General features: G+C 39.5%; 3 protein-coding genes and 1 non-coding gene across 6 annotated transcripts; 3 read left to right on the forward strand and 1 right to left on the reverse strand.

The window, feature by feature from the left end:
* The first annotated feature begins 5,397 nt into the window (after positions 1–5,397).
* On the forward strand, positions 5,398–28,955 carry DGCR8 (DGCR8 microprocessor complex subunit). 2 transcript variants are annotated; one of them, XM_086623325.1, is made up of 14 exons: positions 5,398–5,515; positions 11,028–12,025; positions 12,463–12,625; positions 14,381–14,523; positions 15,241–15,523; positions 17,187–17,384; positions 18,519–18,620; positions 20,566–20,664; positions 21,899–21,981; positions 23,134–23,234; positions 23,672–23,778; positions 23,997–24,124; positions 24,549–24,662; positions 24,989–28,955. In XM_086623325.1, the coding sequence occupies exons 2-14, from the start codon at positions 11,303–11,305 to the stop codon at positions 25,070–25,072; spliced, it is 2,328 nt and encodes a 775-aa protein (XP_086479451.1). In that variant the 5' UTR covers positions 5,398–5,515; positions 11,028–11,302; the 3' UTR covers positions 25,073–28,955. The 2 variants fall into 2 exon arrangements, with proteins under 2 accessions (XP_086479451.1, XP_086479452.1); XM_086623326.1 differs by lacking the exons at positions 5,398–5,515; positions 20,566–20,664 and having other exon boundaries at positions 11,012–12,025.
* Positions 28,956–30,634: 1,679 nt separating this feature from the next.
* Positions 30,635–38,355, reverse strand: TRMT2A (tRNA methyltransferase 2A). Its single transcript, XM_086623733.1, has 11 exons — positions 37,733–38,355; positions 36,928–37,036; positions 36,257–36,438; positions 35,311–35,425; positions 34,941–35,056; positions 34,184–34,295; positions 33,005–33,127; positions 32,318–32,393; positions 31,683–31,799; positions 31,365–31,461; positions 30,635–31,027 (listed from the first exon to the last, which is right to left on the reverse strand). The coding sequence occupies exons 1-11, from the start codon at positions 38,353–38,355 to the stop codon at positions 30,739–30,741; spliced, it is 1,959 nt and encodes a 652-aa protein (XP_086479859.1). The 3' UTR covers positions 30,635–30,738.
* RANBP1 (RAN binding protein 1) lies at positions 38,354–47,669 on the forward strand. Of its 2 annotated transcripts, XM_086623251.1 has the most exons (7): positions 38,354–38,493; positions 39,319–39,325; positions 40,951–41,087; positions 42,955–43,112; positions 45,126–45,254; positions 46,458–46,523; positions 47,527–47,669. In XM_086623251.1, exons 1-7 carry the CDS (start codon positions 38,354–38,356, stop codon positions 47,649–47,651), a joined length of 762 nt encoding a protein of 253 aa, XP_086479377.1. In that variant the 3' UTR covers positions 47,652–47,669. The 2 variants fall into 2 exon arrangements, with proteins under 2 accessions (XP_086479377.1, XP_086479378.1); XM_086623252.1 differs by lacking the exons at positions 38,354–38,493; positions 39,319–39,325 and adding an exon at positions 38,978–39,019.
* LOC147527423 (small nucleolar RNA SNORA77) lies at positions 46,623–46,755 on the forward strand. The gene has a single exon (XR_015222730.1). It is a non-coding gene; the product is annotated as a small nucleolar RNA SNORA77 (small nucleolar RNA).
* Positions 47,670–70,402: the final 22,733 nt, after the last annotated feature.

Consider the following 70,402-nt stretch of genomic DNA (forward strand, 5'->3'; position numbering starts at 1 on the left):
CTTTTATCCATCTCATGTTTGTCATACCTCACTTGCATGGCTGGCAAGAGAGGAATCAACTGTCCTTTCAATTACAGGTGGGTCTACACGAGTACCTTAGTTTCATTAGTAGTGCCCTTTCCTGATTTTTCCAACAGTCCCTATTTACTGTGCTTTGGCTCACATTTCAGGGCAACCTCAGATCACAGGGACTAGATTATTTTCAGATGGAACGGAACTGGTAGATGTGCTTCAGGAACCACGAAGTGTACTCCAACAGGTAACAGGTTTAGCCTGAAGCAAAACTGTCTGAAATGCACATAGCGTGGAGATTAAGTGCTTGGCACCAATTGTTTTGCTGCACAAATCTGCTTGTACTGGTCTGCTTTCCTTGTAGCATGTGATAGATGAGTGTTGTATCGGCATCCTTGCAATATGGCAGTTGCAAATTTTTCGTTTTTTAGCAATATATTGTGCCAGTCAAGTCTGAGTACTCTCTTGGTATAATATGCATGTGTTCAGACTGGGAAAGAAATCCCAGAATGGCAGTTACATAAAAAACAGCCATACCAGCACAATTGTGCTTTCAGAAGCATAACTTATTTTGCCTCTGCTGGGGAAAACAAAGGTACTGACATTTATGGTTTTGCTCATGTAAGTGCACCTATACCTGGAATTTTGGCAGCCAAAGATTATGCTCCTGATTCATGTCTTCATGCCACCAGCAATACATATAGTAGACCAAGCTAAGGAAGAAATGGAGCAACAGTTTCTTAGCTGTAGTTCACAGCAGTCCTGTGGAACAAGGAAGTACAATTTGTTACCAAAGTTTTGAATTTAAAACATCATGATGTGTAATGACTCACAGGAAAAATTCCCACTCAACAGCAGTCACTGCTGGAGAAGTTTAGGAGTAGCTAGAATGTCTTAAAGTAGTAGTCCATGGAATACTACTGTAGCTCTTGGAAAGTAGCTAAGACTGACTTTCAGGATAAGTTTCACAACTGAACAGTAGCATATGGTAGAGATGCATGGGGTGAAAGCTACAAGGCTGTCTCAGAGGATTTTGTTTTCTTTACTTAAGTTTATCTTTACAAATAGCAGATGAATGTTATCTATTCTAGAAAAGTGCTCTGAACTATTTGCATAAAAGGACGTATAGAAAGCAAAGTATGAAGACTGCAGTTCTGTCCCACATGGATGTTGTTTAATTTTTTCTCTAATATTCCCATAGATAAAAATTGATTATATTGAAGAATGCAGGATTTTCAGCCCTAGGAACAAGTTTGAACAAGCGAGGGCAGCCTCCATCACTGTACAATAGCACCAACCTAGGTCCAACTGGCAATTGCAGAGAATGTTACCTAGAGTGATTTGTGCTTGATGATAAATGGATTTATCATCCTCTGGCAAATGAGACAATTTATCTCAAAACTTGGAGAAAATCCCAACCCTTCTATGTCACATTGTTTAAGCATTCTGAATTCTCTTACTGTAATCAATGGGGAGGCTTACCTGCCTCTCCATTTTATGGGCAAGTTAGATTAGGTTCCTGAAGTTAGACATCATGAACCTTCTGAGGGTTATTAAAAAGGTCTGCATTTTTGGGGGCTGGACACTTGATTTGATATGGGCTGTATTCAGACCAGGTTCAACGTAGAAATAAGTACTCTTTGTTAGTTTAGATGCCTCCATGCAACATAAATTATTCTCAGATTCATCCTTGGGGCATGAGAGAAATCTCACTGAACTCAGTGGAAAGAATGCTGTTGGTTGCTGATGTAATATGGATTGTGTCATTAATGCAACTAAATTCAGTAGATCTTAAACAATTTGCACCACTTCTTACTCCTACAATTTTCCCATGAATTCATTATTTGGGTTTGTCAATTATATTTTTTTTTTATTGCGTTTTACTTGATTTTTCCATGGTTGAGAGCTTTCTCAGACTTCCAATTTACATAGCTGTGTTTGGAGTGCTACCTGGAAGTACATCGATCATTTCCACTCTGGTGCAGGATGAGCAGGTACCAGGGAAACAGTCTCCACGGAAGCATTTCCTTGCTGAAGTTCAAAGGTTGGGCTCTGTAGAGCTGCAGGAGTCTGTGGTTTGGAACCAGCTTGCCTCCACCTCATGGTCCAAGGTGGTTAAAATGTGAATGCTGTATACCAACTGTCCCCTGAACAGCACTTAGATTAAAAATGTATCTGTTTTAATAACATTACTAAGGAAGTCTTTTTAGTATAGTTCCAGGTCTTTGAGTGCAAACCAGCGCGCTGTAGGCTGTAGCTTGAGTGACTCAGCTCCATTAATCTGGTAATAATTGTTTCCATCAGGCTAATAATACATATTGCAAAGTACACAAAATGTGTTTCATACCCAAAATCTATTTTATGCCTTGATGATTGGGGTTTGAAGTGTCTTTGGAAATGTGTCATATTAATTTTTTTATATATTTCACATATTCAGAAAGTAAAATACCTTTTTTTTTTTTTGCAAAACAACCTATTTTACTGAAATAAAAGTAGTGCGGGCTGAGAAAAATTTGTCTTCCAGTTGATTTTGCTGTTGGAACAACACTGTATGTGCTGCAGTTACTGACATTGTAACTAAGAATATGAAAAAGACACTGGCTCCACCTAATTTTCATTCTGATGAATGCAGCCTGTTAACTTTACTAGGAAGCTCGTAGTTGTTTTCCTTATGGGCTTGTTTTGTGTTTTGTGTTCACAGCAATTGTTTCTATCCTGCCTTCCACTATCTTGCACATGAAAATCTCCGTGTCATTAGGAACTACTTTTTGCTGATGATAATGATAGTTCATGATACCATGGTAAACCCTGATTGCACTCTGCAGGTGGACCTGCACACTTCTAATTAAAAAATCCAGATGGAAGATAAGGGGGTTTTATGCACGCTTGGTGAATCTTTCTTTCTGAAGTCCAGGTGGTCAAAATTTTGAGGTGAATGTGCAACTTGTCAGGCACAGCAGATCAGATTTAATTCTCCAGAGGTCACATAGGCCTTCTGGGTTAAAAACGTAACCATGATTTTAACATTGTTTTGATGAAACCATTGTTTTGCTACTGGATTGTTCTTCTTTTGTTTATGAGACGTTAGAAGTGTATTTCCCTGTACCGTCAGTGACTCAAAGAACCAGCTGCTGCATCGTTGTTTGAAGTCATAGTGTTAACGAGTCTCTGGAAATGGATACATAATGGAAAAACTAACAAACTGGTTATTTTTTCATTTTCAAAGCACTGCAGGCATTTTAATTCTTCCATCTCTACACAAAAATCTGTGTTCTTGCCTCTTCTGATGCTGAAATGTTGCTGTTTATATAAATACAAAAAAATTAACCTATTTTCTGCAGTGTGCAATACTTCAGTTATATAGTCACATAAACTGGGTGCAAATGAGTCATAATTGCATTTTCATATATCCTCTGTCACAATTTTAGCAATTTATGAGGTGACATGACACAGCTAGTTTACAGCAAGTGCCAACATCAACTCAAATTCTCCATTTAATAATAATGAGATTTTTTCCCCTCAGCTTTGAATGTTGAAGCGTGATGTAAATGGCTGTTTTGCAAACCATGGATATTTATTAAATATTCATCCTAAAGTGGTTTGATTTAAAGTTAATAAAAGCAGTCACAATTTAAAAATGACTGCTTTAAAAATTTAAAAACACTCTGAAATAATGGCTTAAGTGCAGAAGCCTGTTATGAGGAATTAAAAATTAGAAACGGCTTTCAGTTTTTAAGGGCAGCTTGCAAAGATTCTAACCAATTACCAGCACATCATTAGATATATTGGTCCGCTCAAACACAAAGATGAAAGGCCTAACACAGGTCTTCAACATTATTTTAAAATATTACTGTTATCTTTCATAGCAGTATCTGAGGACCTCAAAGACATAAGATGAGTGAAATATCAGAAGATTCTTATGTCCTGAAATTGCTTACGGAAGCAAATGAAAACATTTATCATAGTTAAATGCTATTATACTATAGGTGATTCAACCACTGATGTATTATGATAGTATTTTGTGTATGTTTTTTTCAAATCAGTATGATAATGAAAGACAAAAGAGGTTACCCTCTAATTTAAGTTGATACATAAAACCTACTATGGTTGTCTGTTTTGGGGAAGAGGGGGGAGCAATTTATTAAGTATCAGAGTGAATTAGAAACAACAAATCTTCATTAACTGTTTAGAAGTAACTTTACATATATTGCATCAGATGTTTATGTAATTATTATTCCTATAATTATTTTGGAATTGCGTTAAAACACTTGTCAGATTTGGGGCTGATTCTCGGCTTATTGCCTGAGCTGCCTGGTGCATATGGCATGAAATACGGACCGACTTTGATTTACTTAAAAGAGATATGCCAGTTTTGAAGGGGTAGTACTGTAGTTATTCTACTTCTAGATACGAAGCAGTGTTTGTAGGAAAAAGTGGCATCTTTTCCTTAGCGAGCTAGTGAGCCCTGGGCAGTCCTTCCGTCAAGGCCGGCAAAAGGCATGGAGTTCCTGCGACCCTCGCTGCCGCTGTAGTTTTCTCATCTAAAGTAAGAACAGCTGCGGTGGAAGGACACAAAGCGCCCGGAATCAGCCGGACCGCTGCGTTACCGGATCTGGCGCTGTTGGAGCGGGCGGAGGACCTAAGAACGCCGGTGCGGACAAGCCCAGCTGCCCGGTGCGGGTCAGAAAGCCGTGCCGGTGCGTGCGGTGCTGCACGCGCGGCCCCGCAGCCGGGTTTCGGCGCGGCAGCCCCGGGAGGCGGTTCCCGGAGCCCGGACGGGACGGGTGTCCGGCTGGGCGCCGGCTGGCAGAGCAGCGGGGCCGCGTTCGTCCGCCTCAGGCGGCACGGGCGGGGCGCGGCGAGGCGCCGCGGTGGGTTCGTCCAGCGGGAAACCGAAGGCGAGGCCGCGCAGCGCGCGCCAGGCGGGCTGCGGTAACGCGCTGCCGCTGCCTCAGCGGCGCCGGGGCGGCCCTGGCCGCGCGCCCTTCTCCCCTCAGCGGCCGCCGTTAACGGCCGCCTTCGGCACCGCTCCGCGCTGCCGAGGAACCCTCCCTGGGCTGGGCCGCCCCGCTGACAGCGCCATGGCAGCAGCGCTGTGACCGCCCGGCAGCGGCGCCCCGCGCACCAGACAAAGGAACCCTCATCTCGCGGCGGCGGTTCCCTCCACTGCGCCCTCCCGCCGCCTCGGTCCCGCCCCCGCCTCCTTCTCATTGGTCTGGAGCCGTGAAGGCGTATGCCTTTCGCGTCTCTACTGGCACAGCGAGTTAACATGCCACGGGGTCTACCAATGGCGATCGAGATTTCAAATTTGTGACAGAAGAGACAGGGAACTCAATTGGCTTGGCAAGAGCGGAGTCCCGCCTGCGGGGACCGGAGCGGCTCGGAGCAGGCGTTTAAAGATGGCGGCAGCGGCGCGGAGAGGGGGACGGTTTTCTTGAAGCGGCCGAGCTCGCCCTTCCCCCCGGCTGGCGGAGGAGCGGTAGGGACGGCAGGGATGGCTCAGGTGGGTGCTGGCCCCGCGGAGCGGCGGGGAGGGCGCGCACGAGTGAGCCCGGGCGGCCCAGTCGCCGCCGCGCGGCAGCAACCCCTCTGTCCCCGCAGGCCGCGGGGCCGCCGGCCCGCCGGGCTCCTTGCCGCCTGCGGGCCGGCGCCATGGCTAGGGAGCCTCGCGGAGCGCTTCGCCGCGCAGCAGAGGCGAGCGCGCCGGCATCCTGCCGCTCGAGCAGGCGGGGGCCGCCCTCCCTGGCGAGCGCTGCCGTGAGGCGCTTCCCCCTCCCCCGGCGGGACCGTCCTTCCCTCAGAGGTGGTGTTTTGTTTTCTGTAGAGTTTTCGGGGGAAATTGGGGTCATTTTTTGTTGCCTGCCCGCCCCCAGCCACCTCCCTACTCACTCCCGCCGTGGAATTGCACTCAGGGTAGTAGAAGGAAAGGAAGCGCCATGTCTTTCTACCCTCCTGCACGGCTCCTTGCCCGCGGAGCGATGAGGAGTACCAACGCTGGCACGAGTTTCTACCCCGCGTCCTGTCTCGGAACGTGTCTGTGTGTCTGAGGGCAGAGGGAGAGTTTCCGCTGGACACACTCGTTTGTACGGGGAGAAGAACGTGTCTCCTGTGCAAAGTTGGGGCGAAAAGGCAGCCCTTCAGCAGCTGCGTGCGGGTTCAGTTCTGGTGTGGTGGGACGGAGAAGATAAGGTGATGTGTCTGCCTGTAACTCTTAGGATTCTTCTTCATGTTTTCCTTCTATCAATAGGAAAGTTACACCTTCTTCGAAGTTATCACATTCAGTCTCTGAAATGTTTATTCTCCTAACTTTCATCACCTTTTTTGGCTGGAAAATAAAAAGTTCTCTCTTTTGCGCATCTTTTCCTTAGGGTTTAGGTTTATCTCTGAAGTCTGTTTGCCTGCTGAGAGGGTGGGCCCCCTGACATCCAGGCATCACTCCCACAAACTGGGATTGAGGGTTTGCTGGGTGAACCCGCTCAATTTCTTGACTCCCTTAGGTTGTGAGTTACAGAGATTGGAGTTAGATCTTTTGTAACCATACCTTTTTCTTCTGTTTAGCTAACTAAACTTGAGGGTTCCTGGTTTTAATTCTGGATGAGAAGTTAGGTTGCTAGTTCTTCTGGGCAGCTTCTTTTGATTACTTGGGGTGTTTTGCTTTCTTAGAGAATGAGAGGGGAATTTGGTTCCTTTTGTCTTTTGTTTTTCTTTTATGAGTAAGAAGGTAATTGTGAAAGTAAGAATATTTTTTTCTTCTTTCTAGGCTCTGATTTGCGGATTATTTTTTTTTAAATGGTTTCCTGTTTTACACAATTAATTGAAACTACCTAAACCCTGCCAGAAAACTGGTCAAGCTATAAAAGCAGCAGTTGCTTTGCCGTTTCTGAGGGTGCCTTTCCAAAATTATGTGCTTTGTTTGTTATGAAATGGGATGAAGTTTTATGAACTAGAGAAGTTCTTTACCCTTGTCAGTATTTGCCACTGATAATGTGGTTGGCCCTGACTGCCATTTCATAGACTGCCTTGATGATTTACACAAAGTGGTTGTTTCCTTTTAGAATATTCTAAAACTGATCATGAGGAGAGAAACGAGTTCCTGTATGTAGCAGGTAACTTAGAGAATGAGGCTTCCTGTTCTGCTTTAAACCAAATAGGTTCAGTCTCCTTGTTTTTTGGGGGGAATTTAGCAGTTGATAGTAATAGTATTAACTTATTTTTGGAGCTGTGTGTATCCAAAAAAATAAAGTAGATATAGATATAATAAAAAGAAGGTAGTTGATTATGGGTAAGTAATTACTTTGGCAAAGATTAAAACTGAGTGAATCTTCAAGCATGATCAATGCCTTACAAATTCTACTCAGTGGAGTTGCCGTTTGGAGCCAGAGGATGAGGAAGAGTTTGTTTGTATTTGGATAGCAAATAAGGGGAGTTTGCTCTGAGCCACTCTTCCTTTTGGGGTCTACTGAATGTGAAGTAAGCAGTTTCTGACAAGGAATCCAGTTGATTTTAAAAGTGATTTTAGAAGAGAGAATCTGTGATACGCTATTCCGTGTTCCTGATTTCAGCTACAGGTATTTGTGAAGAAAATATGTTCTTTATTGAACTTACTTGTAAGACTGCCCACATGCCATACAGTGAAGGGAGTTCCTCTTTGAGTTTAGGCAGTGCTGGTTACAAATTTTAAGATTCCATTTTTCTTCTGTCTTAAAAAGATACACCTTTTTCTCTGTGTACTTCTCCCCCTCTCCAATCTATCAGTTCTGATTGCAGGAATAGGCAGTGGTACTTATTAAGCAAAGAAGTGGTTGGATTTTTTTTCTTTCTGCCTTCAAAGAACATCTATAAGACCACCAAGCCAAGACACTGCTTTTGTTGGGACCTGTGCAGTTTCCTACAATATGTTTAGATGTCCACCATTTATCTGTTTCTTTGAGTTCACTTTGTGACATGAAACTTTTTCAAAAGAAGAGCAACCAATTAAAACTGTGAAATTTCCATGTATTGGTGATCTGCAGAATGTGAGCCATGCATTCGTATTTCCAGCAGTTCATCCAGAGTTCCTTCAATGTTTTATACTGGCTATTAAAGCTGGCAGTGGTGTTCCATATCTTTTTAAGGAGTCCTTATGGAAACTGCCGATGGAACTTGGTAGAGGCCTGGAGAACAGAGCGAGTTAATCAAGGATGGCAATAGGCAGACTGACTTATGTTGTATTCTAGCATAACATAACCCAGTACACTGAGTCTGGTTTTACACATGGTTGTTGGGTTCCCTTGGTATAAGGTCTGTTTTACTGTTTTTAACCTACAGGCTCATCTAACTCATCCTTTCAGGTTTCATCCCTTTTATCTTTTAAAATACCTTATATCGAAGGGAAAATCCTTATTGGTTTTGTTGTGTGGTTTTGTTGTGTTTTTTTTTTCCCAGTCCCTGATACAAAAGGCATATTGTAACATCAGTTGGCAAGAAAGTAGATGGGAATTGAACCTGTGTTGCTCTACTTCTCCCTGGCTTTTTGTAGTTTATGGGAAGGCTTTGTAGCCAACTGTAACTGTAGAGCTGCCAGACCCTGTTATCTTACCCTAGGGATGTGGCAGGTTTATGGCTAGAAATGCAAAAGCTGGTTTAAACTTGCTGTAGTACTTTTTCTGGCCACAGTATGTGTACGGAGCTGCTGACAGTCCCTGGCAGTGATTTGGTATGCTATTCATTATTTCAAGGCTAACGAGAATTTCATTGTTGATAGTGCTTGAATATCATAACAAGACATCTTCTCTGCAAAGAACAGAGGTGTAGTATCTGAACTGCCAAAGCTAGGCAGGTGAAGATTAATTTCTTGTGTTTTGACATTGGTGATGTTAAAACACTCTTTAGCGTAGGAGCAGGATGTGTGTCAGGAATGTGGAAACTGCATTTACAATTATGTCTGACTTGTCAAAAATAGTCTTTCTAGTTGGACCAGGTAGCTCCTTGATCATATGGGAAGGTAGTGCTCTTTCACATTCTAGAATACCAATTTCAGTATTTCATTTCTGTGTAAATTACTTTGATTTGCTCTTTTAAAGAGACTTTGCAAGACTCTAAGATGGAAAAATTGAATTACTTAGGCATTTAGTTTCCAGGAGTTACTGAACTTGTACTGTCACTTTTGATTCTTTTGTTCAGGATTGACAATGAAGATGCTAATGATTTATTGTGAAGAATGTAATAATTTGTCATTGAGTACTTTTTTTTTCTTTTTTAATCTGAAGATGAGGAATGGGGAATGTTGTTAGACAAATGTATTTCTAGATATGTGTTATATAACATTAGGTGTTTCAGAACATGTTGAAAGAAAAAGGAATTGATCAGTGCTGGGGTGATTGTATGATCATTTTGTAGGATGGAATGGATTTAAATATATAGAACTACTTGTCTTACTGGTGAAAGAGCTGTTTTTCATTCTGGAAGGTAATATGTTTGTATCAGAGAAGATGGGAGCATTTCAGAACTTTTATCAAAATGGAGTGGTTTTTTGAGGCAATGCATGTGAAACTTAGAGTCTTGAACGTGTGAGTTTTGAGTATGTTAAAAAAAAACCACAACAACAAAACAAAAACCAACAAAAAGCTACCACAAAATATGAGCTGTTCTGCTGCCCCAGCAAAACTTTATTGCTAAATCACTAAAATATATATATATTGTATATTTTGCTTTCTTCCAGCTTCCAGGTAGGTAGCTTGTGTTTGCTGTTGAATTTTAATTGATCCCGTTATAACTCCCGATTCCCAGCTTCCTGCTTGCCCCAGTTGATGTTTGGATATTGCTGTTGGTTTGTTCTGTCTGGGCTGGCGTAGAGATACGTTAGAGAATTACATTTGGCTTCTCTAAGTCCCTCATGACAACCCAGACATTCTGCCCTGTTGCCTTCAAATGTTACACGACAATGCTAAAGACTCAAGCTTGTCTTTCTAGAATACTTGGGTGGGCTTTCTCTGCTACCTGGAAATACTTTGAACGAAGAAGATTCAGCCAGCTGGCTGTCTTGGGCAGAGTAACACTGCTTTATTTCTAGCTGGTAGGAAGATTTAAGCCCAGTTTGGGGTGGTACGGAGGGACTTGGAGAAACCAAAATAGCAGGTAAGAAATTATGCTTCCTTTCCCCAGGTGCTATTTATAGTCCTGCACAGATGACAAAAGTATAATTGAAGAAGCCATCATAGACATGGTAAAAAGAATCCACTTAAAGTAAAAAACAAACCAACCACCCCAAAACACACACTCCCCATGCCCCATAAAATTTCCTAGAGCAATTGAATATTTTTACCAGGTTAAATTACCTAAAGCATTTGCATCTAAAGGCCTTTTGGAATTAATTTGAGCTTTAATGCTGTGTATCTAGACCTGAATTCCTCAGATGTAACAAATATATAGTCCCATAGTAGTATGGAATATAAGATCAAATGTCTGGTATCAGGTTATCTAGAGAGTCATTCTGTGTGAGTTTTTAGTAAATTATGAGATTTCCTCTTAAAACGTCCAGTAAGATTTCAAAATTATCTAATAACTTAAACTTTCAAAAAGCTATGTGTCTTGTAAGACCATAGTTGTTAAAATGGTGTTGGTTTTGCAGATTGTGTTTAACTGTAAAGTCATTATCCTTTCTGCTGGGTGGGTAAGTATGGCTTGAATAGCAGGTTATTTTAAATAATGGAGAATCCCCTCCCTAAATGCACAGTTTTCAGTCTGGTCCCTACAAATGCTTAATGTCCTGCCTGCTAACCAAGCAGAGATAGTTAACAAATTGTACAGGCAACTAACCACGTGTTAGCGAATTCTTGTGCTGGCAAACAGATCGATTTCAGCTTCATTCAAAATGATATCAAGATACCCTACTATTTTCCCTGTAAAAATGTCACTCTTCTACTTGAAATTTATGCCGGAAGGAGTGACATTTTTTTTTTATTATTTTTCCTGGGATACTATTTGCATTTTTTTTCTGTGACAAAGATCTTTTTTTTTTTTTTTTCTTCTTGTAGGTTGAAAGAAGAAAGGGAGAGCTGCTTGTCCGATGAAGATGCAGTCTTAGTCTTCAGCTATTTAAGCTGAATGCATTGTGATTTCCAATAATTGAGACAGTGATTCTGAAAGCTGTCTACATTAATGAAAAGAACAATGTAGTCAGCTTAACTGAATCATCAGTGTTGCATATTGAATAGAACATGATAAACCAATCTTGATGGACTTATGCATGTTAGGAATATAGATATAAACATTGATTAAAGCATTGGGGTTTTTAACAGTAGTTTTAAAAATGGAGGAATATGACAATGTACCACCCCTTCCTAAAGAACCTGCAAGAGAAATGAATGTGGAGAATCATACTTGTCCCCCACCTCTGCCGCCTAATGAACAGCCTCCACCACCTCCCCTGCAAACGTCCAGTGACGCAGAGGTAATGGACGTTGGCTCTGGTGGTGATGGACAGTCAGATACCCCTGCTGGGGACACGCACAGTATCTGCAGAACACAGCTTCTCACAAAGGGATCTGCCTGCTACAAAAGTCGTCTTATAATAGACCCTAACAATAGTGACCAAAGCCCAAGAACTGCTCGTCATGCACCTTCAGTTCGAAAGTTCACCCCAGATCTGAAGTTGCTTAAAGATGTAAAGATTAGTGTTAGCTTTACAGAGAGCTGCAAAAGCAAAGACAGGAAGGTTCTGTACACTGGAGTGGAGCAGGATTATAAGGCAGATACAGACTTTGGTGTTAATAATGTCAATGGGGATTTGCATGTTTGTCCTTTCGGTGGTAATAATGGTAAAGCTGTAGGAACAGGGGGTGAAACTGATGACAAAAAGGATGATGAAAATGATACTGATCAGGAAAAGAGAGTGGAATATGCAGTTCTGGATGAGCTAGAAGATTTTACCGACAATTTGATGGAAATAGATGAAGAAGGAGGAGGGTTCACATCTAAAGCAATCGTTCAAAGAGATAAAGTGGATGAAGAAACATTGAATTACTCATATGAGGTAAGTAAATCCAAAGGGTTTTGGTGGGTAAGAGGTTTCCAGGTGGCTAGAAAAAAAACGCAAAGATGTTCTCTGGAACAGCCTCTTGGAGAAACGTGCAGTACCTGACTCAAAAATGCAGAATTTTCAGAGACAGAACTTTGGCTGTAAATTATCTTGGTCAAACTTCTGAAATGTGTGGCAGCTTCTATGACCTTATTTAAAAATAACGTTTAAAAGGCTTCCTACACAATTGGAGCTCATTTTTCGTAAGTGAGAACTGGTATTTTTTACAATAAACTTATTTTCTTGTTTTTCAGTGTTTTTACTGGGATCATTGGAAATTTCTAGTTTCTCTCTGTATGGAAGTACATAGCGAAAATGTATGCTTTTTCTTTGTAAGGGCAAAGGGAGGTTAGTAGGCCCAGAAGGAGAGTGTCTGATGAAGTCTCTTTCAGGATGACTTTGATAATGATGTGGATGCTCTGCTGGAAGAGGGTCTTCGAGCTCCCAAAACAAGGAGACTAGAAAATGAGAAATATGGTGGTGAAAGTGATCACCAGTCTGATGGAGAAACAAGTGTGCAGCCAATGATGACCAAAATTAAAACTGTGCTTAAAAGTAAGTTAATGTTCATTGAATAGCTATAATTTTTTTTTGTGTGGCTTACGTCTGTAGAACAAAAGTATATCAGCAAGTAAAGTTTAGGATAGCAATTCTTATGAAATAGTTATTAATGGAATTTTATTGTTTGAAGGCTTCTTACTTTAGGATATGGTTTTTCATGTTCCCGAACAGTGGAGTTGATTTTTGGGAGAGCTTTTGATCTTCATCTGTTGTATGTAATGAGAATGTATTTTTGCGTGTGGATTTGTGGAAGATTATGAAGAGTGTTACTTCAGCAGTGGGGAGGCGAACAAACATGTTCTGGGTGAAAGCTGAAGACTGTGGTCATTGTGGACTACTTCTTACTTTAGTTTATAATTGCTGTTGTTTAAATGGCTCTATATGAATATGCATGCAATACTAGGTTAAAAAAAATCATTATTGAAGTCAATGGCTTACATTTATCAAGTTACATCATGTAAATGTTACAAACTAATAATAAAGAAGAGCTGAGAACGTGAACCAGTCCAGAAGAATGTAACTGAAAATAGTCAAAATTAAAACTTGAACCTGCTCTAGAGAAGTAATTTACAGCTTCATTATTTTCTGAAATAAGAAAGAAAAGTTTTTCCCTCCAACAATTTATGCTAACACAGGATTGCCGGAAAGCTCCCAGCTAAGATTTCATAGATTTCATAGATTTCTAGGTTGGAAAAGACCTTAGAGATCACAGAGTCCAACCATCCCTGATCCCCATTAAACCATATCCCTAAGCAGTTCATCCACCCTATTCTTAAACACATCCAGGGATGGGGACTCAACCACCTCCCTGGGCAGCCTATTCCAGTGGCTGACAACCCTTTCAGAGAAGAAATACTTCCTAACATCCAACCTGAATCTCCCCTGACTAAGCTTATACCCATTTCCTCTTGTTCTGTCACCCAACACTAATGTAAAGAGCCCTTCCCCTACCTTCCCACCATCTCTTTTCTCAAGATGAGTCTGGTCTCTCTCTTTTTTGATGTAGAGAGGAGTGAGGCTATTCTCTGATCTCTGGAGTAGAAAGGAGTGAGGCCACATATTATTAGTTTAAGTGTGACCATAAGCGTGTTACTGCAATGTTGTTTCTTTTGCTATGCAGTTCCTTATAGTGGCTTATTGTACTCTAATTTCAGTCTTGTGTTCTGGAAGAAGTAGTATTCTTGATGGCTAAGATATTTAAGTATAAAGGCTTGCAGAAGTGTTTCTGGTTTGTATTGTGCTTACGCTGAAAAATATAACAGGAGAGCCTCAGCTTACAGCCTAACTGGTTGCTGGCTGTTTGGGTCTAGTGATGTCTCAATGGAAATTTTTCCCGAGTGTCAAGTGCCAAAATTTTTGATGGAAAACTCGGTTGTGTTAAAAGCAAGTACGACTTTTCTGTTAAATACAGTGGTGCTTGTGATGGTGTAAGTTAGTCCATAAAGAGAAGAGAAAATTCACTGGTGAAATGAATAAATCAGTCTGTATAAAAATTAGTGCTATTATTGCTTTTCAGTTGAAAGCATACTGAAGTCTGTAATTTTGCAGGATTTAATGTGGTTTAGAAGCATTTGCCTTTTTATAAGAGCAAAACAGTATCTTTCTACAAAACTTTTCTAGTCTTGTTTCAGTGTCACAATTTTATCCTTTCAGACAGAAAAAGCAATAAAAATAAAACCAAAAACCTTGTTTCTTTTTCTGTTCTTCTAAGCAGTCTCTCCAAGTTTAAAGCCATTCTTTGCTTTAAAGGTCGTGGCCGCCCTCCTACAGAACCTTTGCCAGATGGATGGATCATGACATTCCATAACTCGGGCATTCCTGTATATCTGCACAGAGAATCTAGAGTTGTTACCTGGTCTAGACCTTATTTCTTGGGAACAGGAAGCATAAGGGTGAGAGCTGTCAATTACTTAAGTACTTACTGGGATTTAAAAATTAGCTATGTTCCTGCAAACAGTTGGTTATTTTTCTACTTTATCAGGCTTGTTACCAGTGTTAGAATTAAGGTACTTGAAAAATAAACTCCTCTGTTTCTGAAAATATGATACAGTTTTTCTTACTGTGTTTTTTTATCTATTTTTGCAAAGTTTGGGCCATTAAGGTGTGTGAGGTGGTCTTGTTTGGTACCTTTGTTGTTCTAGCATATGGCTGCAAAATGTTGGGTTTATTCTACCATGAAATGTATTAAGATTTTTCTGTAGCTGTAAAGTGGCCTGAGCTGTGGCTTATGGTCCACGTTTACAGAAGTAAGCATATGACTTTCCTCAACCCAAGGCATCTGCAGAAGTTGGTTTTAATGTCATGGGCTTAAACTCCGAGAGACCTCAGTGGATTTTATGAAAACACGTAGTATTTGCATTTAGTTGAACAGAATATAATTTGAATCTAAACTGGCAAACACACTTTGAAGGTTAGCATCAGTGTTACACAGTGCCAAGATGCCATCAGAGTGGAAGTACTCTGATCTCGAATAAGATTGCTGACCAGAAAGAAGCTTGAGTCTAGACTAAATAAAAGTAACTTCCATCTTGATGACATCTTTTGGTTTTGAGTTTCGCTTTTGGTGACCTTGAGGTACTGAAACCTTCTGTATTATTTTATATTTGCAGAAACATGATCCTCCCCTTAGTAGCATTCCCTGCTTGCATTACAAAAAAATGAAGGAAAATGAGGAAAGGGAACAAAACAATGACATAACCCCAAATGGGGAAGTATCACCTGTAAAGCACCTAGATAAATCTTCGGAACTGGACTGCCAAACAGAAGAACCAGATTCTACTGCTGCTGACTCTGGGCCTTTAGATGACAAAGACCCCTCAGGGGGAGATGCAGCACAAGGAGCCTTAGGACAGGTTAAGGCCAAAGTTGAAGTATGTAAAGATGAATCCGTAGGTATGTATGGAAAGTGGAGTTGTCTTGGCTGGAGTTGGGTAATGGCATTTGGGATACATATGCTTTATTCCAGACTTGGCAACTGAATGATATCTTGCCTGAGGTCGAGTGGTCAGTTGTCTTTCTGCATGGTTTTTCATATGCAGAGATCTGGAGAAATAGATCCAGTACTAGAAATCAATTTTGATTTAACAAAGAGAAGGATACAGTGGAGGTTTTTTGCTGAAGACTTGATGGTCCACATGCAAAGGTTTTACACATAAAAATATGAAAAGTTTGGAGGTTTAGTCCTGTAGACTTTGTACAAATTGACTTAATTGGTTCTTAAACTGAGACACATGAATTGCTGTTGTCAAGTGTGTTTGTGTGACTTCTTTAAATAGGCTTTTCTGTGCAGTGTCTGTATTGGCTGAATCATACCTGCTTTGAGCATGGTCTCTTGAAATAAATGGTGCAGTTAAGCTAGATGTGCTTATTTGCTCAAGTTGAGCAGAATAAGTTATGCAAATACAATTGCACTCATGCAAAGAGGTGTGATGCCTCATTGTTTTATTTATGCAAGTCTGATAGCTTTTATACAAAAAGCTGCTTAAAGAAGTCATGTCAGAATCACTGCTGAACTTGCAGAGGAACTTAGAAAGCTCATGAGCCGCTTACCGCTGTGTACCTGAGAGGACCATCCATGTAAATTACGGCTGCTCAGAGTACTGATATGGATTGTAGACTACCACTTAATCTTTGTAGTGTTCAAACACAAAACTGTCATTACGTGTGTCCTGTTCAGTCTGAAAACCATGCCAAAAGATTAAAAAAACCCAATAGTAATCAATATTTAGCAGCAAAACTAAAACCAATAAGCACTTACTTTCTACATGAAGTTCACCTGTCTGTCTCTCTCTTTAAATAGGATCTGTTCTGTATTACTGAAAAAAATACTGAGTGCTCAAGTATAAGCGTGACTTGCATTTGGAATTCCTTGTGGAAGGAAACAATGCCAGCAGCTTGCTTTTGCTTGTTTACCTCTTGGGATGCCACTCTTTATTTTTGCTGATTATATCTGCAGAAATATCCTGTAAAGGAGAAACAGCTGTACTTCAAGGGGGGCAGGCTTTTAGTACTCTGTGTGTGAAAATGAATGTGTTAAATTCTGTTTAGGGCCAGCAGATATTCATGGAGTTCATGGTGCATCACTATATAGTGTTTCATGGTACAGTTTAATAAATAGGCAGCAATAGTTGATTTTGGCTTCAGGAAACTGAGACTAATAGCATAACTGCTGTTACTCACTGTATGCATTGCTTCAGGTGATGAGAAGGTGAACAGGTGATGAAGTAGAGCAGTTACTAGTGTTTGCAATTGTGTTGGGTGTTATACTGCTTAGGGCTTAGTAAAATCTTCAAGTGACAGAATAAAATGGTCTTTGTTTTGTTTTGTTTTCCAGTTTGCACAAATGCTTTGCATTTGACCCAGTAACAGAAAAACTTGTAATCAGTTCTGTTAGTGTAAAATAGCATCTTAACCTTCCTTGAGCATGTGAACTAAAGCCACTACTTTTGCTCCTAATCTTAAAAAATAATTATAGCATATTTAAAACAGTAGAAATAGTGAACTTAATGCTTGCTCAGTGTTAAAGTAGAGAGAGTAACTTGCTTGTGTTTCTTAGATCTGGAAGATTTTAGACGCTATCTTGAAAAGCGTTTTGACTTTGAACAAGTTACCGTGAAAAAATTCAGAACCTGGGCTGAGAGACGGCAATTCAATCGTGAAATGAAACGGAAGCAGGCGGAATCTGAGCGGCCTATTCTGCCTGCCAATCAGAAACTCATTACCTTGTCTGTGCAGGATGCACCTACAAAGAAAGGTGGGTTTGTCTACCTGTAGTTAGAATATTCTATGTCAAAGACTAATTACAGCTCTAAGCTTGACTGAAAAAAAAAAAAGAATACAAACCATAATCCTGTAATACGTCCACTTTTTTTGTTCTAGAATTCTGTGTTGTTGGATCCATCATATTACATGGTAAAGGAAAAATACTGTCAAAATATACTTCTTATTGAGAATAGTAATTCCTAAAGGAAGGGATTTTTATTTAAGGTTGCAATCCTGGTAACTAGTTGCTACCTTCAGCTACTTGCTACTGTTGGTTGTAGACCTGTGACTTGAGTTTCCTTATTGTTTTTTACATAGTCATGTTTCTGTATTTGGTCCCTTCCAACCCTAACCATTCCATGATTCTACGATTTCTTCTCTTTGGCAGAATTAAAGCTTATGAGTTGCATGTTGACCATTCCCTGTAGTAGGGAAGTGCAGTTGAACTTTTAGTAGGTACACTTTGTCCTAAATTCTAAGCTTAGAGCCATCTAAATTAAGGACTTACTCACACTTTATGTGTCTGAATCTCAGCTTTCTCTCACATACTGCCATAGTGCCCACTGAGGCTGGGTTTGTCCTCTTGCCTAACAATACTGTTGAATCAACAACAACAAAAAAAGTAGGACTTTCAAATAAAAAGTATGTTCAGGGCAAGAGGACAGCGACCTTATCTGTGGCTTGCTGAATGGGATTTCATGGGGAAAAAAGTCTGACTGATTCTGGTTTGTGGATTTGAAGTCTATGTGCCTTAGAAGGGAGATACACCGTGTGTTTAGGAACCAATTAGAGGATTTCTGATTGATGTTACCTGCCAAAAATGCTGTGTGTAGAGGTCTGGATACCATGGGACTGCAAACATTGAACATAGAGTATTTGACTTAGCTCATAATTAGTGCCCTTCCAGTTGTCGATACAAATTTCTCAGACTTATTTCTCAATGCTTTTTCAGAGAAAATGAGGTCATAATTATCCATGTCTCATTCAAGAGCGTTGCATTTAATTTGATCAGGCTCTTATCCCTTGTAGCTTGTAATTTATCTATTTATTTATTTGTATTAGAAATTATCTTTTAAAGACTGGAACTGCTTAGCTGTCTTCCCCTCTCTCCCTCTTTTTTTTGTAGAATTTGTCATTAATCCCAATGGGAAATCCGAAGTTTGCATACTGCATGAATATATGCAACGAGTCCTAAAGGTTCGCCCTGTTTACAATTTCTTTGAATGTGGTAAGTCTGTTAAGTGACCACATGCTTTTTTTAAGGGTTTATCTCATGCTTGGGTATGTAAAAAAAAAAAAAAAAAATTAAAAAAAAAAAAATCAAACAATGGAAACTTTACCTGCAGGATGTATTGAAAGTCTATCGTGAGTCAAATTCTAGCTAGGAATCATTTTCTGTATCTTAAACATGGCTTTTGAGGATAAGAGCAGTCTTCTACTTAAAAGAACTATGGATTTTTCACTTGAAAAGCTATGCCTAAGTGAAAATGGATTTGAGTAACTCATTTGCATCTAAAAGGACACAGCAGTGAAATACAGGCAATTACAGTTTTGCTGACTGTGCACAATTAATGTTTGCTTGATTTTCTTGTCATAGATGTCCAGAGAATCGAATTGTAAGGCATGCATTGTTTTAGTGAATCATGAGAATCCTGGAGGGGAAAAAAAAAAAGTTAAACACTAAACCCAAAAATTTCTGAAGAGAAATGTGCAGGCCTTTAATTATGAAGCTGTTAAGAACTTGAAAGATTTCTGCACACCCATACCTACCCTCTGTAAAGCTGCAATAATTTGAGATATTTTTGTGGTTTTGTTCTGTTCTGGTTTTCTTCCAATTAACCAAAAATACAGCAGGTTTTTTAGATACGTAGCATTTTAAAATAATTTAACTGTTCAGGTTATTGTCTGTTATGATTGTTGTTATGTCATGGAGGTTCATATTGAAATCTGGTCATCCTAAGAGAACTGGGTACATATAAATCGATGGTAAAGAATTGAAATGGAAACCAGAAATGGCTATGTAGACTGTTGCTCTTGTTTGACTATTCTCTTAGGTTATAGAGAAATTATAATTACTATTAGTAGAGAAATTACTACTTGTGTGCAGATTACAAAAGTTTATATGCAATTGGTGGGAATTGATTTGGTGTAAATAAATGTTGACTGATTTTGCTCATAGTATTAGAAGAATGGAAATTGGAAGTGTCATTCTCCTGGACTAAAAGCAGCTTAAAGAATTTCTGAAACTGTGTTGTTCTATGATTAGCATGGGATTTATGTGAAATGCTGGGTGGATATCTGTTTGTGTTTTTAAACAACTTTTATTTCATTCTGTGTCAGTGGTGAGAAAGGTAGCTTGGTAGTTCCTGACTTAGGCAGTACTGAGATGTGGGAGTGATGCTAGCACTCAGAAAAACAAAAACTCAGGGAGAATTTTGTTTTAGATAAATATTCAGGGGGAATGCACTTGATGCTTAACCAAGAATCTAAAAACGTTGCATATATGGCAAATATAACTAGAATCAATTTAATGTTTGATTTTTATTTTCCTGTAAATTTCAGCCAGATTGCCTTATCTAGCTGCATTTGAGGTGACTTTACAAAGTGGTATAGCATACGTTCCTTGTGGCTTTGCTTTTGCCAGGGTTTTTTTGGGGTACCTTATGGAGAAGGAAGAAATTACACCTTTTTCAGCAGCAGGCTTGAAAGCATTAAGTCCTGCAATCAGCATCCAAGGAATTCCAAGTCAGGCATCTTAGTTTAGTGTGGAATCTATAATTATTCAGAATTACTTTATTCCTATATGCATTACATAATGTAACTGAATTTTTCCATATCAGAATGTGTTGCTCTTGTATTTACACTGTGTTAGTGATGCAGAAACTTTGGAATTAACCTTTGAATTCTGGCAGATTACAAGTGATCTCTTAAAATGTAAAAGTTTGTCATTTGGAGCAGTGAAGTACATGGTGGCAAGTGTCTGTTAATGGAAAACTGTTGGTTTTTCATATACTGGAGTAAGCAATTCTTCAGTCTTTCTGAAGAGTAAACAATTTCTATTCCTCTTGAAGAAGAAAAAAAATCTTGATAGTCGTGGTATTTCATGTTCATGATGAGTATTTTACATTGCGAGTTCTGAAAAGCTTCCTTTTTCTTTCCTTCTCTATTTCCAGAGAACCCAAGTGAACCTTTTGGAGCCTCAGTGATTATTGATGGAGTAACTTATGGGGCAGGAACTGCCAGCAGCAAAAAACTTGCCAAGAATAAAGCTGGTAACGCTTCTTTTGTTTCTTAATACCCACTGCTGAATTGTTTATCTGTTTTCATTTCTACTTTGAAGATGACATATTTGCAATAGTAAGTAGGAATAATTTTGTTAATAGTCAAAGAAGGTATACTCATGTCTTTTCGATAAAAGTGATTAATACTGTTGCAGAGACTTTTCAGACAGCCTGAAGTTCAACAATGTACTGGGATGGAAAACCATGAAGAAACTTCAGATGTTAACTTACATGTGAACTATTGATGTGTACTGAGTAGCTGTAAGAGCATCTGTTTCTAATGGTCAGACCAATAAGAACGTGTTGGGAGTTTTATATTTATACTATCACCTGGTATATAAGCACGAGGTGTTTGGATTTTAGCAAAATGTAGGTATTTGCCCTTTAAAAACAAAAAAAAACCCACCCTCAAGATACTGGGTTTTTTGGTTCTCTTTCTGGTAATAAAACAGCACTCACCTGTGTGATTATTAATTTTCACGTACTTGTCTTTGTTAAGTAGTTCTAATTGTGTAAGTCTGTAATAAATATGCAGATAATTAACGTCTAGATGAGAATGTCTCTGACACATTAGAACTTCTTACTAATCTCCAGATGTAAATGTCTCTAGCACAAGGATTGAGAAAAAATAACTTCTCAAGATGCAAAGGTGTATAATACACCTGCGGTACTTTCTGCATTTGGGAAATACGTCAGTGTAGCTAAATCAGCAAAAGCCAGCCCAAAATTGCTTGTGCATGAAAAAAAGGCATTTTGCTGTGAAAATTTAGGCAAATACTGGGTGTGCCTTTTTGTACAATACTAGAGTTCTGAGTGCTGCAGTGATACAATACCAGAGTTTGGCTGTAACAACTAGAAGATAATAACAGCTCTCTAGTTTTAAGTCCTAAGGGCTCTAGGATACTTTTAAAATGAGACTTGATTATAATCTTTTTTTGCTTTTATAGGCATTTGCAAAAAGCAGTTTCTTCTTAGTTTAATTAATTGTGAGACTTTCATTAGTGACTTGAAGAAGTAGAAATTTTTTTTTCCTTTAAAAACTGCAAGTGAATATACTTCTTACAAAAAGAAGATGCCTGTCTTTTCAGTAAAGTTGTTCTCTAATATGAGTGGATATTTCTAGGGGAGATGTGAGGCTTGCTTAAAGAGTGCTTCATTCTACTGTGTTTTGTTATAATTATTGTTTAAAATAAACCTAATCAAGATGTTCAATTATTTTCTGCAGCTCGAGCAACACTGGAAATCCTTATTCCCGACTTTGTTAAACAGACCTCTGAGGAGAAGCCCAAAGACAGTGAAGAACTTGAGGTACTGAACTCTTGCTTGCTGGCTGTCATTATTGGAGTCTGTCTTTAAAAACATTACACATTTAATGTCAGAAATATTAATGAAAATTCATAGTGTTGTTTTCTCAGTCAGGTGGAAATACTAAATTCTTCATTTATAGCAAGATCTATAGCTATGAAAATACTTTTTTTTTTTCTATTGGAACTGATCAGAAATTTTACTGTGATGCAGAGAACTAGTGCCTTGTTGAAATACCAGGTCACTTACTGAAGACCTGAAATGTTCCAAGACACTAGACTACCTTTGCTGTCCTGACTTCCAGAAATTTCTGGTTGTTGCCTTGAGAAGTGCAGAGCCAGATGCTGTCTGGTTTTGTGATTGCCTTAGAAGACCAAGTCAGAAGTAAAAGTGGCTGGGCTTCTGAGACATTGTCTCTTATCTGTGAAAGCTGCTTATTGCCAGATGAGGCAGCTAAAATTTCAGACTTTAAGCAGAGACGTTTGAGAAAATCTGAAGGAAAAGTTTCTTTAAGTGGAGAGCATGAGCCGTATTTTCAGGTGTTGGAAATAGGTAGTTCATCAGTGACATGTTCACTTTCAATTCAGCATGTAACAGACCGTCAGTAAGGAGTAAAGAAAAAATCCGTGATCAGCCTGAAAGGAATGTTTTCATTTTAAAAAGCGTAATATACAGGAGTTCTTTGTACACTTGCGTTAACTTAAATCTATATTGTACACTCTACAATATTGAAATAGCCATTAAGAAAATGCAGAGAATTTCTTCTATTGTTCTAAAGTAAAATACAAAACGTTCCAATAGCTGTTTTATTTTATTAAACCACAGCATTTTGATAAGTACAACTTCATAATTAGTTAAAACAAATAAAACAACCTTTTCCTGAGGGAGAAAGGACAATAAAGAATTTATAAAATTGTCATTTTTATGTCTATCTTTTAATATTTGTCTATCTTGTATAATGTAAAATTGAAATTAAGAGAATTACGTTTCTGTCTGCAAATATGTGACTAAATGTGGAGATTTTAAGGATGCTGGGAAATACTTCTGTTATGGATTTAAAAAGTTTTTCAAGTATTAAGCACAGAGTAATAAATGCTGTTATTAAGGTCTTATTAGCACAAAAGCTCAATATCCTTTTTCAATTCCTTTTTATAGTATTTTAACCATATCAGTATTGAGGACTCACGGGTATATGAACTCACCAGTAAAGCTGGACTCTTGTCTCCATATCAGATTCTCCATGAGTGCCTTAAAAGGTAAGGCTGCCGAGCACGGAGCGAATCCTGTTGCGTACAGCTGTTTGGGTTGGGGCACATAGTTTGCTTGGCTGCTGGTACCCCAGTGTTTGTCAATAACTTGGGCGTTTTTGGGCTGGCCAAGCTTACTGCACTCATGGTGCCCATCAGAGACGTTGTGTGGGCTGAACTGGTTAATGCTGAATCTTCCTTTAGTTCTTATTTGGTGTTTATGCCTCTTCTGAGATGAGAATTCAGTTGTGGAGCATATAAATATACTTGGTTTTCGTTTATACAGGCTTGCCTTCCCACTCAAGTTACTGATCTAGAAAAGAACTCTTTATTAATTAATATCTTAAAATTTATTATTAATGCAATGACTGTCAAAGATAACTGCGACCACTTCAGTTGTTTGTAATTTTACTTAGTATATGATACTGATTTTGTTTGTGCTTAAGAAACCATGGAATGGGTGATACATCCATAAAGTTTGAAGTGATTCCTGGTAAAAATCAGAAGAGTGAATATGTCATGACTTGTGGCAAGCACACGGTGCGAGGCTGGTGTAAGTACAGTATTTAGTGTGACCTCTGATAATATCTCCCTTTTTTCCTGTTCTCGTTTCTTGTCTGTTTTGTAGGTGCTTGTTCAGCTGTCTGGCTTGTTGCATGCTTATTCTACTCTTCTCTGGTATCTCAGTTTTGAATAACACAAGTAGATACTGGTGTTCATCTGATTATGTAATGTGCCAGTATTGACACATTTTCATGATTATTTTTACAGGCAAAAATAAAAGAGTGGGGAAACAATTAGCTTCTCAGAAAATCCTGCAGCTGCTGCATCCACATGTGAAAAATTGGGGCTCTCTTTTGCGTATGTATGGTAGAGAGAGTAGCAAGATGGTTAAACAGGTGAACATGATTTTGTTTGATTGTAACCTACCTTGCGGTTGTGTTTTTGCTTTTGTACTTTTCTGGGGGTTTATCTTTAGTTACAACAAAGTTTTAATGGTATCCATTTTGGCATAGTACTGTTGTTCCCTGTCATGGTGAGGGCAATATGCATTCGATGAGCAGTTCTCAATTCTTCTGAACTGATTCTTGTACCTTGCTATCGCCAGAACATGAGGCGAGTGCTTTCATTCACAGTAGTAATTGTGTCGATCTCACATCTTCCAGGTTGAAATTATATAACGTATTTAATATCGACTCACTCATGGAAACGTGTTATTACTTAAGGAAGTACAGCTACCACAGATTAAACTTCTGCTCCACATATTTTAATTTTTTTAATCAAAAAAGCTCATCTGTTTTTGCTTGTGGTTCTGTTGAATAGGAAACCTCTGATAAAAGTGTGATAGAACTTCAGCAGTATGCCAAAAAGAACAAGCCAAATCTGCACATCCTGAACAAGTTACAGGAAGAAATGAAAAAACTGGCACAAGAAAGAGTGAGTATATGCTCTTTTGTATTTACAAGCAGGAAGGATGCCATGGGTCACACACAGATTAGAATTTTTTCTTGTTTTATACATATCTCACGTAAAGAGAGCTGTAGATGGGAGGGGGCTACTTTTAGAGAGATCTTCACCTTCTCTTTTAAACTGGCTCATTAACTTAATTTATCTACTTCAGTAAATTTATTTTTAACATTAGAACAAGTTAGCCTTTCACAAAGATTGACACAAGTTTGGCTAAAATAATTTGAAATTTTAAGTGTCTTATTATTTATTCTCTTTTCTGACTGCGTGATGGGGTTTGTTTCTTACTCTTTCAGGAGGAAACACGAAAGAAACCCAAGATGACAATAGTGGAATCAGCTCAACCTGGTAGTGAACCTCTGTGTACCGTTGATGTGTAATGAGAAAATTTACAAGTGGGAGCAATAACACAAATGGAGGAACTAGATTTTCAACAATTATTTAAAAATTGTTTGCTGCAGAATGCAAGATAACTCTTAAAATCCAAGCTGCTTCAGTTATGCATTGTTCTTTTTGCATCATCAGGGCAATATTACTTTTTCCTTTTTTCCTTTTTTTTTTTTAATACCTCTGAGATATGTTCGTTTAAAGGGTTGATCATAAAGATCTCTACTTGGGCAAATGCACAGAGGACAGGCATGTTCATACAGGACAAAATCAATCAAGCACTTTTTCCTGGAGAGCTATCCATGTTGTTTAAAATGAGTGTGTTTTAAGGATGAAATTCAGAATATCTATGTACAGGTTGAAGCTGATATTATATATATATATACACACATTCATATATATGTGTATATAAAAGAAATATATGTACTACATCATGTATGAACATGCCTAAAACTATTTTTGTGAAAAGTTTTGTTGCATTTCAGCACATAATAATATGCACTGATAAGACACTTTGGTGACAAATACATGAAAGTGACGAGCAATGTTCCTAATGCCATAGGATTAGGCCAGTAATGCTGTTTCTTTCTGTTTTGCTTTTTGTCTCCTGCCAGGCTTAGTTATTCAAGATCACAGTATGCAGATTTTATTACTTGAAAAGAACAAGTATACCTGGTAGTGTTAAGAGCAACAGGCTGGATATCCAAAATGTTTGGGTTTTATTTTAATTGAAAAGAGCCTATATTAGTTTACAGATCAGTTGAAAGGGGAAATGTGGCCCTGTTTGTTTGATTAAAATAAAAACTGTAATTTGAAAGGCTGTTTTCAAAGCTTGGAGCCAAAATGCAGCTGACGATGGCTGACAGTCTGAAAATGTTTTGCCAATGAGGTATTTAAAGACCTTCCACTCCCTTCTCCCAGCAATAAAACAATTCCTCTTTTTTTTTTTCTTTTGAGTCAGGGTACATCTGACTTGATCAATTAAGTCTTAATTAATTTGCACCATAAAAGCAACGAATTTTTTTTAAAATAAAAAAACAACACAACACTGAGAAATCTGAAATAACTGCAGCAATTTAGTTTTTTTAAGATGTTTTTGGTTTTACTTTTTTAATTACATTTTTAGTTTTTGAAGAAAAAGAGTAACCTCTGCAATGAAAACTAGAACGTAGATTTGGAATATGACATAGAGTAATGAGTAGAATGAGACCATAACAGGTTATACTGATAAATAAGAAAATCACAAATATGCAACTATTATGAAATACAATCTTGGAAAACAAGCAGTACTCACTATGTCATCTGAGGCTTTATTAAATTAAGCACAAAAGAAATGGGTTTGGCTGTGGTGAAAGCACTGCTGTGTGGGGTTCTTTACTGGGTGATTGCAGTAAGTCTTCTCCTAGAAGCATTTTTGTGGGTTCTTTGGTTTGTTCCTAAAGGAGAGAGTGAAGAGCAAGCTGGTGGCAGGGCTTCAGAGACTTCTCCAAGAGTTTGTACTGCTGTGTTTTATGCTCCTACTCCTGCAGGAGTGGAAGAGGTCAGTTCTTTGATTGCTGCAGCTCCTGGTACTTACCTGGAGAGTGATCTGGCGGCTGGAGGGGGTTTTATGGTGGGTTTTGGGTTGTTTAGTTTTTTTTTTCCTTTTTTACTATGTTACATATAGAGTGCTGCAGGATAATGAATTTAGTGCCTACTGAATTTTAACAATATTGGCGTCAGTATTGCAAGACCTCGTTATTTTGGAAATATGTGGATTTTAATTTATATCTCAAACTAATGTTCTCTAATATGTTGCATATAGTGTTTGAGGTTGAACAGGAGGAGTCTCGGAGTCTCCACCTGTTTCTGTGTTTGAGTGATATGCTCAGAGGTCTCTGCAAATATGAATGCACCCGTTTTTTATTATTATATTTTAGCTTTTCAGTTCCATGAGTTGTAATCCTGTTATAACAGGATACGGGTAGTTGGAAGACTATACATAAACCTTTATTTAAAGAAGTGGCCTATCTAAAAAACAAAAACAAAAAACACTGCCTCTGCTTTTTTTTGTATAGCTTTAATCTCCATCTTTCGAAGGGTATATAATACTGGTGCAGTAGTGACAAGCAGCAATTGCTGTTTGTCTCTCTTTTTGTTGTTTTTTTGTTTTCATAAAGACAGGGCTTATATCTTCTATGCCTAAATGTATTACTCTTTTTACGTAGGTTTTACTTCAGCTTTTGTGTTTTCAGCAGAAAAATCTGCACTTGGATGGCACTGTAAAAGACAAATCGCCCGTGTAGATCTTATTATTTTTCTGAAATCAGAATGTTGATGCATTTGCAGGTCACTTGCAGAATATCCATAGATGCCTCGCTTACAAATTTGTTTTCATTCTTTTTAAGAGGATTGCTGTATTACCTCAGTCTGCCACTATCAGAATCACAAGTTGACCATTGCCCTTAAAACACCCAGAGATTTCATTGTGAACCAAAGCCTAGAACGTATATTATGCATTCTAAACAAAAACAAACAAAAAAGATGGTATTAGACCTTGCTGCAGCCTTTAACTGGAGAGATGTCCAGAAAATAGCGCAATAACTGCTGGAACAAACAACTTAACTGCTGTTTATGTCATTGTGAAGTATTCTTGTGTTTTAATGTTTACTATTGTTTGGAGTGTAACAGTCTTGCATTTGCACATAAGCACGAGCTGCTGCGATAGAGGATAGATCATTGCATTAACTTCAGCTTCTGCATGAACACTTACAGTGTGACTCAAGATGTATCCTGAACTTGTCTTGTAACTCTTGTGTGTTTGCTAGGTAATCGGCTGTAAAGGTTTAGATCTTGACTGTATGAATGCATAAAACAACTGCTGCTTTTGTCACTGATGTTTGTTATTTATCCCTTCTATATCCGGAGGAGGATGGGTATTTTTATAGGGATGGAGTGTATTTTTAAGAACTGTTCCATCCTTTGGGAATTAGACAGTTTTTGCTTTGCATATTATGTGCTTCTTGACAAAAGTGTGGTATATTGACTTTAAGGATTAAATTAGTGTGCATTCAAATCTATGGTACTGATGGAAAACTTACTGTGACTTCCAGTGAATAGGCAGATGCTACCTATTTAAACACCAGTCATCCAGCTTTTTCTTACGTATTTATTAAACAAAACTGATGAAGTAGTTGGGTACTCAGAAGTTTGGAAAGACTATTATGCATAAACTTAACTGTTGTATGTAAACTTCCACTTTCCTGTGATGCTGTTAGGCTTTATACAAATATATTTGTAACATCCAAGTATTTAAAAGCATCATGATTATCTTATTAATTCTCTAGACTGTACTTTGGTTCTGGAGTAAAATTCAGGAAGTGATAGCCTCCTGTCTTTCCATGGGAAGAAATGTGAAGTGCAAGAAGCCATGCTGTTGTAAACCAAATAAAATGATCAGTTACAGTATTCTGATGTGTATCGAGAAAGGAAAGTGAAAAAATTGAAACAAAATTCATTCTTACTGCCCAAGTAGGTAACCATGGTTGCTGTATGAATTGTATCGGGTGCAGTTGCTTGTTGCCAGTGCTAAATTGGTACAACTATAAAGCCTCATTTTCACTGAGCCTCTGCTTGCTTTTTTCTGCACAATCATATAATCCTATGTGTTTGGTCTTTGAGTACTACATGTGTATTTTTCAGACAATTAGTTTTGAGCAATAAAGTTTGATATTATAAAACACTCCAGTGTGATCAGTATTGTGATAGCTTAAGCATATTTGGAAAAAGGAACTTTTATTCCTTGATTCCTTTAGGTATTTTTAAATAGAAAGTAAATCAGTACAGGCTCATTGGTTAAGGAAGTACTTTATGACTTTTTTTGGTAAGGAATTGAATGTTTACATGGTTAGACATCACTTGGAATGAAACTGAATTAAAACTTTTTCTTGAGTTGGAATTTGTATTTTCAGTTAAATGATGTCGTGGTTGCAAACGACACAACCCGAAGTTGCTGGTTTTGGTGCCTGTTGTCACACGCATACCTAACTGGAAAGGGGGATCGGCAAGTCCATGTGCCATAATAGTAGATTTTTTTTTGTTGTTCATTCTGTATTAAATGTACATTAGAAGTGTGTTTAGTAACTTGAGATTTAAAATGGTTATTCCTTCTAACAATCAGTATTATTGTCTGTTCTGTAGCATAGATCACAACTGTTAACTTAATGCTGGGTGCTGAGCATCTGCACAGAAGTGTGAATCCTGAGTGGAGAGGAACTTGTGCAAGGGTTGGAGCCTCAACCAGGTTTGTCTTCACACCCAGTAACATACATTGGAAGTGCAGCTTAAGGTGCTGGGCCTTGTAGTCAAGTAGCATTCACTGTCGTGACCTGGGTGTCTCCAACACGTGCTTACTGTGTTAAGGTTGTCATTAAATACAACTGCCTTTTTCTCTTACTGCACAGGGCTCTGAGTAAAACAGTTGGAATATACTGGAGATAAGATGCTTTTGAGCCTAGGGCAGAGATTTGGTAGAAAGAAACACTGTGTCCAACCTCAAACACTGAATAAGCTGAGGTAATATTCCTATTGTTTTTCTCATTCTTCAGTAATCACTGAATTAGGCATCACTCTTCCATAAATGTATTTTCCCTGAGGCTGAGGGTAGCCTTTTTAAAGCTACTACAGGATCAAAAAGCCTCTGGGGCTATAAAACCCTAGAGATCATTGTGACGTAGGAGGTACTTGACTGAAGGTATCTGCTTCAGTCAAGTAGTTATGGTCTTTCATCTCGGACTTACTAATGGTCCGAGATAAAAATGAGCCTTTTTATCAAAATTGAAGTTTCTTACTACTTCCTGCTAAGATGGATGGCCCTGAGTGGTGCCTGGACAGTTAATTTCTGGCTCTAAGTTTTCAATGGTGAAGGCAAGCCTAGAATGAAGTCATCTCGGCTTTACTTGTACATCGTAGGAAATGATGTAGCAAGCCTTGATTGCATTGTCTGACACTACGGTCTCGGAATAAAACTGATTTCTACTGTGGAAATTGTAGCATTTCTATTAGAATATGAGTTTGTTGCTTCCTAGTGAAGACTTAGCAAGTGAATGATTTACGGAAGGTTTGAGATTTGCTCCATCTTTACTAGCTTATTCAAAAGACACAGCACTGTTTTGACAGGCTAGGAGAGCTGAAAAACGTTAGCACTGACAATTGCAGGTCCCTGTAACAGATTATCTGGTTTGGGAATTGGATACTGCACTCATTCAGGCTGCAGGGTCCTTACTGTTCAATTGCTTCACTGTTGATAAATAGCAGCTACTCACTAACACTTAAGTGTGGTGTATTATATACACACTGGAGAGGATGGTGTTGCATTAGAAGTCAGCCCAGGTTTCAGATAGTTGTATCTGAATGTAGTTGTGTAATGCTTTATTTAGCTGTTTCAACTGTTTGAAGAGTGAGACCACCATATATATTACTTTGCTCACCTGAATTTCGCCCTGAGGGCAGGAGGAGAAAAGCAGGATTTGGCCTAATAGTACATAACGAAATTTAATTCAAATTAGTATGATAAAGTAATTTTGAAGCCTTGCAACTTCTCTGCGTGCAGAGATTTATTACCTGGATGTTACAGAAACAATGTTATTGAAGCAGTTAACAAGCAAAAGTCTCTCAGGAGTTAAGTTGATTCCCTCTCCTCGAGTGCAGTATCCACATGCACAGAAGTTGCCTGGCTTGTGTCGATGTTAGATGGGCTGATGCCATCCAAGCACTCTGAGTCGTGTCCTGCTGTTGTGGCTGGAGTAACATCAGGCGTTGCTTCAGCAGAGCTCCCGTTGGCATAGTCAACCCTTTCAAAGAATATCAGTAACTCACAGTGCCTGGTCTGAGGGAAGAGATCCACGGCCATTGCTTTCACGGGACGGAAAGAGGCTCCTTTGACTCTGTTGGAAGGGGCTCGGCAAAGGCTTGATGGGAAAGGGAAAGAAAAGGGAGGAAGAACCGTATTAAAATTTTAGTATACCATTCATCACTGCTACTCTGAGAAAAGCTTTTCTTCCCCAGGCCTCAACTCCAGGATAGGGTTATTCATCACCTCCTAATATTTCTGTTACTACTTGCATATTGGGTAATACGGTTCTGACTTGCTGTGCAGCAGCTGTCAACTATTTCTAGTGAAAGGTAAACCTCAATAAATATGGCTTAAAAATAAAAATCCAATGTTGCCCCCCCCCCCTCCCCAAGAAGCACGTGTTTTTCTTCTTACCATGTTTATGTAGTCAATTTAATGCAAGAAATACTCACTCAACAAAGTTATTCATTGCAGCTCTGGGATTGCAGGATACATAGATAAGCTTCTTCAGATGTTCAGCTCTTCTAATGGCAAGAATTACCTTGGAATCTAGGTGATCAAAACCAAGACAGCTGTTTACTAGTTCTGCATGCATCAAAAGGCTAGCAGAAGAACTCCAGGTTATACTCCAGAACGAACAAAACTGTTGCAATACCCAGTTGCTTCAAGCTCTACTTGAAGCCTCCTACTTAATTTATTCCACTGATGCTTCCTTAGGTTCACCACCAAACACTAATTAGCAGAATAGACTTAAAAGAAGGTAAACTTACGCAGTCCTGCTCGTGGTGGATCTACAATAGTAATGAGGTTCTGAGGAGCCAAGACGTTAATTAGGGAGGGAACAATATCTTCAGCCTTCCCACAATGAAATTCAATATTATTCAGTTCTATAAAAAAATGAACAGCTGTTATCAGAGTCTGTACTGAGTCAAAGCACCTTTCAGCATGCTCAAATTTGACACGAAGTTCTGATGCCTTAGAAACTACAAATTGTTTGGTCTACCCTGAGATCTGTAATTTGAACAATCACTGATACTTCAGATCATTTAAACAACAGTAACTTGAGCATCTTCCGTTACCTGAACCAAAGCAAAACACCATGAAAAACAGCTACTGTTAACGTTTCATTTCTGAGGGTAACTGTGGATTCATCTCACTTTTACCCTGATGCATTTTATTTTTGGAGAGAAGAAAAAAAAAAAAAAGCTAGCTGTTAGTCAACAGGAAAATTGATCTCACAGATCAACATGGTGTTTGTTTTCAAGAGACATTAAATGTTTAAAATGGACAAGATTACTATCAATAACATGGAATTCCAAGCTGCTTAGATAACGTAAAGAGGAACTAGCTATGAAACTACTATACTTCCTAACAACAAAGATCTTAGCATTTTAGCTTAACTAACCATTAATCTGGGCATTCACTTGGGCATCCTGCACAGCTTCTTGGCAGAGTTCAATTCCAATCACTTTCTTTACTTTCTGTAGAATCAAAGGAAAAAGATCTGTCTGTGGTACGTAAATATAAATTTAACCATTATTCGTAACATCAACGATTAACTACTGTACATGAACGCTGGCTAGTACCTGCTCAGAGAATTACTGCCTTGCACCCAGAAAAAGGGCTGAGAAGGGACCTGTGCAAATAAAGAGGGACTTTTTAGACTGAAATTGTGGGATGAACATGATTTATCCCAACCTGTATGTGACGGACTCCAGTTACGCTGGAGTCCTTTTTATTTGGGGCCAGGCTTCCATTTATGCTCTAGCAAGCTCCACTCTCAAAATGATACAAGAAATGCTGGTTATTCACTAGTTAAGTGGATAGCCAAAATTTACTAGTATCTATCCTCCATTAAGTACTGCCTCTTTTGACTGAATAAGTGTCAAAGTAATTTAGGCTGCTTGATACAAAGGTGAGCTTTAATAATGATTGGCAAAACAGCTGCAATTGAATTAGAAATTAATTGAAAAAATGAAGATAGTGTGTTTTGTTTCAAATATATAAAGTATATTCTTTCATTGTAAGCACAACTAAAGATCTACATCTGTTAAAAGTAGGTTATATCCAGGAAGAGAAGTTACTCGCTCACCTTTGCCAAAGAAATCCCAATAGTTCCTGTACCACAGCAAACGTCAAGCACGGTGCTCTCTTGGCTCAGTTGTGCCCACTCCCTGATGGCAGTATACAAAACTTCTGCAGCCTGTGTGTTTACCTGGGAAATTATGTGTAAAATAGGTCTACTTCTTCATAAAAAATGTGCTTTAGTGAGTCTTAGGAAAGCACGTTTTCTTTTCCTTGTTTCCAAGAACCAAGTCAACTTCACATACATGTTAAAATCACATATAACTGACCTAGACCAGCACGTGTTAAGAGATGACCATTCCATTGTTAAAGTCTCACTCAGTTCTCTCTTAGAAGTAATGTTTTCTTATCTGTGTTCTAGTGAGAACTGACTTGTTCTACAGTACCTAAAAAGTAAGTTTGGAAGCTAGAGGAGACAACAAACGAATTAATTAAGCAAAATGCTAAGCCATAAAGTGAAGTCTGAATTTCAAAAATACGTCTGCAGATTCAAAACCAGGAGAATATAACCATGACAATACCCTCAGCCAGCTTTATTTTAACCTTGCTTGTAATACTGCTTTAAAGTAAACGCTGTAATTACACGATGGTTAAGGAAGTAGCCTATAATAAGCTTTCTAAACCAGTGCCTCTAGAGCAAGCATATTCTTTGTCTTAAGAGCAAGCAAAGCACACTGTGGGGAAAAAAAAAAAGCAGGCTATAATCTATGGCAAATAATAGAAAATACAGTTTAGCTGCAACTTATTTACGATGTCAAGTGATAACATACTTCCTATACTTTCCATTTCAACAATACAGGCTACCTGCTGTGGCTTTAACATGTTGGAAGGGAAGAAATGTTTTGGAAAAACAAAGAAAAAATAGTACTACAAAGATTCCTGATCTACATATTGCATGTTCTGTGAACATAAAGGCTGCCGTTCAACAGCCCTTATGTTGAAAGGCTTTTTAGTAGTTTGATACCAAACTACTAAAAAGAAAAAAAGAGCTGTCTTCAACACACCCCCATCGAGTTTACACACTGACTGTTTTTACAGACAAACATAATACTCAGAAGTATTTAATCACACCAAATATATAAAAGATTAAATCTCTAGGTAAATAATGTCTTGTAACACAGCATTAGCCAAGCTTAAGGGCATTAATGCAAATCCAGATAAGTTAGCAACTTCATATCATCCTTACCTGAAAAAAGGCATGAGGAGAAATTCTAAATTTTAGGCCAAGAAGTTCTTCATAGATGTACTTGTCACCAGCCACATGCTCCAAAGGCAAGTCTTCTAGATTGGGAGATTTCCTGATGGGGGAAGCAAGGCACGGGGAGACAAAGAGAAAAAAAAAGAAGACAAACATGTTTTTTACAATTTTTAGCAAAGCTGTAGTCATCTTAAAAATTGCAGTACTACATACTAAGCAGTAATTTATACTGGGCCAACATTTATTGTATCCTTTAGAGACTATCTAGGCCGTTTTTTTCTTTCGGTGTACAATTGTTCCACTGATGTGCAGTAACACCTACATTGTCTCCAGATGACGATAGTGTTGAGCCTTGTGCTCTGTGGAAGGGGATGAGGAGATTAAAAAAAAAAAAAAAATCACATAAAATAGGGAAGAAAGGAGGCAGAAGATACTTGTTGATAATAATAAATATCCATCTACTGCAGTAAACACTTCGACAGCTTGACAGCCAGCAACTACTAGTGAGTTCACCCACTGAAACTCCACCTGCCTGCATCCAGTGAACAGAACACTACAGGAGAAAAGGAAGTTTCAGGAGTCTTTTGCGGAAAAGGTAAATAACTATTCAACAGATTAATAGCACTGCTGCTACTTCCATGAAATAGACAAAACAATGGTGTTGAAGCACTACCTGCTTTTCTGTTGCGAACACCAAAAATCCAGCCACCACCAAAATCCCCCAAAGCAAAGTCAACTCCCTCACCTTTGACCTTCCTCCACAAAGTACAGAGAAGTGACACCGCTGTCCTTTCCCATCCCCTCTGTGAAGTATTTTGCCAGAGAGATTTTCAGGTCAGCAAGCTCTTCTTTACTTAGTTTCTAAGGGTTTCATTTGAAAGAAGGGAGAATAATCATCTTGGTGACTTAACACCATGACTTTGTGTATGCCTTCTATAAGCAGATTAATTACTTATTAATTTCCATCTATCAGATTAGTCTAAATAGAAGAGTAGTAATGCAAAGTAAACTACACCAAGTAATTATTCTCTTTTGCATGCACTATTCATAAAATCAAATTTATGTAATTTCAAGGCTGTGTGTCTGGGCTGCACATTATATATCAACTTAAATACCTGAGGATTAAAATAAACAATGGCCATGATGTGGCCATTCCTGCTGGTACGGACTGTGAGCTGCTTCCAGTGACCTTCGTAGGTTTCTGGGCTGTAAACTGAGTAAGGAGTTGACCTGCAATTTTCAGAAGCTCAGTTACAACACAGAACTATTTTTTTTGCGTAACATTCAACAGATTTTTGAAACAAAAGAAGCTTGCCATGCAAGGTGATGAAAAATGTTAAGTACAAACAGAGGCTACATTGATCTGTCAAGAAAATAATGACTTCCATATCTTAATTAAGAAAAAAGAGACTGATGAATGGATCCTATCTCCTAGGGCAAAATAATCTCTCCCTACTTCTCACAATTCCCTTACCCATTTTAACCAATCCAAAATTATAGATAGGGAATAGGCAGCTTCTCACTGCCTTCAGAGAATGACACAACTTTTTACAATGCCTTCATTGGCTTCTGTGCTTCATATCAAGTTCAAACTTTACATCTTCATGATTCTTCTGAGGTTTCCAAGTGTTGTTGCTTAAATTTACAACTTTAGTTTTATTCCTTGTTGTAGATTGATTCCTCTCTTCATCCAAGGAAGCAACTGACCTTTGTTATTCAAATTCCTCTTTTAAAAAGCCTTTTTCTGAGTATTTATTTACAGTTAGTGGAAGAAGCTCTCAAATAACAGATACTTTTTATTGTGGAGTTAGACATCTCATTGCTTGCAAAAAGCTGTGTTGGGAGGGTATGTGTCCCTCCATCTCAGCTGGGTGAGAACACGGGAAAAACACCCAGTGATCTGGGCGCAAGACATAAACATCAAAGAACTGCTAAAACTTGAGACTGGCATATCTTAGGTATTAAAGCTCAGACCAAACACTAGGTCTTTCATAATTTTTAAAAGTATTTTTGAGTAAGACATCAAAACCTTTACGGATAACTCATTTTATTTATGCTCACCTTATGTAGTCTTGGAAAGCTTTTACTACTTTTTTGGCAATAGCAGGAATGTGAATAGTATCAAATGGCTCCGCTACAGCACATGTACCACCCTTATATTTGCCAAGACGACAACCCACAGTTTTGTCTTCTTGATTTACACCAATCCCAATCAAGAACTCACATTTGTTGCGATATTCAGTCTAGATTTAAAATAAAGTTATGTAAGATATTTATATAGCACTTATTTGTACATGCCAAGTTTCTCCTGAAACAATCCTCATATGGTTAAATGGATTTGCAAATGGACACAGAACATAGAGTTCATATGAAAGGTATTAACAGAATTTGATATATGACAACTATCAGCAATAATGAAAAAGTATCAAGTCTTGTTATGCAGAGAAAAATATTGCCCCTGTTGAAGAATGTTTGTATTAGCCTACAGCACAAGCTTGCAGGGACAGCATATTCATTTTAAAGGTAGAATATCCAGTTAATGGGAACTATTCTCCTGCTTCCTGTAAATATTTCCACACAGTATTTACATGGAAGGCAAAAATTTTTAAATTTATCATTCATTACAAGAAGAAGTCAAACACACAGTTTGTGCACTGTTTCTTAAGACCAAACAACTACTTTAACCCTAAGCTCATTAACCCCGTTCCACACTTTACCTGGGAGTACATTACCTGTAACGGTGACGCTTTCACTCCCTCTACTGGGCAACACAATTTATTATACTTCTGCTTCTGCAGGAACAACCAAGGTAATAAAGCTCTGTTGTTATTTCCTATTTCCCTGCCCAAATCAGAAACAAAAATTGTGAAGTATACATTGAGAAAAGTTGTGCATTATTTTTCTTTTTTTGTACATGGCGTAAAAAGTAGCAGACTATCAGATGAAGAGTATTTCTGCCAGAAGAATTTTTTAACAGGCAAACTCCCTCCAACTGTATAATAAAAAGCTGTAACCTGAAAAAATAAGTTAAATGTAGTTTCAAAGGTACATACTAGATTAATCGACGTTCCCATGCATGAAAAGAATGCAAACTTTCTCTGCATAAGCGAGTAAGGCAGGAGACAGAAGTGATACTTTGATCTACACAGACCAGGCATAATAATTTGAGAGGATTTTTAAAGAGAAAATGGTAATAGTAATTTACTATCTCTACGGATTGATTACCTCTTACCCCATTTGGCAGCACCAAGGTTTTTTTAACTCTAAGAGCACAAACATCCTTCTGCTTAGGCCTATGGAGTAAGACACCTTCATTTAGCCATCCTTTGATGCTGACCAAGAACAGCACTGGCAAGTTCTGTCAGCTGGAGCAGTTTTTAAGTCCTAGCCTCGCAGATATCTTTGATTTACTTTGTCAGGGGATCTGGGTTTTGACCCACCTCTATTTCAGAGACAGCAATTCGCACAAATTTAGCTACATCCCAACACAAGGTCGAGCCTTGCAAACATTACAGTAGCTTTACAAAGAGGAATTACTTTGTCAGCTTCTGCAGCACTTGCTCACATTCCTGCTTCTTCCTGGCCAGCTGCTCCTCGTAGGGCACGTTCCACAGCGGGGTCACGACATCCGCGATTCGCCTGCCGGGAGGCTCCTCGCCGCCGGCGCTGCAGGGAGCCGGCCGCTTCGCCTCCCCCTGCTCCATCTCCTCTTCTTGCTTCCTCTTCTTCGCAATCGGGTCCGCTTTCGGCTTGGCGAGCCTGACGCTCAGGTGGCGGCTCTTCCACAGCACCCCGTGGAGGACCTTCATGGCCTTCTCCCGCTCCTCCTCGCTCTTAAACGTCACGAACGCGAACGTCTGCTTCCCGAAAAGTTTTATCTTGTGAGGGCTGAGCCCGTACTTGGCGAGGAACCTTTTCACGTCGTTAAACCCGATGTACTTGGGAAGGTTCTGTATTTCCACTTTATAGATCTCCGAGGTAAACAAGTCCCCCTTGATGTACCGGTACACGTCGGGGCGGCCGGCGGGGCTCCCCGCGGGGCCGCCCCCGCCGCCGCCGGCCGCGCTCTCCGCTTCAGCCCCATCGTCAGCCTCTGCCACAGCAGCCGCGGCAAGGCCGGGGTCGGGGTCGGGGTCGCAGCGGCCGCGTCCCTCCTCCATGTTCCCGCCAGCCCCGCGGCCGCGCGCGCCGCCGCCGGTCCCCCCCCCCCCACGCCCCGCCCGCTCCGCCCCACGCGGCTCGCGCTGCCTCGTGCCGGGCTCGGGGGCGGGGCTGTGGCGTCACCGCTGCAAAAGGAACGGGGAGGGGGAAAGAAACGATTTAATTTAATAAAAAAAAAAAGCCTGCCCCGCGCCGCTGCCGTTTCTCGCCTGTGGAGTCAGTGCGTTGCTTAAAAAGAATAACAGCGACTAAAACATTGCCCCCCCCGTCCGTCACGCACGTGGGCGCCATCTTGGGTCGGGGCGCGGAGCGGCCACCGCCATGCCGCGAAGGCTGACGGGAAGTGCCTCGGGAACGGGACAACAACGACCAAAAAAACCCTTCGCCGGGGGCAGGACGCGCCTGGCACAGCCATCGGCGTCGTGGGCCGGCGCCGGTGCGCTCGGGGGCGACGGGCGGCCTCTCCGCGCCGCGTCCCCGCCGGCCGCGGCGTGCCGGGGGCGGGGCGCGAGCTGAGGGACAGCGGGCGTTTCCCATCGGGCCTTGCGGCAGCGGCGGCGCGGGCTGCGGGAATGAGGTAAAGGCGGGAGGGGCGGGGGCGCGCGGCAGGAAGCGCGGCGGGCAGGCGGCGGCGAGCGGAGCGGCCCCATGGCGGACACCAAGGTGAGGGTAGCGGCCGCGCTCCTGCGGGCCGAAGAGCGGCGCGCCGGGGCAGGAGGGCTCTGGCGGGCGCGGGGAGAGAGGCGGCCGCGCGGGCCGGGATGGAGGGGCGGGAGAGTAACGGAAAGAGGTGGGGCCCGGCCGGGGCAGAGGGCCTGCGGGCCTGGCGCGGGGGGGGCGGCCCGCAGGGGCTGAGGGGCTCCGGAGGGCGGGGGGCTGGGGTGGAGCGAGGCGCGGGGCCGGGGAGGACGAGCTCGGGGCCTTGCCGGAGGGCAGCGCCGCCTCGGCACCGCGCGGCGCGGCTGGGGGGCCCGGCCGTTTCGGGGGGCCCGGGCACGTCTGTCCGCGGGGCCCCGCTCCGCCCGGCCTGCGCTGGCGGCCGCCCCTCTTGAGCGTGGGGAACCTGCGCCTCGTGGGCGCCGCGGCTTCGCCTGCGACTCGGGCGCTCCGGAGCGGTCCCGCTTCCCTCCTTTCTTCTCCGCTTCCCTCTTTTCCGCCCCTCCCCCAGCCCGACGGGCTGAGCCCTTCGTGCCGCGGCCCGGCGAGAGGAGCAGCCCCACGTGTTGCGTATCGAGGCAGGGCGAGATGTTGTCGTGATAACGGAATCTGCTTTCTCTCGCATGTGCCTGTTGCGAATTACGCGTTTCTTACGGCTTCTGAATTAATGGGTCAGGTGCAGGACGGATGATGAGTTATCGTATGGGATGTGCTACTTGCGACTGGACAAAACAATGTGCAAAAGTTCAGCCAATGTTTCTTTTCCTGTTCCTGGGAAACAGATGTGACTTAACGTCTTTCTCCCTTTTTTCCTTACATACTAGAGCGCTGGGGACTTAAAACTAATGATACCTGGTGTGATGTGGTCGACGTAACCAGAACTTATTTGGCAACATTTCTTACCTACTTCCTCCTCGACCCTTTTTCTTTTTTTTTTTACTATTGAGTAAAAGTAGACTGCTTCATTTCAGTTGCTTTATGCATGTATGGTGTGTACCTGCTCTGTAAAGGATATTCTAAATGGAACCTGTAAGAGTGGAGTCTTTCATCTGTAAAGGGAAAAGAAGATTTAAGTCTCTCAAGCCTTAAGATGTGTAGACTGCTTTTTCTTTCCCTGCTATTCAAACAACAAGAAAGCCCAAATCAGTTCCCTTGACCTGAGATAGCTGTTTGCGGCCTCATTAAACTTGCAGATGAATCTCCTTTCTAGGCTTCTCCACTGAATGCTTCTTAGCTTTGCATATGTGCAAAGTATTAGAGATGTTTATCATGTACTCGCTAGTCACATACTAAACACAATTCTAAAGTGTAAGGAATGCTATGGCAGATTCTCAAATAACTAAATAGGAAGTACTCTTTTGGCCACTTACCCGTAACCTAAGGTTCCCCAAAGAGTCTTAGATCACAAAATTTGGATCATTTAACGAGTGTTGCAATGGTGTTTGAAAAATACCTTTGATTGTGGGTGATTCTAATGAACTTCTCAGTGTAATGCCTCCCTTAAGCTGGGGTAGGTGGTTGCTTTGGTGTTGTGTTTTTCTTCTTTTTTCCCATTAATGTTAGGTCATTAGCCACTAAGAAATAGTGCTTTAATAGCATGAAACTCCATTATATAGGGAAAATAGTTGAAGAAATTATTTTTCCATAACTAAAAGCTGTTGCTCCAAGGCTAAGCTTCTGCACAGTTACTAAGGGTGGTAGGACTAAAACATCAAGCACTGCAAGACCACCTTTTTTTTAGCATAACTGTATGTTGACTTTAAAGCCATTTGTTTTCAGCTATAATAATTTTTCTTTATTGTTACAGAGTATTTCAGTTTCTAAAATCTAATTGCTGAATAGTCATAAATGTTTTCATTTTAAACACAGATATGGGTACTTGAGATTTTAACTACGTAGCAAGTGTTGTGGGTTTTTTGTTTTGTTTTCCTCTCTAGGAAACACATGAAGAGCATGATACTTCTACTGAAAATGCGGATGACTCCAACCATGATCCTCAGTTTGAGCCCATAGTTTCCCTTCCCGAGCAAGAAATAAAAACTCTGGAAGAGGATGAGGAAGAACTCTTTAAGATGTAAGTACAATATTTTTGTATATTAACTAAATATTTGTTAGGCTTAAACTTGAATGTGTTTATAAAAAGCCAGGTAATGTGTTGGGAATCTCTGTGTATGAAATCTCTGTGTATGAAGTGGTAATCCAAGTTGGTTGGTATTTACTGTGGTGGCAAAGACTGAGTGGGAGGATGTTTGATAATAATGCTCCAAGAAACTCTGAAGTCTGGAACAATAGAAGGAGCTGATATTACAAATCTGGCTTTAGTATTGTTTAGTCTAAAAGAAAACATCACCTTGGATAATAATCACAGGCTTGAAACTGTGTGATCACAGTATAAAACAAATATCGTGGGGGTGAAAAATAAGATGTAGGTAGTGTTGCTGCCGTACATCCCCAGCTGTAAAGGGTGATGTATGGTACATGGAAACAATAAAAGCGATAGAGGCAGTACCATATTGGGGCATTTGTGCCTTTCTGTTGTCTCAAACATAGTTTTATCCTTGGATTGTGCTTATTGTCAAATAAGGATAGCTGGCTTAAGATGTATGATCTGCCTGAAGAAATATGTAGGCTAAAGGGTTAAGAAGGGTTTTGAATTTGATCCATGATATGTTTGCTTTAAATAAATTTTTAAAAATACTGCTTTTACTTAATCACAGACGGGTATTGTTCATCCGGAAGAGAGATTTGAGTTCTCCTTTTAGAGATTCTGGTAAAAACTAATGCAGTGGTCAGTTTCTGACAAGTAGCATCTTGAAATCTCCGACCATCAGGCCTCTGTGCACATCTGATGTGTAGAATCTGATGGAAAGAAGACTTTTTTAAAAAAAACAACAAAACAAATCAAAAACAGGGAGGGAAATAATAGGTTCTTTTTTATGTCTACAAAGTGCTGAAGAAGGAAAGGAATCCTTTTCTTTTGAACGTTGGTTGTTCTGATGGCTGAACATGGGGAATCACCTACTGAATGCCAGCTGGACGCAGAAGGAAGGACTTTTGCATCAAAGTAGCTCATCTGCATGAGAGCATCTGTTAGATTCACTTACTCCAACATCTGACACCTTCTCTTGAAGGACCTGGTTTATTACAAGTCTTAATCCCTTGCTGATTTATGGAAAAGAATATTTTATATGTATCCTGTAGTGTGAGGAGTTGCTGCCTTTCCTATAGCTGTGTCTTAAACTCCTTGCTAGCAGATCTCAGACTGTCTTTTGGGTCAGTTTTGACTAATGTCCCAAACTACTCCTGTTTCTCTTTTGGCACACTGGCATCTTGGAAGATTGAACAGAGATGTTCTGAAGCAGGTATGTTGCACTGCAGTGCAGCACTAAGCTTCCCTTATTCCTGATTTAAGAGTAGCAACAACTAGGTTTTTGGAGTTAAAAGGAAGTAAGTGACTCCAGAGGGTGAGGCATTTTAACAGTTGATTGAACATTGGGCTTGGAATTATACAAGAACCTTTACTTAGCCTCAAGCTGCTCAATTTCTTGAATTAAAAAATACTGCTGGTTACATGTAGCTGTTGTACTCATAATATATATGAGAACTCTAGCTATAGCAGAACCTGTTAATTAGCTGCCTTAATTGAAAAGGTTGCCTACATCAAATATGTTTATCGTTCTCCAAAATACTTATCCTGTTACTTTACCAGAACCTATGGAATTTTAGTATAGCTATTACATAACTCCTAATTGTTTATTAAATTTGGATTTATTGTGCCAGTTTCGAAGTTTGTATGCTGAAGTAGAACAGGGATGCTTACAAAGGGAATTTTCTTTCTTGTGTGTGGCTTTTAAAAAACAATTGTACTGCTCAGTCGAGTATGCTATTTTGATAAATGTTTCCACATGCAAGCTGATTTCTTAAATTCTCTCTCCTTCAAGGCGAGCAAAGCTGTTCCGGTTTGCGTCTGAGAATGACCTTCCCGAATGGAAAGAACGAGGAACCGGGGATGTAAAACTCCTGAAGCACAAGGAGAAGGGAACAATTCGCCTCCTCATGAGGAGGGACAAAACCTTAAAAATTTGTGCAAACCATTACAGTATGTTACACATTGCTATACTTCTTATTTTTTATTTTAACAAGTAAGCTTGTAGAATTACACATTGTAGATTCAGAGCTCAATGGCTTTTTAGTAGCAGCTGGAGAATTGCGTGTGTCGGTAAACAGGCGTCAGATTTATATTAGACTGTAAGAGTAGTTGTCTTTCTCTGCACACAAGGCTGCGAGCATCAAAAACAGTGAGTGCTGATGGTTATTGTGGAAAGAAACTGTAGTTAGGCTTGGCGATTGCCTGCAAGGCTGAGTCTTAAAGTTGTTTTTCTTTTCTTCAGACTCTGATAGTGTTCTAAAGACACTTGAAAATTTAGCTGGGATAGGCAGACGTTATGTGATTGCTCCCAATGTATGTGTGTGATTTTTTTTTTTTTTAATAGAGTGTAGAAAATGGAGGCCTCAATACTGTTTAATATAAGAAATTAATGTATGCTGGCTTGTTTTCATAAAAGAATGAGACATAAGTAGTCATGTAATAATTTACTACTCTGAGCTAAATGTTTGAATTGGTAGAGGCAATTGCTTAACCGTCAGAAAACAGATACTGAGATGCTAAACTAGTCTGTGGCTGCCTTTTTCTGCTTGTGAAATAAACTGAAATGAAAGTGGTGTATTCAGCTAACTCATTCAGAAAGAATTTGTATTGAGAGCTGATGGAGCAGGAGAGGTTTGTTCCTTTGATCCTTTTTGAATAAAACTAAACATGAAAGGGCAAAACAGACTTGAAAGTCAGTATCTAGCAACAAGTAGACTGATTTGGTAATGCTTTGTTACTTGTTTGCTTTGGTAATACTCAGGGGTTTTATATGAAGAGTGTAGTATTCTGTAGAGTTAAAACTACATGAGGATAATTTGAAATAACTTGTTTGAAGTAGCTTAGTACAAATCTGAAGTCAGAAGCAGTAACGCTTGTCTTTTTGGGGTAGGTGGGTTTCTTTGGAGAGCCACGCTATTCAGAGCACACAAGTGTTCCTGCTTAGCAAATGAAGTGGCAAATATGAAAGCAGCGTAGTCACCAACCAATAAGAATAAACCTTTTGTTTAGGAAAATAAATGTTGCACATAATGCAAAACAATTGATAAATTTATAGCGTTCATGTCAAAAGTGGTTTTTTTCCTGGAAAAACTGCTTCAGTATAGCTTTCTTTATTGAATTGAATGCTGATTCACAGGCAGATGAAAGGACTCTGTTTTTGCAAAACATTAAATGAAACAAAATGTAATTTGATCTCTTCATTTAAAAAATGCAAGGAAGTAAGTGGACTTTTCAGATTTTTTCTGAACTAAACAAAGGATGCAGGGTCAGGGAGGAGAAAAAAGCCCTGCCTAAACTTTACATTTGTGTAACGTAAAAAAGTCTTAGAGTAGTGTGAGAAGTAACATTCCAACTTCTCCAGTCAGTCAGGTGAGGTAGTTATAGTGTCTTGGAGGGAAAGGGCTCTGTTTACTGGGAAGGAACAAATGGATTGAAAAATACGCTATGAACATCTTGCTGCACTGCAGAACTCTGTACTACCTTGTAGTAGAGCTTTACACTGATGGGAGAGAAACGAACCTGATTCAATGGCTAATTTCAGGAATAATGCTTTTTTTAAAATATTTTTATGCAGTATTTTCAGTGTGCAAAAGAAGAATGGATGCTCTTTGTTGTCTGGGTGCCTTTTCCACCTAAACCATTTGACTGTTCTTCAGAGTCAAGCTTAGTGACTGTATCTCTCTCAGTATCAGTCATCTGTTTTAAACCAGAATTGAATCAAGCTCTCAGTTCCTTAACAACAGGGAATCTGGCATTCTTTTATACACTAATGGTCTTGCATCATTTTATTTGAGGACGTAAGGAAAAATATTGTGGGGACCATTGTGTTCTACTTATCCAAAAGTAATCCTGTATAAAGTGCTTTACACAACCATGGCAGTCAGTTGTCAGTAAGATTTATGGAGGCTGGTGTGGAAAACATTTACTGTTGTGCTGTGTACATTTCTAATGCTTTCTTTTCAGTCACACCCTTAATGGAGCTGAAGCCTAATGCTGGGAGCGACAGGGCATGGGTCTGGAACACACATGCTGACTTTGCAGATGAAAGCCCCAAGCCTGAACTTCTGGCAATCCGGTTTTTAAATGCAGAGAGTGAGTGGACTGGCACTGAACTTACGTTGATTGTATGCTGTTGTGTTACACTACTGGTCTGAACACTAAACCACTGTTGTAGATATGCTCTTGTCTTGCCACTGCATGATAGTGTTGGCTAATTACTGCTTTAACTGAGAGAAGTCAGTTAGTCACTTAACCATGTGAGCTGACAAACAATGTAATAATTAGATCTTCAGTAATATTTACAGAGCTTCCTGCCCTAGACACTTGTTTTAAACTGGAGCCATTTCATGCAAGTGTAATGCCCGTTAGACTAAAACTAAAAGCAGTAATCCTGTGGGGCAGAGATTAACATACGCAGCTCGCTTTCATTTGTCTCAGGTATATATATGCCCTTCAAGTATCTTTACTTTTTGAGATGCTTGGAAAGGAATCAATACAAATACTTCCTGGACTGGTTTTGTAGTGGCTTCTGAATCCCTGTGGGACAACAGTGACCTCATGTGGTCAGTCAGACCGAGTTACCAAATCATACCAAATTATCTTCTTTATAGTTGTGATGTTAGAAAGTACCTTGCTTGATCCACTTTTATGTCTTGTTGCTTGTATTACTTGTGCAGAAACATTATTGCAACTCAATCAACTGCTTGGGATGGCTGTTCAATCAAGTGGTGGCTTAGACCAAAACATAATGAAGGATGTGCCTCCTCAGCTGTTGTAGTCAGGAACAGCTTGAGCCCAGGCCTTTGGCTATTGAATCTGAATGCTGTGCTAATGAAATGGGCTTTATCTTCCAGTCTTGATGCTAAGAGCCCTAGGTTATGGTATGGGTGTGGAGGTCTTTTGAGTATAATGTAGCTGACAAGGATAGTAGTTCAAAGCTGAACTTCAGTCTTTTACACAGATAGTCATATTGGCAGTCTGTGACATATTCTTATTTCTGTAGGCTAGGGAGTTGCAATAACTACAAAACAACTCCATCTGGAATTATGTTTTAAATATTTTGCAAAATAAGTTGCTTTAATAGGCTTGCTAAAGAAAATAAACTGCTTCTGCACAAAGATGTCATTCAAGAATTTTGTATAGCATCTTGTATGATTTTAAACTAGATTACTTCGTAAGTGCCTACAAGTTTTGGTTACACAAAACTCCTCAGGTACCTTTACTCAAGATTGGAAGTACTCAGTGTTTCAAGGATGCAAAACTAATTAAAAAATATTCTGTCTTTTACTGAAACAGATGCACAGAAATTCAAGGCAAAATTTGAAGAATGCAGGAATGAAGTAGACAAGAGAGCAAAGAAAGGTAAGGTTAGAAGTCCGAGTGTAGTACCATGAGTACCATGCCACTTTTCTTTTGAAAAGAGCTCGAGTGGTTATAGCCCCTTGGAGTATTGTTGTCTCAGCAGACTCACTCTGTACCGAACTGCAGTCCTCAGTTCAGGTGCTTTTTCTGTCTGCGAGAGTAACAGTTCACAGGAGTGACAACTGCCTTCTTTCTTGTAGAAGGCTGTTACAGTTTCTGTTGGGACACTGATTTTTTGGAAAGGCTATTAGGGAAGAATTTCTGGTTTATAGTACACAGATGAACTGTGCAAACTGCAACCACAGTGATATATCCTCCTTCCAGTTTCCCTTCCTAAATTCCACAAACATATAATCACACAAGTAGAATATGTAATTTTTATAGTTCATGTGTATGAAATTGTAGCATTTCTTCACAGGTTTCTCTTTATTTAATAAATTAATGCACTGCCTTGTAGAATTGCCTATGTGACAAGATATCTCGCCATGTAAAATAACCACTTTCATCTTTCTGAAATACAAATTACTAGCGGCCTGCAGTCAACATTTCAAGATACTTAGATTAGAATTTTTCAGTCTTAAGAACTTCCTATCCCCCAGCTTGTGACTGGGGAACTTGACTTTTAATTTTTTGGTTAAGATGGGCAAGAAGCTAGGGACTTGAGACATTTACATGACTAGACACTGTGTGGAGTCTGTTACTGGTAGCAGCAAAGCTGACCAAATATTACAAGCTTCTCAGTCACTATGATTAGATCCTCATTTAGTGATTAAAACACACAAGAGATATTTCTTGAATTTTGGTGTCTGAGGTAATTTCCAAAGAAAAAAACATGGAATTAATCACTCCAGGACTCAGTGGAGAATTGCTTTACTTTTTTTCTTAGTCTAAGTACCAGCTGTCTCTCCCCACCGCCGTCACCCTGCACTTCTCTGCTCTTTCCCCTGTAACAAGAAAATCCATTACTGCCTGTATGTAACTCTTTTCCTAATCAATCTCTTAGCAGGCACAGACAAAAGTGATAGTGCTGATAAAGTTGCTGAAAAACTAGAAGAGCTTTCTGTGAAAGAAGAGAGCAAAGAATCTGAGAAGAAAGAGACCAAGGAAAAAACTGAAGAAAAGCAATAAATCATCCTGGGCCTTGCAGTTTTTCCCTTTAGTTTTTTCTTTCTTTTTCTGTTTGTTTTTTTTTGTTTGTTTGTTTTGTTTGTTGTTTTTTTTACAAGGGACTTTATAAGGAACTGAATTCAACATTCAGGTTGTTTTTTCTAAGCTTTTCCCCTTTTGAAGATGTCTTCAGAAAATCCATTCCCCAGTCATGAAAATGTACTGTGCTAACTTTCTTTTCCATAGTGGAAACACTTATTTATAGTCATCCAAAAAGAGTGAATGAAACAAACTTGATAACAGCATCAGAGGACAGAACTGAGTTTTCTATATACTTTAAAGGCTTATGAATACACTTGTTTCTTTGGGTGTTGAGATACGTATCATCATACCTGTGGATTAACTAGATTAACAGACTTTACCAACAGGGAAAATTAAGATTACATACATGTTTCTTATATGGCTTCTAAAACTAATGCAAAAGGCCTTTCACACTTTTTCTGCTGTGTGTTCCTGAGCAGGGAATGTGCCTGTGATTCTTGAAATGCAGCAGACTTCTGGAATCGGGCGATAGGTTGTTCCTGGCACACTATTAGTCATGTTCAATCAGGCAGTGAAAATAAAGGTGGGAGAGAAAATGTGTGATGTGAGACTTGAGAAGTATTTTCCTCTTACAAACCAAAATCTCCGTGTGCTCAGCCCTTCCCCAATTTGTTAATATTAGAAATACTTGACTCTAGCACAAAGCTGTTGCTGTGGTCTCTGATCTTCCATGAGGTGCTACTTGCTGACTGAAGGCAGTAGCAGCCTCTGAGGTGTGTATGAAGGAATCCAAGCTGTTTGAGTACCTTACTGTGAGATTCCCCGTGTCAGTAGATCATGAAAGTTGTACTCTAAAATTCATAAGCTTTTTTTCCAGGGCTTTGGAGCTTGCATTGTTTTTACAAATTGGAGGGGTTCTGAACTTTTTAAGATGTATGGTGGGAGGCTGTCCTTCTTAGAGAGAGGTGTTCTGACATTCACTTTGGAACAGTTAATTATGTTGTACACACTTGAAGGGCGCTCTCCTTGCCAGAATGGGCAAATTGATAATTCTTCCCTGCAAATGTTTTCTGTTTATCTCGTTTCAAGTTAGTCCTACAGAGTAGGAAAATAAACTATAGTAAGCAATAAAATCAAGACAAATTTGAAGTCTGATAAATTAATTGAATTTTGTTGTTAACCACTAATACAAGGATAGTAATGGAATTCTGTAATACTGTTTCCAAAACAGTTGTGAAAACTGGACAAAACTTGCTAAACTTTAAGACTGTGTGGTGGTAACATTGGCAAGTAAGACCTTTTTATCTCCGTAAAGAGGCTTTCCAAGTAGGTCAGGCTCTGCAGTCTACCTGAGGAAAATACATTTTTTAAAAAATCTTGTATTTCTACTTAGCGCTGCCTTTTGATGCTGCAATGAAGTAGTCTTAAATCTGGAACTGTAAGGTACTCACTCCATTCAAACAAAGTAATCCCTTTGGTGTTGTGCATGTTCCCTTAAAGTACAGCAGATATCAAAAGTCTGTTAATTAACAAAGATGGTTGAAAGGCAAAATAAAATGCTCTTCAGTGTTTCTGGTTTGGAAATAACAAGACAAAGCTATTCTGAAGTACTTAACATTTGAATGTAAAAGCCAAATCTTTATCCGTGAGTCACTGTAAATTCTCTGATCTGATAATGTCAAACAGTATGTCTAAATTGATAGAAATGACATTTTAAAATTTCAAAATAAATTTAAATTTTCATTTAAAGGATTTGCTTTTTATTTAAAGAACTCTTACTGGGAATGCATTTTTAGCCTGCAGGGGCAAAGCGATGAAAGCAGCAAAATGGGTGAGTTTGATTTTGCTGTCGAATATTGCACAGAAAAGGGGAGGAAACACTTGAATGACTTAATTTGTCTTAATCTTGGCTCCTGCTTAATTTTATTACCCTCTCTTCTTCCTCTCTAACTTATTCATGCATGCTTGAATGATTTAAAGACATTTCCATTCCTGTTTAGGTTAACTGATCCATGTTTACAGTTCATGGATTACAACCATCCTTAATGCAAGTTTGCAATCTCAAAGAGCAAAGTTATGAGGGACCACTAAGTAAAATAATTCTGTGGATAGTATTTGGCTGAAGAATGTCTTAGTCTTCTAAACTAAAAGATGGTTAGTCAATGGAAGGTCACTTTAGGAAGCCATAGGTGTGCTGTTCGACAAATTAAAAACCAGTAAGTAGTTTTAAAATTTATCTTGGTGGCATAAAGCTTTCTTTACAGGACATTCTAGTGACAAACTTTCCTATATGTAATACAGACTACCAAGAGATGTCCTTGAAATGTTTTAGTAGTTTACTGTATACCGAGTATTCTTGAGTTCTAGCTGATGTGTCATCTTGTCCCCCTGCCCAGGTCACCAAGTATTCCTGCTTTCCCACCATCTTTACTGTTAACAGTTATTGAGGTAGTAGAACCTGACCTGTCTTGTCAGGCAGTAGAGGATCTTAAAATAATAACTTGGCTCAAAAATCGAAATAGTCCTCTGACAAAAAGGTAGGCTTGTAGTGCAAAAGTTCCTTCCTGTATTCGTGGGCAACTACTAAAACATGTCAGCTGCCTTATACTTGTTTCTGAAATGGCAATAACTTCAGTGTCATTTAAACGTTTGAACCTGTTTGAAGGTGTTGTGTCATAGTAAAAATAGATCATGCAGAAACCTTTTTATTTCATTTCTCACAACAGTACAGAAATTCACTGAATCTTTAATTTCTGCACTTTATAGGGGTGTGTTGAGACTTACTTTGTCTCTAGGATTCTGGAGACAAATGGATTCTAGGCTATTTCAACCCCTGCAGTTGAAGAGTGGCTACTTTTCCCTTTTACTCCCAGTGAGGCAAGGTAACTCCTAGCACGTTTAAATGTAGACTGAAATAATAGTTTTGTTAATGCAGGTGGCTAGAGAATAAAGTCTTTTTAAGCACTTCTGACTTAAATAACAGCATTACTAAGAACATGGCTGAATCTTGCACAAGGTACAAGTGAAAATTTTAAGAGGTTTTAATCCATTTTGGGTAAAAAAGGAAACTACAATAGAATTATAAAGCATTGTCAGGTGCTGGTCTGCAGTTTATACCAATTCTGCTTGCTTCAGGTGCAGAAACATGCTGTATCGCCAGGCTTAATAACGCAGCCCTTGGTAGTACTAATGGTTTTGTGTGCATAAAACTGGATGGATGATTGTCTGAGGACACCTGGATGATGAATTTAAATTAGAAATAGTTAAATTTTGATGCTCATCAAAATTTAACTCTTCTTAACAGGTAGTTAAGGTCTTAAAAAAAAAAATAGACTTAAGTTTTTAATTATAAAAACGAATTGAAAATAGTTCTCTCTAAATCCCATGTTAATTATTTTGAAGACTACATTAGTAGGTTGTAGGGTTTCTTTTCTCCAGGAATAAGCTTGTATTAGTGATACTGAATGACTCATTCACAAATCGCAAACACCCCAATTTGCTGTATTTTAACACTGTAAATGATTATTTTTTTCCTGTGTAACAAGGTGGCTTGTATCAAACAAATTTTCTGTGATGCCAAAACTCAGAAAATTAAAATTCTTCTCAACACTATGCAGACATGAGAATGTTGTGAATCTTTATTATTTTTGATGCAACATGCTCAAGAAATACCTGTATGGAAAGGACAAAAATAGGAGTCTGAATAGTACTTTCAATTTTGTTACTAAATGTATTGGAACTTGTGTAATTTAAAAAAATTGAAGGATTTAACTGAAAAATGAGAGATTAATTTGTACATATACCTTCATCACAGGAAGAACTGTGACAGGTCTGCGCACAAGAGGAGGAGGAGGAGGAGTGAGGTGTGCAGGGATACCATCCCGTTCCTCACTTTCCCTCCCTGTTCTGTGTAGGTATGTGCTCCTGTGAAGGAGCACCTGCAGCCCAGCCCAACTCCACCAGTTAGGAGTATGGATTTCCCAGTCTGAAAGTCTGTCGGTTCCAGAAGGTGGATGCTGCTCGTTACAGCTAACGAGTCACGCTGAACTCTGAACTGCTGTGCCTCATGTTGCTTCATCTCTCAATGCACTCCCTTGAATAACGTAATGAAAAATTTTAATGTTACTAGAAAGTTTCCTCTAAAGAAAAGGCGATCTGATTCAGAGTTCAGAAAACAACTTGATACCTTATTAATATTGAATTGCAACTGTTTGTGTAGAAATGGAGACTGGGGGGGAAAGAATGTTATAAACTGCCTTTTTTTTTTTAATTTCCTGTGCAGATTGCTATCAACTTTGAATGCTGAGAACTTAAACAGTGGTGTGGTTGTTTAAAACAAACCCAAACTTCTCCAGTTAAGTCTCTGTAGCTGTCTTCATTTATGCCCTTCTGTTCCCAGTACATCTATCTGTTCTGGCTGGTCCAACTTCTTTCGAGCAAGCTATATTTTCTAAGCTTTAAATGGTGAGATAGTGTCTTAATTTTGTTTAGCCAAAATAATTTCAAAACGTTCTTAAATTGCAGTGGTCTTGTCTATGTGTAAACTTGCACTAGTTGAGTGAAGTGAGGTGTGTGTAAAAGATTTTTTTTTTTAATTTTTGATTTTATGATTGTTTATTTAGGATGCATTTTAAAGGTCTTCCTAATTAGATTTAGCTAGAATTACTCTTTAAAATAGAAATAAGAGGAATTACCAGCCTTTCCCTAACCTTAACTAAATCTCTGACAATGTATCATTTTCAGAGCCAGGAGATAATGAAAGCTAACTGCAACAGAGCAGATTTATTTTGCTTGATGAAGAAAAGTTTGAAGTAATGAGCTGTAGAGTGGATTGTACATGTAAGTGATCTCTCAGAATGTAGTTCATGCGAAAAGAAGGTGTTCTTTCAAGTAAGCAGCTTGTGCAATTATATGATAAGGAAGTAATTCTTGAAGTTGTGAAAAGCACAGGAGCAAAACACACTCCTTATTTTTTAAGAGTTGAATAGTCATTAGTATCGACAGTTATGCATCAGACTTATGACCACTGCTGTATTTTATCAATATGCAAATTTAAGTATGGAATATTTTTGTCCACTTACATCATATTAGACATTAACCACTGACTTAAGACCTGTTCCCATTTGAAAGATTTGTTTGTAACTAGTTTGCTATAGTCTCCTAGTGAAAATGCAACCTACGTTAGATCTTTAAATAAATTAATTTGTAGAAATTCTTAATTATTCATGGTGAAGCTAGGGATTGTGACATATAGTTTATCCATTAGGCTTTTAAACAATACCATGACAAACATTTTAAGTACAAGCCAGGTGCTAGCACAATTCTGGATTAAATGTTGTGTACAGCAAACTTAATTTTGTGGAAGGTATCTGACTACTGCAATTACATAATGAACTTTCTAGCGTTAAACTGATTTTCAACTTTAAAGCTGGAGAAGTCCAGCTTTTTGTTGTTGTTTATCAATCTTGACTCTACAAATTTATCTCAGCTGATTCATTGTATTGTAGACATTAACTGCTGTGTCAAGATGTGCAATTTACTTACGAATTAACAGAGACGCTAATGGTGCCACAAGTTCTTACCTATTCATGTTGTGCTGACTGTCCTCATTTCAAGTAGCTAAAAGTATATAGTTTTCTAATGCTGTTTTTCCATAAAAGCAGTTATAGCTATATAAACATGAAGAAAGATGGATTGGACATTCAAGTGACTGAATATTTTTGCATTCTTTGGAGGATATTTCTCAAGACTATTCTACTAGGTATAATTAAAGTTATATTGCTTCATATAAGTAATGCTTATCAATTTTAATATCTTAATTTGTTTCCTGGTACACGATGCTGCTGAAACTCAGAAAGCCAACAGTGATTCATTTACAGTGATATTCCCTCCTGTTGGAGGAGAGTTACACTTTATTCATGGTTTTAAACAGGATGGTTGGTGAATCTTCAAAACTGTTCAGAGACCTATGTTGTTCGTACGTAAGTAGTTTCTTGTGGGGATCGTTTAGGAAATGGTATGTAAATAAAGTAATCAAAGTCTCATAACAAATGCAACTTCACATGCCCCATCACTGCAGTTAGGAAATACATGAGTTCTGTTCTAAGCAAATGCTATTCCATGGAAAATATCCATTGGAAGAATCTAAAAAAGTGTGGGATATGTGTTTAGGCTACCAAGAGTCATTATTAGGCCATAATTTCTTGATACATCTAGTGACAAATAAACTAGAGCAACTAAGTGAAAATTGTGTTGGAAGTTCCAATAGGTAACGTACTGGAACTGTCTGGCCTTGCTTGGACTCTTTGCCAACCCCATGCTGGTGTGATGATCCAGACGTCCTCTGTACTGAGCACTGCAAGTCTGAGAGAAAAATAGCTGTTACTGAGCACCTAATTGCTGATCCTTCATGGTCCTGCCAGTGACTCTGCCAGTTTGCAGGTCACTGGTACTATATGGGCTGGCAAATGCATTTATTGTAAGAAAATCCAGTCAGAAAAGTAGAATTACTTATTCTGGTCATTGTTTAATGACAACAGCTAATACGAGCTAAATTGCCCAGTGGCCAATAAAAGATTATGGGGATTTTTGGTACTTCCAAGTGTGCAAAATAAAAGAATTTTTTTAACCATGTAGCTAAGATTTCCAGCTAACATTAGTGCCATGGTTTAATAGGAAAATTGCATGGCAATCAAGATTTCTTGATGCTTGCTCTGACATGAGCTTCCTTTCATCTTACCAGCTTTAACAATGGTACCCTGGCATGTGGCTCCAACACAGCTGTTATGGTTGGTCCTTTCTCTTTTGAGGTCAAATCTCAGAGTAAAATCTTGCAAGAAGACATACTATTTCTAGCAAGATTGTTTTTAGATTGTTCTTTGCAGCTGTATTAGTTCTTTGGGTAGTTATTAAATCTTTTCCTAACTCATGCTGCTATTGCTGTTTACCTCAGTGCTGCCAAAATCTTCTGGCATGCTGATCACATAGTGTGAATCCAAAAACTACTGTCCTTGAAATAAAGGTGTTCCAGGAGGGCAACTCTGACATGCCTGTTCCGCCTTAGTCAGGTCCTCCTCAGACATCCTTACTGTTTGAACAGTAAAGTCATCTCATGGCTCTAAATATATTTGCCTTTTATTAGTGAGACTGAATGTCGCTCGGCGGTGCTTTATACTGTTTTGAAAACAGACCATTTTCAAGAACTGGAACATTAGCAAGAAGGAAATGAGGTGAACTGTGGGAACTGTTGGCACCAAATTACAGAAACTTACTGCTTTCTGATTGGTAATCTACAATGTGCAGCAGAAAGAAACGTATCTCAAAACACAACTCTGCAGAACACTGCCGCGTGTAACGTGGAATGTCTCGGCCCTCTTTTGGAAGTGCTGGTGCTGCCTGGCTGCACTGTTGCACAGCAAAAGTGTCTTGATCCACAGGATGACTGCAGTGCAGACCAGGCTTGCACAGTGATCTTTAAAATCATTTGAGGTTTGGAGATGTGCCTTTTTTCTTGCTATGAAAGCTGTGACTCTTTGTGCCCTGATACCACATACTCGTACTGTTATCTTCAGTGTGTTTCTCTCCAAGAGTGTTGCATGACTGGGAGATTTAAAATAATACGCAAGCAAGCTTGCTGCTGAGGGGCAATTACAGTGGGGCTATTACAGTGAGACTGTGGAGAAGCATTTGTGTGTTGAGTGATAAAGGGAAAACCATTCTGAAGAGAGGAAGGAGCAGGAGCACTGATCCTCCTGCTTGCAAAGCTGCCTTTGAGAACCAGACTTTCTAGAGAAGTGAGAATCCTTATAGGAAAATACAAATTGAAAATAATGAGGTGCAGAGAACAGAGTAGGAATAATCTCTTGAAAAATAACTCCTGTGTTCACAAAGGAATGTTCCTGTCCCAGAAGGGCTTTGTCCTTAAAAAGAATGAAATTTAAGTAAATCACCAACCTCCAAATATGTATCTTAAGGAGCAATAGGCACAAGTTCATTTTAACTCCTGCTAGAAACTTGACAGGATGCTTCTGTTTCTCACCTAGAAAGGAAGCTTGCATGTCCATGATAAAAATGCAGATTGGACTGTCACTGAGGTGATAAACTTCTTTACTACTTTTCAAGCCCTAAGAAACGCATTTGAGTAAGTCTCTTACTGTCCATTACAGGATGCTAACCAAATTTCCTAAATAATCTATAATGCTTCTTGTGATAACATTAAATTTTCCACTTTAAAATAAAAATATCAGTGGAAAAATAATCAGGGTTCTGTTTGTAACCAAAGTTCTCCACCAAGAATGCTGCTTGAGTGGGGAGGAGGAAAGGGATTGAATTTGATGAAAGTGGTAAAGTCTCTGCCTACGTCACGCAAGTGGTGCTAAGCGAACTCATGACCCGAGTGTATCAGGTGTGCTCCTGAAATGTATCTTCTGGCTTAGTTTTGCTGAAAAGGAATCCACTTATATACTTTGAGACCACTCAGCAATATGCATCAAACCGTGGTAAGTGACGGTCATGGAGAGATTTGCTTCCAAAGTACACTTTTGATCCAACTTCATATGCTAGGGTAGGTGTGCCTGAAGGTTTTCAGATTAGTGTGTGGAGTTTGGTTCTGTGTAAAGTTGTTGACCTTTTGATTAGTTACAAGGATTTTAAGAATCGTTTATTTCGGTAAGCTGGCATGACAAGGAGTAGTGAAGCACAGGAAGCATTCAACGTCCCCCCAAGCATTCAAAAATAACTCAAGTGAATGTTGTCCCTCCTTTACCTAAGTCTGGAGTTCACTTTAAGGTGCCTTCTGGCTTTAGTCCCTTTTGGATAAAACCTGACGTTTTTAAAGTTGTTCTTAGAGGGCTAGAGAGTACTTTTTTGAGGGGGAGTAGCTGTTAGCAAAAGCTGAGATTTCACATAACCATATGCCTTCAGGCTAGAACTTGCTGGATTTGCTTATTTTAAAGCTGATGCTCACAATTTTGTTGCAAACTGCAAAGCTGAGGACCCTTACTTGCTTTTTTGGTGGATTTTACTTGTCCTATTCCTAACACCTCTAAAACTACGGAGGTCATCTAGTCTCTTAAAATGGAGAATGATAATGTTTTTTCAGAACAGAACTGGAGTATATGCCTTCTAGGGCAAGTTTACTTTTAAGAACATCCAACAGAAGCTGCAAATGTGGCTTTTGTTGTCTCACACAGTGGTTACTTTATCGTCGTGTTGGCAGCTGCAAATAGGGGATTAGCTGAGGAAGAAAGCAGGAGTTAGGGAGCAAGCTGCAGCTCCTGGTCTTGATTTCTAAACTTCCAAGTGGCCTTGAACCCTTCCTCCTGTCTGAGGATTTACTTCTGACTAAGGAGAGCTGCTGGGTGGTGCCCTCTGAATGTGAACAGAGGAGCCATTCACACGGTGCTCCTTAGAAAGCTGATCGGTAAAATTTCTGTTACCTTAAATCACCTCTTATGTCTGCCTCCTGATGCTAATGGATAGATTTAGAAAGAACACAGTATAGTGTAATTTCAGTTATGTTTGCACTTTGTTTTTAGCCTCTTAGTTAAATTCGGCAGAGTGCAGCAGTTCTCTTAATACTGTGAATGTAGGTTTAGCTGAATAAAAGGTAGGGTTTTATTCACCGAGCTACCCATGCACAATTCGTGTCCAACTTCACTAGTTCTGAATTTACTGCAGGCCCCGATCCTGCAGTGCACTTCTCCTGAAAGGACTCCCGCCATGCACAGTCCATCAAGGTGCTGCAGCAGCTTGCAGAACCGAGCTATTTTGCAACGAAATCTCTATAGAGTATTGTTGTAGTGAGCTGTTAAAATAGCTTCAATGTCCCACAAAGAGCCTTGTAAAGCTCAATCGCTTTTGGTTTTTTTTTTTATTTTTTTTTCTCCCTTCCCTTCGCTCCTCTTCTAAGAGGGAGAGAACCGGATCCACCCGGGCTGCCGCGGCAGATCCGGCTGCCCGAGCAGCCGCCGCTCCCGCCCCGGCCGCGCCGCCCGCGGGGCCGCGCTCGCCGCCGCCTCCCCGCGGCGCTACCTTAAGGGGCCGGTTGACATCAGCCGAGTGGGCCGGGCGGGGTGGGTGGGATTTCCTGTGCTGGAGGTCAGCTGCTCCCCGTCCCTCCCCCGTCCCTCCCTGCCGCCCGGCTCCCGCTCGCCCCGCGCCGGAGGGTCCCCGCATCTTCCCGGCTCCCTCCTCTCGGGTTGGATTTACATAGTGATGTGTAAACTACAGGATGCCCAGCAGCACTGGAAAGAGGTTTAAACCTACGAAATACATCCCTGTCTCCACAGCAGCTGCCTTATTAGTGGGTTCGACTACTTTATTTTTTGTTTTCACGTAAGTACCGCTCTGGCGAAGGGGGGCCCGGGCCGGGGGAGGCGGCCGGGCTTGACAGCTCCTGCGGGCCCTGCCGCTGCCGGTCCCGCTCCCTGCCCGCCTCCTGCTTTCCCTTCCCGGCTGTGGTTTGCGGAGGCTTCTTATCTCCCCGGATCATAAAATGCGCCTGACAGTCAGATCCACCATTTCATGGCACATAAACGCGCTGGGGCTCCTGCAGCTGCCGGCTGTGGACATCAAAGATGCCAATTAGCCGCAGCCCCCTGTGCCCCGTCCGTGCGAGCAGGGCTGGTGTAGGGCAGAGATGCTTCTCCAGCCACAGCCGCCCTGCTGCCGACAGGCGTGAATCCAGCCTGTGTTTCATCCGGCCGGAGTCTCTCCTGGTTCAGCAGGGAGAGCTGGCGTGTGCCATGGATCTCTCGTGTGTTTCGGGGTTTATTCGGCAGAGCCTTTTGAGGTGGAAGGAATCCTGGTCTAAGCATTAGGGATTCTACATATTTTTATGTAACTGTCCCTAAAAGCCTGAGGATCTAATGGACAAATCTAGATTTGCCTGAAGGAGGGAGGGGAAACTTTTTTTTTTCCCTTCCTTGTTTCCTCTTCTCTCGTTCCCTTCTCCCTTAAATGCAGAATTGAGCTCTGGCGGTCGGCTTGCAGATCTCCTGTAGTTATATTAATATGTGAGTGGTGTAGTGCTTTGGCTTTCTGTTTCCTCTCCCCTTATATAAACTTGAATTCTGTAGATCGCTAACCCTTCTTGTGCGGGGGTAACGGCAGCTGCCCTGCAGAGCCTGTGTCGATATTTCGAGAGAGATGCTATAAAACTGTGTTCTGAAATGAACTTTGACTAAGCTGTTTTTTGGGAAGGTGAAAAGATTGCTGTTGGATATTAAGATCTGTCGTTTCGCTTATTTTGAAACTGTTTTTCCTTGTTTCGCCATTGCTAATTTTTAGCTCGGCTCAGAGAAGCTGTGGGAAGCAGAAGGCTATGTAGCAGTGGGAGTGTGTGTCTGTGTCTTCATCCTTCTTGGTTTGGCTGTGATATGATTCTTGATGTTTCAAAATGCTTATTACTGGTGTGGTAATCCGAATGTAGGATTTCAGAATAAAATGCAAATGTTGTTTTGTCTAACGGTTTCTTAAATCAGAACAGGTTTTGACACTGAGTTACCCTCTTGACTTAACGTGACTCGATTTCTTGTTGCTTGTTTTTAATGCGTTTGATATGAAGTACTGGTAAATCCTTCCAGGATATTATCCTGTTTCAAGAAGTGGTACAAGCCCCGAGAACTGGTACAAGTATAAGCCTATCATTCATCCTTTGGGCATCTAATTATAGTTTGGCACTCGCGGGCAAACACAAGACAGAAGTTGGCTTCTGTGATGAACTTGGTTGACACACTGGTGTTGTGAATATCTTTTAAATGGTTTCATAGTCAAAAAAAGGAGTCTTAATGCCAGCATTTGTTTTTCCTGCATCTTGAAAAATGGGTGTATGCTAAAGTTGTTTTGAAGCTGTATGTTTGTTTTCACATGATACTTCCAATGTAGAGCTACAAATTGCTTAGTGATGTAAGACTTTCCTGGTAACACAGTTGTTGTTGAAACATCCTTTTGGCAGTAGGACATCAACTGAGATCTTCGTTTCAGAATTTGTTAATGTACGGAAGAAGAAATTGGCTTTAGTCTGTTACTAAATCTCAAACTTAACTCTGCTCCCTCTGTTATCAGTGAATAATTACATGCAGAATGAAGTATTTTTTAGAATCTCTCCATATTGTAACTTGGCCTGTGCATCTTGAAATGTTTGTAAATTTTTTGAGGACTATCCCAGACATACGTTCTCTGCTGCTGCCAAGTCTTGTGTATAATAAAAGTAACACATAATTGAGCAACTGTTGTCAGGCACTATCTGAAGTTCTGTCCATTCAAAAATACTCAGATAAGTTTGTATGGAATTGCTTGGTTTTTATCCTGAGCAGTTTCAGTAAAATCTATCTTTGTCTTGAAATCAAAGCAAGTAGTATGCATGAGATTAGCGTCTTTTGTGTGGTGCTGGGGTTTTCTCCCCCCTTTCCTGAGCATCTCCATTTTTGTATCTTTCTCCACAGACAGTGTTTTGTGTTCTGAAGATCTTTTTGTTGTGATACATTATTAAAGGCTGAGATAGACCTGAGTTTTCAGGGTGTTGATTTTCACAAGTCTTTTGATGTTAGGTAGATCTCTGATATGCAGCAGTTGAGGCACTGGCCTAAAATTGCTTTCAGCAGTGTTATTGATACAATCCATGCTTGCTTGTCATAGCACAAGAACTTTATGAGATGAAGATTTACATGTGTGTTTATTAATTCTTTATTTGTGTCATTAAGCTCAAAGGCTGCTGTGTCGGTTAATGAACTAACCTGTGCATAAATACATGAAACTGATGATGGATGGGACTCAAATATCAAATTTTGAGTGCAGGTCAGCTCAGTGGGATATCAGGGACTTGAGCAACTTCAGTGCAGTGGAACTGAATAATGGAGGTTAATATATGTGGAAAAATTGAATAACACTTTTTCAAAACCACTTACTGAATAGAAAAAAAAAATCCTTTTAGGGCACTGCAAACATTTCTGACTAAAGTGTATGAAAAACAGAGGCTCTGACTCGGCTTTCTCCCTAGACATGTTTGTGGGCTCCAGCCACATGTTATGAGTGCCTTCTGCTAGATGAAAAGCTCTTTGAACTTGAAGGCCAGGGTTAGCTTTTTAGCAATGTAGTCTTTATTTTTAACTTTTGTCCAAACACCTTTGCTAAACAGCAGCAAATAAAGAATGTTTGAAGTACACAGTATCCGCCATTAGTTCATGGTGGTTTTGGTCAGTGGTACTCTTACACTTTTAATTTGGGAAAATTCCATTATAGATTCTCCTTTTTTCTTTTTCCTCAGCTAACTATTTAGGATTCACTGTATTGCTGTTATATTCCTTCTGGGTTTATGAGAGAGAACTAGACTATTTAGCTATCAAGATTATTGCCTGGAAAGGCAACTGAGTATTGCAGTTGTATTATCGCAGGCTTTTAGCTCTGCATGTGTGTTCCTCTAGTAATAAATACAAGCGTGTGAGTAGGTGGTCTAATTTGTCACAGTAGGAGAATAAACAAGCATTAACTGTAAGCATTATGAAGGAACGTATCAATAATGTTATATATAATGATTGAGTTAATTTACTTATATCAACAAATCAAATGGCATAATGAAGGAAGAACTAATTCTTCTTAAAAGTGCAAGAATCCAGAGTGATTGAGTTGTAGCAGACCTGAACTTAGTTCTACAAAAACCTTTTTTCTTCATATTTCTCATAAGACTTTTAGTTAGAGATAACAAATTAACCTGTTTCAGTGAAGTCTGGGCTCTTATGCCATGGACTACCGACTGCTATGGTGTAAACCTTAGTGTGTTCATTCAAAGAACCTGAGTTTTGAGAACTTTGTACCTTATTTTAGGTTGTGTAACTTCAGTATTAGTAGATAATGCAGGTTAATTGTCAGTAAGCATAACGCTATAAAGCAAAATGTCACCCAATGAACTATTGCAGTTGGACTCAATGATCTTAAAGGTCTTTTCCAACCCAAATGACTCTGATTCTATGATGGAGCCAATAGTTCTTTTCACCTGTTTCAATTGTGTTACTTACTGTATTTTTTAGTGCTGAAAACCTCTGAGTTAGCTTAGCAGCTGCAATGCTTGTTTACACAGTGTCCTGGTTTTAGCTGGCACAGAGTTAGCTCTTCTCTGCGTGAGGGTGAGAGAGGGACTGTGTAGGGTTTAGTTGCCAGAGCGGCCTAACCCACGACACACAGGCAAGCTAAAAGCATAAGGCTTTAAGGAAAAAATGTGGCTCATTTTAGTAAGGAGAAAAGCTCTCCATTCTCTCACTGAATATTGTAGACTCGAAATTTCTGCTAAAATACCCATTTTCAGACTGTGTTTTCTGTAGCATGCAGCATGCAGTCACTTGAGCATCTTTCAAGTACAGCAGAAACACGTAATTCATAACAAAGGTCCAGGTGCCACTACTTCTTTGATATAATGGTAGTAATGCTACTCTATATTATTCCTTTAAATGGGATAATAAAATGGGTAATTTTCTGGGTGAAAAGAAAGCACAAGTAAGGTGAAAACTCATTCAGTCAATACTGAAAATGGGACTTCAACTTTGTTCTTAGAAGCCATAATGGGAGGCAATCATAGGTATTCACCGCAGACACATGCAGTTGGCACTCTAACGCAGTCTGTGGCACAGGGGAATTTAATATCAGTAACCCTCAGGAAACAGCTGAGGAGTGATAAATTGGTGTAGAAGAGCAACTGAAGTTGAAGTCAGAGTAGGGATGGAAGGAAAATAGAGAAGTAGCCTATACCCCTGCTATTTGGATGATAGAAGGAGGAAGAATGGCTGGTAGACTGTACTCAGTAGCAGGGCTGGTGGATTTACCTTAGGAAGAAGGAAAGCTCGGCTTCATTCATGAATGTTTAAAAGAATTTTTTGTATTCCCCCTACGTTTGTGTGTCATGTTACTGCGTTTCATGAAGACTCAGCATTTCTGCAGTGGCTTAAACGTACATGTTAGTCATTTGCGAATTCGGATACACTTATGTTACCATAAATGCACTTCTAAAATCATAAGCACTCCCTCCTCCACACAGTTATCTGATCCTGCACTGGAATAGCCCTAAAATAAATATGTAATAGCATTTTAAAGTTCAAAAATATAGTAACCATTCTGGATGGTGGTTAATGGAGTATAATTATTTGTGTACCTAAAATTCTTGAACTATTAGAGCTCATCCTCCCGTGACTTGTATATGTTCATAGATCGAAAAAGGGGAAAGCATAGTCTGCTTTTTTGACTTGGGTTTCTTTAATCACTAGCAAAGGTCAAGCTAATAGAAGATCATCTTTGCTTTAGTGAATTTAATTTGTATCCTAAAGTATTTTAAGGATTTCAGTGAACTCCAGTTCCAGATGTTTACTTCTGCCAGTTCAGTGTTCTGATTTCAGTTAGAACAAATGATAAAATGTGATTTTAAATATATATCACAGATGATATGGAGCTTCATCTGTAATGCAGGTGCATTTTATGCCAGCATAGAGGAAACAGAACTGGATGCTGATAAGTAGATGCCCAAAGAAGGAAAGAAAGATAAAGTCGTAGCTCAGATTGTTTAATCTTGATATACTGCAGGACAGCATGAATTCTGCCTTGGAGTGTGATCTTACATCCCTCTTATGGTTTGACCTCTGCCTAATAACTTACTGAAGGCTGCTTGCAGATTTGAGTGTAATTCTGGTGGCAGTTGCTTGTGATACATGACGCCAGAAGTTCGAAGTTTGCTGCAGTGTGTATGAGAGCACGTGGAAGCGTTGCCACTCAGCTTATCCACTTCCCCCTCTTACTAACTGAACAGTCACACCAGATAACCTTGTAATTCTGAAACTTTTGCAACAGAAAACTCATCATCTTTGTCTGTTTCTAGCCATTCTAGGGGTTTATTTGGTACTGGTAATGCTAATTGTGAAGAACGCATTTCCCCTTCTTGAACTCTCTTTCCAAACTGTACTTTGCTACTTGGAGTATTAATGTATTTCTGATTTTTTAATTTTTTTCTTTCTTCTCAAATGCCAAATCAAGAAGTTGCTAGAACTGGTAGGGAGCAGCTTCACAAAGTATACGTTCACTGACAGCCATGCAGATGACACTCTACAGAGGAAAAAGGGTGTGCAAAAAGTGTGCATCGGTTTAATCAGTGAATTTCAAAACTGATTTTACAAACAAACACTGATTTCAAGTAGTGCAGTTTAGCCTCCTGAGATATCTTAACATATTCCATCTTAAATGCATCTTTAATGGCAGGTTTTCCCTGTCCACTCTCCTTGCAATCCAGAAAAGGTAAGGCTTGCCAGGTTGACCTGAGTCATCTCAGTTGTCATGTCTGTCAGCTTCTGAAAAATGTTTATTCCTGTTACGATGAAGAAATGTCCTTTTAAGCTGTGACAATTTCATCTTGGTATATAATTTTTGTAAAGAGAATCTAGCAAACTTGTCATGCAAGATAAAAAGACAGGCAATCTCAACAGGAAAATCCATTTAACTGAAGTGTGAAAAGTGGGTTTTTGTTGTTTTTGTTTAATGCTGGAAAAGAGCTCCGTTTTAGTGCTTTTAACTAGTTGATTCTATCATCTTTGCTTCCAAGGGGACCAGCAAAGTTGGCAACACAGAACACTCCAGAAAGCTATTAAAATTCATTTAGGGAAAAAAAAGACAATGTTTATTATCAACAGGAATATTTATTCTTCCTGTAGCTTGGGAGAGGGGAAAGGAGAATTATCTTCGTTGATGGTAGTAAATAGCGAGACATCTTCGGCTGTGGGATGCACAGCTCTCTGCATGCAGCCAGCACAGTGGCATTTCCGCACTCACTGTGGGTCTAGTTTTAAAGGCAGAAGAGCTGAAGCAGTGAAAGTTACTCCTGTACATGGACCATCCACAGCTGTAGTCAGTGTGGGATTTATGCCAGTAGCAACCTCCTTTCTCTTTTTCCTAATGAGCAGAGTTAAGGATGTATGGAAATAGAAATGAGTGTCTCAATTAGATCAGGATGGGCCTCTCAGCCTTTGTACATGAATATACAAGCAATTTTTCTATTTTTGTTTAAGGTCCTTTTCAAGATGCTAATTTAAATACTGTCCATGTTTGTCCAAGTATGCCACATGTGTATCCTTTTATAAATAGAAGCAATCTCTACAAAGTTGTTCATGGAATCATGGAGTTGTTTGAGTTAGAAGGGACCGTAAAGACCATCTAGTTCCAACCTCCTTGACTTGAGGCAGGGACACCTTCCACTAGACCAGGTTGCTCAAAGCCTCATCCAGCCTGGCCTTGAACACTTCCAGGGATGGAGCATTTACAACTTCTCTGGGCAACCTGTGCCAGTGCCTCACCACCCTGAGTGAGGAACTCAGTTGGTTTGTTAGTAATGTAAACTAAGGGATTCTACTGTTCAAAACACAAATAAAACTTGAATTGAGGGACAGATACATTTGGTGACCTTGGAGGTCTGATTTTTGAGGTTCATTACCTGGGACAGTTGCTAATTATACACTTACGTTTTGGTGTAAACAACTTACTCTGTTACTAGGTGTTTCTTAGCTGAAATGAGCTGTCGGACTCTGTCACATGGGGATCAATGTGGGACCTGTGAAGGATGACCTGGAACAGGCTTTCTGTTCTTATTTTACTCAGTGTATAAGCTACAAGGAAACTTTTCAAGTCCTACAAAGGGAAACCATGAGTTTTGTTCAGCTGGCATTGGAAGATGTCTGGAGTACAGTAATAACGTGGTACAAGCCAATTAAGAGCACGAAGTAGATACATAGTGGAGTGGGAAGAAGTATCTTAAAAGTTGAATCAGTGCTGTATTTGTGTGACCAGTGCAAAAGTGGAACATTGATTTACTGTCCCTTGGTTTGAGCCAGAAGATACAAGACTTTTCTCACTAATCCAAGAGTAATGTTCGACTTGGCCGCACTGTTACAGAACTACTATTAGCTGATCGTTTGTCAGTGGGAGCTGCTAATGAAATTGAAAGGAAGAAGCATGGGAGGTGAAACAGTAATTCTGCAGCTTTTAATGGAAATTCAGTATTATTCTTTTGCAAAGAACACCATAGACTGGAAAGCCATAGTCTGCCTAGATCCTATTTTACCGTAGGAGGGGTGGTTTTGGGGATCCTTACTTGGTGATTGCAAGAATTAATTCAAATGAGTACACCACAGTATAGTGTGTGCATAAATCTCCAGCCAGTCATCTGTATCCGTGTCATGGTTTGATGTGGAGGGGGGGGTGGTTTTGGTGGCAGGAGAGGGGTTTTGGTCCCTGTGACCTCCCCGGTTTTGGAACTGGGTTAGGCTTAGTTCTGCTGGATCAGCCTAAAACCACGACAATCCGGAAAGCAGATTTAATTAGTCACTGATTGTTCTTCTGCAATTACTAATACAATTTAGGTAGACTTGCTTCAAAGCTGTCCAAAGTGCCTAAAATTCTGAACTCTAAACCTATTATGCAGACATTAGTGGGTACTTGACTCTTTGTTTTTCTCAGGATGGATATTATGGAATAAACTGTACAGTAACCCATGCTTAGATATTGCAGTGGTTACCATGGTTTTCTGTTTGTGAAAGTGTAAACGCAGAATTTGTGGACTTCAAGTGTGAAAGCCTTATGAAATAGCTGTGCTCTACTGCTGTGTGTTGAGATCATCCAGTAACAAAGGACAGCGGAGCCAGGTGCGCAAAAAAGGCCTCTTGAATTTTAGATCTAAACACCAAAGCAGCTGTTTCCAGCGTACCATTCTGTTGTGTGCTTCAATACTGTGCGAAGTCACAGAATTAGGAAATGCTGCTCGTTGTGCAAGAGGACAACAAGCTCTATGGAGCAAGGCAGGCAATATGAAGATGGGAGTGCATGAAATACAGATTTTTGTCAAGCCATATATAAAATGATGTAATTATTTTTTTGATGAAGGGAGGTGTTCGTGGAGGCTGACTACTCGTAATTCCCATGGAAATAAGGTTTGTACGTGCCGCTTTGAAATTTCTACTCTACAGAAAACCCCTCTACGCACTCAGGCTAAACTAATTGCAGAATATTCTTAAATGAATGAATTACTTTTTAAGTTGGAGCCTAACAAAGCAAGCTTGAAACTGCTTAAATATATAGGGGCTTTCATAAATAAAGCCAGACAAAGCCTTACTCTCCCAGGGTTCTTAAAACTAAATTGGCATTTACATTAGCTCTCTTTCATGTCTTCAGGGAAATAATCCAAGGTAATATCTATATCAACAGAATTTAACTGCAGTGCTGGGAATAACGAAAGCTTGGATGTTTCTATAAACAGGCATCATTTTAATGTAAACTTGGGTTAATCACAGAAGTGCTTCAAAATGGAATGATTCAGCTCAAAACTTTTATGCCTGTTCTGATCCCAGTCGGCTGGGAGAGGCAGGTATTTTCTTTCGGAAAAACACTTCCTCTCTCCCTTTTCAGCCAGTTAAGTTTCAAAAGTTATTTGGGATTAATTTCATTGCGTATAACCTCCCTTTCAATCTTTTTCTCATGAGTGAGATCTCATTTTGCATGTTTAGCTTTCTCTGAAGATTAATGTTTCCCCAGCAATAAGACTCTCCAGATGTGTAACGATCCAATAACCTGAGCACCAGTGGTTGTCCCTTGTCTGCTGTCAGCCGCTTGCTGAACCACCTCCCAGGTTTTACCAAAAGCCAGCATTGGATTACGTAGTTTCTTGGCTCGGAGCATCAGGAGCCATTAGTTGTGTAGGTGGGCACCCTCTCCGTCCACGGGGTTTGTGTCCAGCGCTGGGCTTGAGAACTGCTACGCAGGCTTTCCCCTGGAACCACACGGGGAACTTGTCTTCTCTTCCAGCATCCTAAGGTGCAAGGATGGAACAGCATGGTCATCTCGATGTGCTCAAACCTGTGACTTTGACCACTGTTCTAGGATCTTTTCTCCTTTTTTTTTTTTTTTAACTTTTCTCCTTTTTTTCTTTTCTCCCTTTTTCTTTCTTTTCTTTTCTTTCTCCCTTTTTCTTTTCTTTTCTCCCTTTTTCTTTTCTTTTCTCCCTTTTTTCTTTTCTTTTCTCCCTTTTTCTTTTCTTTTCTCCCTTTTTTCTTTTCTTTTCTCCCTTTTTTCTTTTCTTTTCTCCCTTTTTCTTTTCTTTTCTCCCTTTTTCTTTTTCTTTTCTCCCTTTTTCTTTTCTTTTCTCCCTTTTTTCTTTTTTCTCCTTTTTTTCTTTTCTTTTCTCCCTTTTTTCTTTTCTTTTCTCCCTTTTTTTCTTTTCTTTTCTCCCTTTTTTCTTTTCTTTTCTTTTCTTTTCTTTTCTCCCTTTTTTCTTTTCTTTTCTCCCTTTTTTCTTTTCTTTTCTCCCTTTTTTCTTTTCTTTTCTCCCTTTTTTCTTTTCTTTTCTCCCTTTTTTCTTTTCTTTTCTCCCTTTTTTCTTCTCGTGTCTCCCTTTTTTCTTCTCGTGTCTCCCTTTTTTCTTTTCGTGTTTCCCTTTTTTCTTTTCGTGTTTCCCTTTTTTCTTTTCGTGTTTCCCTTTTTTCTTTTCTTTTCTCCCTTTTTTCTTTTCTTTTCTCCCTTTTTTCTTTTCTTTTCTCCCTTTTTTCTTTTCTTTTCTCCCTTTTTTCTTTTCTTTTCTCCCTTTTTTCTTTTCTTTTCTCCCTTTTTTCTTTTCTTTTCTCCCTTTTTTCTTTTCTTTTCTCCCTTTTTTCTTTTCTTTTCTCCCTTTTTTCTTCTCGTGTCTCCCTTTTTTCTTCTCGTGTCTCCCTTTTTTCTTTTCGTGTTTCCCTTTTTTCTTTTCGTGTTTCCCTTTTTTCTTTTCGTGTTTCCCTTTTTTCTTTTCGTGTTTCCCTTTTTTCTTTTCGTGTTTCCCTTTTTTCTTTTCGTGTTTCCCTTTTTTCTTTTCTTTTCTCCCTTTTTTCTTCTCTTTTCTCCTCTTTTTTCTTTTCTCCCTTTTTTCTTTTCTCCCTTTTTTCTTTTCTCCCTTTTTTTCTTTTCTCCCTTTTTTTCTTCTTTTCTCCCTTCCCCCCTATGGCATCCAGTCATTATTAGCCAGCTGGATTGAGTTGAATATAATGAACTACTACTAATTAATTAATCAACTCAAGGTACCGACCCTGCCTACAAGAGGCAGGCCATTTCCTCCTGGCTGCGAAGATGCAACAGTGTCCTTGGTGCCGCAGCCCAGGCTGGTGAGCAACACCCCCTCCCTTTTTTTTTCTTTTCTCGTTTCTCCCTTGTATGGTGCATAAGTCTTGTATCTTTTCTCTTTGAAGATTCCTCAAATGTAGATTGAGGTTTGTGGTTTGAGTTGACAATCTAGGTTCATTTTTAGGGGCTGTACAGACATTAGCTCTGTCCTTGTGCTTTACATCTGTGGCTCATGAAGGTCTCTGGCATGGAGTTGGGATTTGGCTTGGCAGGACTCAGTTGCTTTAAGTATTACATGGCATGTAGCCCTGATGTTGCCTTGGTTAAAAATTGTTAGCAAGACCCTGAAGGCATGAACTGTCCCACACATATGCATTTCTGGTTAAAGAATCTTGTCTCCTTTCTTAACTGCTGTCTTGGTGACAACTGGAATTTACCATTGTCACAAATGGATGAGAAATGTTAGTCTGGTCTCTACCTCCGAATCAATTCTGTTTCTTTTCCACCTTCACATCTAACTTCTGCAGCTGGCCTTGAACCAGGTTAAAACTGTTTGAGAAGTGCGCAGAAGCTAGTGAAAACTGCTAGAGGTAGAGCCGTAACTGAACACGACGTGCATGCTAACCCTGTTATAATATAGTTATATATCAGTTATATGAAATAGGTACGATTTAGTATCCTGATTCACAGGGTCATTACTTCTCATATTCTTTCACTCTATTTACATTGTATACTAATTACTCTGCAAAGAACCAAGTACAAGCTTGTGTAGTAACACAGCTCTAAAGAGAGATTTCATATATGTGCCTTTTAAAATAACATTGTACAAATCGACCACCTCTATCTATAGTTTTTAATTTGATCAGTGCACAATAGGCTGCTTTTGCACATACCACCTTTTGTGTAAGTGGCTAACAAGTCTTTATTGGCAAAACCAATAAAAGCATCAACAGGCACTGGATTATTTTTTTTTTAACAAATTACCAAGTTTTGATAATTCTGTAGGAACAGGTATATATAATGGCTGCTTCCTGATACGTAGTATGAGTCAAATAGGAGATATGAAACCACTAAATCTGATGGGGTAACTTCTAATTCATGTATGGAAGTTGTAGCATCTGCAGCAGCAAAGGTGGTTAATAGTTGCCACAGAAATTCCAAAGTGCAAAGACAATGCAAGATTAAAATAACAAGACTTGCTGAATGAGGAATGAGGCCTTTAAATCGATGTGATTTTTTTCTTTTTCTTTTTTTTTTAATTAAAACTTCTACTTTGTGTCCAGGCTCAGAACTATCAGAAAATAAGCTGCAAGGATCACCTCAGCGACTCTCAGCAGAGGTCTGCTGAGAACATATCCTCATCTTATGTAACATATCGATTTTGAAAGTTAAATTTTGAAATAAAAGCCTATCTATATGAGCAGTGCTCTCAAGAAGCTGGGGGAGAGTAGAGGAGGGCAGGTGGACACGGTTTGTTTGTAATAGTGAAAGAGTTGGTTGCTTGAAATGGGATGGTTCTGGTTGTGTCATCTTTGTGTATTTTCAGAAAATGGCATTTGACAGGTAGATTGCAATGATAATAAGATACAAGGTCTTACATGTGACAGTGAATTTAGCCCTGG

This window comes from Tauraco erythrolophus, chromosome 19, assembly GCF_009769465.1.
Source record: "Tauraco erythrolophus isolate bTauEry1 chromosome 19, bTauEry1.pri, whole genome shotgun sequence".
NCBI lineage: Eukaryota > Metazoa > Chordata > Aves > Musophagiformes > Musophagidae > Tauraco > Tauraco erythrolophus.

Excerpts from the sequence above, each read along its gene's own strand:
- RANBP1 (XM_086623251.1), top strand. The coding sequence starts at position 38,354 with ATGTTCCCGCCAGCCCCGCGGCCGCGCGCGCCGCCGCCGGTCCCCCCC. Across the intron at positions 43,113-45,125 it reads AATTTGTGCAAACCATTACA|TCACACCCTTAATGGAGCTG; the intron begins GTATGTTACACA and ends CTTTCTTTTCAG. Across the intron at positions 46,524-47,526 it reads AGACAAGAGAGCAAAGAAAG|CAGGCACAGACAAAAGTGAT; the intron begins GTAAGGTTAGAA and ends TCAATCTCTTAG.
- TRMT2A (XM_086623733.1), bottom strand. The coding sequence starts at position 38,355 with ATGGAGGAGGGACGCGGCCGCTGCGACCCCGACCCCGACCCCGGCCTT. Across the intron at positions 36,439-36,927 it reads TGAAAGCGTCACCGTTACAG|ACTGAATATCGCAACAAATG; the intron begins GTAATGTACTCC and ends TTTTAAATCTAG. Across the intron at positions 31,028-31,364 it reads GCAATGAATAACTTTGTTGA|CCTTTGCCGAGCCCCTTCCA; the intron begins GTGAGTATTTCT and ends TTTCCCATCAAG.
- DGCR8 (XM_086623325.1), top strand. The coding sequence starts at position 11,303 with ATGGAGGAATATGACAATGTACCACCCCTTCCTAAAGAACCTGCAAGA. Across the intron at positions 12,626-14,380 it reads AATTAAAACTGTGCTTAAAA|GTCGTGGCCGCCCTCCTACA; the intron begins GTAAGTTAATGT and ends TTTGCTTTAAAG. Across the intron at positions 15,524-17,186 it reads ATGTAAAGATGAATCCGTAG|ATCTGGAAGATTTTAGACGC; the intron begins GTATGTATGGAA and ends TGTGTTTCTTAG.